Source organism: Odontesthes bonariensis, chromosome 19, assembly GCF_027942865.1.
Source record: "Odontesthes bonariensis isolate fOdoBon6 chromosome 19, fOdoBon6.hap1, whole genome shotgun sequence".
NCBI classification, from domain to species: domain Eukaryota; kingdom Metazoa; phylum Chordata; class Actinopteri; order Atheriniformes; family Atherinopsidae; genus Odontesthes; species Odontesthes bonariensis.
This window is the reverse complement of record NC_134524.1, coordinates 24,854,789-24,926,877: the sequence shown is the minus strand read 5'-3', so window position 1 is coordinate 24,926,877 and position 72,089 is coordinate 24,854,789. Positions and strand designations below refer to the sequence as shown.

Below are 72,089 nucleotides of genomic sequence, written 5' to 3'. Positions count from 1 at the left end.
TGACGTCAAACTTATGACACAGACTCAAGACTGCTAAGGTAAGAGGCCCAAGAAGTTTGGTGACGTTCGGCCTATAGATGGCGCTATAAGTAGCAAAAATGCATTTTTGCTCATATCTTTGGACCCCTTGGTCCAAATGTCACAAATGAGGTACCAGTAGAATCCCTGGATAAGGACGAGGTCAACACACTTAATGACGTCATCTGCGCCATCATGGATTTGCCGCCATTTTGAATTTAATCAAAAACCTTCAAAATGCATTTCAGGCCACTAAGATTGTCCAATCTCCACGGGACTTGGCACATAGAATCTTCTGACCACGCCGCACATAAGTTATTATGTGGATTTTTTTATTTAACTTCCGTGTAACCGCGGCAGCCAATCAAACTCCATGCCGACGCGCAAATGGGACATTTTGCCGTATCTCTGTGATGCATTGATGTATTGATGCCAAACTTGGTGCATGGACTCACGACGCCTTCCTGAGCAGCCCAAGCCTTCCCTATTGTGCCATTCTGCTAGGACCCCCACATCGCTGCTTGCAGCTATATTTTACAATGTTTTTTTTAGATTACACACATAAGAGACACATTCAAAGTTACTTACATGACGTAGCCACCTTATATGTGAAATCAGCAAAGGCCACAGTTCCATGTTGATGTGACTCCCTCTTTTTCCTTCTCCCAATCTTCATCTGACATGTCATCGCAGGTCAGATGGTACCACCTCCTGCATTTAGTGCATTCAATCTGAAATACATTTTGAACATCATTGGATCAGGCTTTCCAGCAAACTGCTAATTGTATATGTGATATCATACGTTTTATCAAAACTGTACCCATTGCAGGGGCAATTTTACAGTGCTAATCTGCATCTTAAAAAGTCTAACTGAACTTAATATTAAATTGATAAATTATCCATTTTGTGTTTCCTTTCTGTTCAGTGGGATTCTCCCTGGCACAACTGGAGCAATGGTCTGTTTCACTGAAGACTAAAATATAGGGATTTTACAAATTATACGTTCACTGTAGATTAAAGGTGGGGTCAATAATGGATATCAACACAAATATACATGTCTAGCCAAGTAAAATGATATCCACAGAAGTAGATACCACTGACTGCACAAGACATAGATGCCAAGCCAACTCCCTATCACATGTCATTGATCCTGCTCCCTTCATATTGGTGGATAGTGTAACAAATCAAATTAAATGGATTATTACTAAGACTAATATTAATATAACTGTTTCTTTTAGGGAGTTACTCTACGGTACAAGTTGTTGTTATCATCCTTCATTCAACAAACCAGAGCACTGCAGTATTGTTTTTGCCATGGTGATCCTCAAGTCTTTTAAGTCCTTTCGTGATGTGGCTATTTCTATTTCCTGGGGGACAACAGGAAAAGCCTCCACCACGTCTGTGGCCATCTGTTTTATCATCGAAATACAAAGTAGACACTTTCAGGTGACAAAATTAAGGATGTCTGCATTATGATGTCGTTTCTGCCTCTTCCATGTGTCCTTCCATGTTTCCCTTTTAACTTCCTTGTGTGTCCTGTCCCTGTTTTGTGTGAGTGGGTTCCTATCAATCGTCATGCTCAGTTTACCAACCCTGACTCTCGGTGCACTCATCGTCAAATTGTGGTTTCAGCCTTAGTGGTAAACCCTCAGGCTTAAATCAGTTTGATAGTTTCTCAAAGGTCATGTTCTGCCTTGCTCATTCTATCGTTTTGATGCTCCGAGGTCGAGCCCGACATCTGCCACTCAAGTACCCCTGCTTGCCTAGACACAATTTTGGTGTCCCCCCCACTACAGCCTCTGCCAGCCATTTCCACTTCACTGCCCGTATTTGTTCTAACAATGAATTATTTCATAAGTTCAACGTCATCCATTTTCCTTGTCTGTGTTCTGCACTAAGCACAACCCCATAACAGTTATGTTTCTACAACAAACAAGCTAAAACAAACAATTGTTTTCATATTCAAAGAACAGATCTGGGGATGAAGACCTTACTTTCATGACGAAAACACCACAGTTGCAACCATCTTTTTGAATGATGTGGTTGATTCTGGCTCCCTGCCACTTCACATTTACCCAATCAGTCTTCTGATAGCGGTTCTGCCGCATTCTGAAGAACTGGCTGTAGTAATGGTTGATAGATTCAAAACATATTTTATCCTGATTGCATTTATAGTTCAATGAGAGCATACCTAAAAAAATAAAATATAATATATCATAAGAAAGTATTCAAAAAAAGTGGTCTACACAGATAATTACCAAATTCTTAATGTTAAATAAGAAATACAAAATTGATGAAGATGCATTTATACATTTATACATTATTATTGGCGGAACCTACCAAAACCATTTTGCAGCAACGTCTGACTCTTTGTCCTCAGCTTTACCCAAGGGATCCATGACAAACACGTTTTGGTTCAACTTGTTCAGATACTACAAGGAGAAATTACACTTACACATTAGAATGTCATATCATTACTTTAATTCAGTTTCAGTATACATTTTGTAATATGTTCATTAAGGTTCTTACCAGGAATTTCCAGTGGTTGTTTGCAACATTCATGAATCCTATGATTCCATCATAGTTGTCAAAGTTAAGCTGTAAAAGCAATTATAAAAAAAAAAAAGTATATTTTTTGAGAAATTGTAGAGTATTTTCCGGCTTTTCTCCAAGAAAGTCTCTCTCGACTTTAGGATATTTCAGTGCAACCAATTAACCATCGAAACTATGGCTGTTCAAAAGCGCAATCTCCCTGTAACTGTTATACTACAGCAGCTGTTTCAAAATGGCTTCATAATGACATCATCGTATCGATACTTGTTCCTCCTCGTACAAACAGGGGGCAGCACAGAAAATAAAGAGTAATAATTATGTAGTTACCTGTATAAAGACAGCAACGACAAGAAAAACTGTGCTCAGTGGATAAATAGCTTAAATGATGGCAGTTAATTATATTATAATTTAGCTTTTATTCTTATTTTTCTGCTTTCCTAGCCTAGAAATCTAGACGCCCCAAGCGGCCGCAAATTCGTCAGCTCTGAGAGCTGACAAAACTCTCCGGTAAGGCATTTGAACGGTCAAATTCCGTTAACGGGACGAGAGCAGTCAAAACGGCAAAACCGGAAGTGCGTTGCTCACTGCGGCTAGCTTTAGTAGCGCTGAATTCGTGGGAACAAAATTGTAAATAGCCGGTATTTTGTCAGATTTTCAACACCTTGGGGGTCTAAACGACTACTTTCTCGCCTGAAAATGTTTCAAATGTTGCTAAAGTTATATATTTACAGAGTTTAGAGCTTAAGAGAAATCAGCTTTTCAGGCCATAGACTACAAACCATTCCGTCGCGTTGACTAGGATTGGTTGTTGCGCCATCCTATTGCGTGGCGTTGAACTTGACAGACAGCCGTTTATCCCGCCCACACTACTATCCAGCGTCACTAGACCCCTGTACAGCCACAGATTCTATAATAGGACAGACGGTGCATTTCCGGTTTCCAACGAGGCGATTTTGGTTGCAGTTCCACCCTCTTTCCACGTGGGGCGCTCTATTTTGGAGACCAGAATGAATGGAGTCCTATGGAGCTATACGCCCTATCGTGCCCTTATCTCAAGATATAATTTTTTCTCTAGTAATTCGAATGTTGTTTTCGAAAGAGGGTGTTTAGAAAATACCCATGGCTGAGTTTTAGATTTTTAGAGCCACTCATTTGCTGAAAAAAAGGATTTGAAGTGTATATGACGTCATACATAGCTGGTCGACCAGCTGTCATTAGCACAATGCTAGCGCGTTGTGGACAACAAGAAGCCAACCTGTAAGAAATCAAAGGGATATATGTACTCGTTCAGTAGATTTTTGACTTGAAACCCATGTTGAGCTCTCAGAAACTACATTCAAATCTGAGTGCTCTTGAGGAGACTTATGTGAAACTGACCATTTGTAGCATCTGGCTCCATTGGGCCCCATTCATTCTGGTCTCCACCGACGCCCCCAGTGGAATTCTGGTGGAACTGCAGCCAAAAAGCCAGTACAATGGGGCTTAATAGAGAGTGGCAAGGCTGTTCGTTATAATGGCTGTGGTACAGCTTTTTGCTGTACGGGTCTGGCTTGCTAGGCTACTGCTTTCCTGAATAACACCCTCAATTTAACATTGTGAGTCTTGATCTGTCATTTGTCTTTATTCAAGATTCAAGAGGGTTTATTGTCATTCCAGCCATATACACAGTACACAGTGCAATGAAATAACGTTTCTCGAGAAGTTTTCAGTGCAAACAGATTATCTATTGTTAGATACTTATTTTCAAGTAATTGAGTTGTATTTAATTATTGTTTTATATTTTTCATGAAGTTGAGTTTTAACCTGTAAATATTTTCTATTACAATTGTTATCATTGGGTTTTAATGACCACATGAGGTTTCCTTATATGCCCACAAGGGTTTCTGACATCTCCAGCACACATTCCTTTTTTTAAATTTGTTGTGTTTTACGGTGTATTTTTTTTTTTATATTTGAATGAATGTGTGAAAATCAATCAAATAAAATAAAATCAATAAAAGCACCAGAAGTGTTTTGGTGCCAAAATGTTGAAATCTAAGTGAGTTATTAAAAAAGTGAAAGCCTTCATTAAGAATGTAGTATACAAACTGATTACTTCTTCCGTATAAAAAACTAAAGTTTTTTCTGAAAACATAACGGGGTGTGAAAACTCAACAATGAGTTCATGAACAAACCAGACGTGGTTTGGTTCTATGAATATCAATCTTTACTCCGTGTAGCCCAGATAAAATAATCCAAAAATGAACCAAGAACTATGAAATTTGACTATTTTAATTTAATTTTAGAGACAATTTTGGACTTGTTGAAATTCGCATCTGCATCTGTTACCTAATCAGGTAAACAAATTCTAATGTAGTTATATCATTCCATTCCAGACTCTCTTTAAAGCAGGGGACCAGCAGGGGATGCATTTTTCGGCAAAGGTCTCTCGAAATATGCATCCCCTGCCTGCGAATGGGGATGCATTTCTCGGCAGGCATGCACTTTTCGGCATAACACCGGCAGTAGAAATGCACTGGCTCGTGCTCCCCAGTGGCTGGGGCGCTCACACTCACGCCTACACCTACAATTTCGCGTCACCAATTGACCTAACATACGTATTTTTCGGGGGGTGGGAGGAAGCCGGAGTACCCGGAGAGAACATTTAACATTCAAACTGTAGACACTGAAAATACTTCTACAAAGAAATTTTTCAGATAACAATATGCTAAATTATTTGATTATTTTTTTTCATGTATAAAAGGTTGGAAAGGTTCTTTTCTACTGATTTGTCCACAGAAGCAGCAAATGGTCACCACCAGGAACAAAGACCTTTGCTTCATAAATAATTGGAACAAAATATTCCATCCAGTTTCTGCTTAATCGGGCAGTTAGCAATAACATGTTGTAAAGACTCTTATGTTGTCTGTGTGAGATGGAGGAAAAACAAGTCTGGGCATCTGTTTCTGCTACTCATTGCTGATTAAGCTTTTCGGGCTTAAAGGAACATTCCACCAGTGGAGACATGAATATGTATTGAAAGTGGGCCATATATGTAGTAGAATAGTAGCATAAATTTCTAATTTGGTGCCTTCTTGACCGAGAAAAGGCAGAAAATGACTTTTTTGTGCTTGTGGATTAAAGACAACAATCCCCATAATGCATTGCAATGCTCAAGATCCGCAGGCCACTCCCCCGAGAGTGTACTAGCGCCACCCGACTCTACGCTACCTGGAAATCATGTCACTGCCTTACCTGTTTGCACTTCCATCGAGCACCTTACTGTATACTCAATCACAGGGTGAATACCTCTTTTTTTTATAGTGTGGATAATGTTGTTTGTGTGTCTTTATGTTCATGACAATTCTTATTTTGTGAATTAAAAAACAAAATGTCACTCCTTCTCTCCTGTCTGCCTTCAACAAAGTTTAGAATAGCATCATAAACTTGGAAGGAGGTAACTGATTTGCAACAAACTTATAATGCAATGTATACTTGTAATGCTTCATAATTTATAGTAATTATAGGTAGGCTATGATCACAATTCTGTCGTTTTGTCATCTGAGGTAACAGTAGCTAGGTAGTTCCAGTTCTGAAATGTTGGTCGTTCAATAACTCGAATACACTTGGAGCAACATTACTAAGAAAGAACCACAACAACGTACATTTTAACCATTTAATTAAATAACTATACAAACAATACAACTGTTGAATGAATATAAAACAAGGAAACTATAGCTCCTCCTGAGGTGCCCGCAGTACTGGCCGTCTGGAGCTGGGTAGTTCTGGCGGATAGCCTGCACGACACGACGCCCTCTGCCCAATCTCTCTCCTTGCAGGACCCACTCAAGAAAGTGCCGGTAGGCTGTTAGATGAAATTGTCTAGACAAAACATTGATCACAAAGTGAGTGATGGCATTTGAGCCTAGCGTGCCACAGTAGCTTGCATAACTGCAAGCTATTTGTGCAATGAACATGCCACGTTAGCGTGTTAGCAAGAGTACTCCTTGACATAGTAACAAAGAAAACAAACTTACTTTACAGAAAGAAATCTATATAGATATATATATATGTTAGCTGCAGCTCTCTGCCAGTCTAAAGCACTGGCACTGATCTGTGATAGGTCTGTTAGCGCATTAGGTCCAACCCCCTATGGGCGGTGTTGAAGGGTGGGAACTAGGCTTGTAGTCTCAACAGAAATCCACCCCTCTTACACTTCCTCCTACAATGACGTAAAAATCGTCATTTTGCGTCATTGTATGAGGAAGTGTAAAGAGGTGAATACGGATTTCTCCCGTTTCAGGGGGAAATGAGAGTGTTGCATGACCATTCAAAAGTATGACTGGGTTTCTAACAATGCAAAGCCTAATGCAAATGGGTGGAGTGTCCCTTTAATCGTTTTCCAGAACTTGTGCAAGGCTTGACCTGATGGGGCAAAAGAAAAAGCTGCAGATCAGTTAAACCTCACTGCTGTGTCATCGGAGGCCTTTTTAACACTTTCCTCGCCGAAGCTCGTTGTACTGGGCCTAAATGCGCTCTAAATTTGTTAAGCACTTTAAATAAATATACTTCAAACAGAGTGAGTTTTTATGTGAAATGATCCTGGGCTGGATCCATTTTTGATGAGAATAAAGTTGTTTGTTCGAAGAAGGAATCACATCCACACACATTGCATCCCTCATCTCGCCATGCTACTGGGCTGGAAACTCTAGCTCTGTAATCGTTTGCTCCATCCCTAAATGGGTTCAAATGTGTCAAAAACGATTTGCCTATTTTAAAGCTGTCATTTATTTAGAATCTTTTTAATGCCATTATTGCTTGAGTTTGCATGTATAGCTTGTCTTATCAATATTAACAGTTCCTGCTTTCTTTCTTTCTTTCTCAGGTCAGTATCAGGTGATTGGACCGCTTCGGCCAGTTGTGGCTTCTCCTGGAGATGATGTCATCCTTCCGTGTCATGTGGAGCCTACGTTTAACACGGTGGACCTGACGGTGGAGTGGTCAAAGCCCGACCTGAGGCCCGACCCCAACGATCGGCCGGGCAGAGTTGTCTACGTACACCTTTACAGGCACAATCGCGAAGTCCTGGACATGAAGATCCCCTCGTACATCGGGAGGACGACGCTGTCCGCAGATGGCATGACGCAAGGCAACGTAGCGCTGAAAATAACAAACGTGACGGCCGCAGATGAAGGCCGATACAAATGTTTCATCCCAAAGTTGAAGGGCAGAACACGGTCTTCGATTGTTCATCTAACCGTCGGTGAGTTCAACTGATTGCTGCTTGTGGTCTGTATAATGAGTGCCCCCTCTGACTGGGTTAAATGATTAAAACGCTCTGTTATCCCGGACCCTAACTCAGCTAAAAGTGGGACGACGGAGACGCCACTCCGTTCTGACAATCTCCAAACTCCTGATCCAGCAGAAGGGACGGATGTTAACGGTGAGGAAACATAGCCCAAGTTGTTAGAACATTACCGTCAACCCTTTTTTATTGTCATTGCTGTTCTGTTTTCACCCAATGTTAACATAAGATAGAAATAAAGTGCAGTGTAATTGTATCTTACTGACAGTGGCCTCGGTTACAGGAATTGCAACGTACTGCTGATGTAAGCTCTCTCTCCCACATACTGTATGTAACCCAGTCAAACCACTGATACCCTGCTTTGGAAGTTTGTGCCAGTGCCTGTATTTTTGTCACACTTGCCCTTGAATCCCATTAAAGTTGTGGGACTGTAATATTCCACTTACAGCAGACCTAATTATTTTGTTTTATTCTTTGTCGTCTTGTTAGATTCCTTATCCCGTTGGAACGGACTCATTCCACTCGTGGTTTTCTGTGTCTTGCTGATCGCCGGAGTTGGAGTCGGAGGATACTTATACATGGCGTTAAAGTGTCGAAAATAAGAAGTGTGTCAAAAGGCTCAAATTTTTTTATTTGATGTATTTATCTCATGTCATTATTATTTTAGGACTGTTAAATATTTCTTCTTTTTTCCCCCCTTTGCAGTGTGTGGAAGAACCTGCTGGCTGAGCGACACATCGGTTGTTAACAGATGTCATCCCTGACAAAAAATGATTTAAAAAAAAAAAAAAAAAATCAACACTTCCAGTGTTTTTCAGTGGTTCAGTAAGGTGACTGCAGTGGGGAAGAAGCGGCCTGTTAGTCCTTCAAAGAGACGCACACAAAAACTGTTTTCTGTCCACAGGCCGACTATGACAGGCTGATTGGTCAGAGCAGTTGAGAAGGAGATATAAAGAAACATTATATATATATATATACTGTATATATAAATATGTCATTTATATTTTATAATGTATTTATTTTATAATTTTTTTTGTCCTCTTTTCTCATGCCTGTTTTCCTTATTCATCAAGGCATTAGCAGCCGCCATAAGATAAAATAGTATTTTCTTCAAACAGCCACTGCTGAACAAACAATAATTCTTTATGCAGATAAGGTGTTACTCATTCTTCAGAACCCACAATGCATCATTTCAAGAATAGTTTAAGATCCTAAACCTTTAGAATTTTTTAACTACTCAATAAACTGGTCATAATCTATTGTCTGGCCCCTTTGCATGAATGATAGGGATGTGTCAGCCCTGGTATTGCCTTCTCACCTTCAAGCATGTATTATTAAATTTATAGGTATCAATATGTCCTCCAGGCTGAAAGAGTTGGAAAAATGAGACCGGCCACATAAAACTTTCCACATTCCAAAAAGCTAATTTTCTAGGTGGATCAGAAGCACCAAACTTTGAATTCCGCCACCTGGCAAATCAATTTGACTCTCTCAGCTCAATCATTCGACTTCTGCTTCAATTTGGCTCGATGCAGAACAAGAAGGATGGAAAAACATGAAATTATCAGACCTTCCCTTTCATCAGTCAAAATTTGAGGCAGCATCAGTGTTTTCTAAACATTTCCATAACATCAACTCCTTCAGCCTGGTGGGAATCTTTAGTCATTTCCAAGTCCACAGCGACTCCTTCTCCATCACCCACCTCTTTGGAATAATCTGAACTTCACCGTTGACATAAAAAAAACTTTACGCTTCACCTCCTGGAATCACACACCGCCATTTTTTCCAAGTCAAGTCCTTAAACAGTTTTCAAAATCTTGGTAAAAATTTGTAATATAATCAAATCTCAAAAAGTGTTTAAAGGGGAACTCCGGGGCATTTGAAGCGCAATCCCATTGCTAGAGGTTGTCAAATACTGACAGTAGGACACAGGCTGGTGCAAATCGGCGCTCCCTGTGCGGCGATTGCGCTGTTTGCGCTGCCTGTCATGCTAGCCAAATACGTGGTGGCTAAGGGGCAAGTGCTAAACCTTCCACGTAAAACAACAACTTGCACACTGCAGAAACATCACACCACTTTATAAACCATCCGACAATAAAGTCACAAGCCTTACCATCAAAACCATATGCATGGTTCTCACATTACTGGCATGGGGACGTTACAAAACAACTTTATAAACAGCATGTCACTTACCGGTTGTCGGTATGCTCGCGCATGTGAAAGCCCAAAAGAGTCAATGGACGATAATCCCATATACAAAACAATTATATTCTCTAGAAAAAAACTGCGTTCAAGTATTTAAAACATTACAACAATACATGCCCAGTAATATTGTTGTAATGTTTTAATTACTTGAACGCAGTTTTTCTAGAGAAGATAATTGTTTTGTATATGGGAGTATCGTCCATTGACTCTTTTGGGCTTTCACTTGCGCGAGCCTACAACCAGCCGGTGAGTTACATGCTGTTTATAAAGTTGTTTTGTAACGTCCCCATGCCAGTAATGTGAGAACCATGCATATGGTTTTGATGGTAAGGCTTGTGACTTTATTGTCGGATGGTTTATAAAGTGGTGTGACGTTTCTGCAGTGTGCAAGTTGTTGTTTTACGTGGAAGGTTTAGAATTTGCCCCTTAGCCACCACGTATTTGGCTAGCATTACAGGCTGCGCAAACAGCGCTATCTCCACACAGGGAGCGCAGATTTGCACTTCAAATGCCCCGGAGTTCCCCTTTAAATAGCTTTTTTCATCCCAAACCAATAGAAAAACTGTTCGTCCCTGTTATGGTACCTGATACAAACTTTGGCTCAAAGGAAACCAAAGTTACTAAAAGAAATTAGACTGCAAGAGACAGCAGGCCACAAACCATCTGGGCTGAACAGTGTTCACTAACTAGGAATTTGCTGTGGCGTAAGGTACAAACATGTAACATAGGATATAATAATAAAAAATAAAGAATAAAAATATATGAATATATGAATATAAAATGTACAAGGTGTGTACAACAATACACAGTATCCAATATACAGAGCAACAACAGTGCAGCTTCATTAGTGCAATTTTAATGATGGTAATAGGCCGTAAGGTGAACCCTGTTTTCGTTTGGGCTCGCTCCGTGCTCTCCGAACTACATGCCCGTTAGCTGATAAAAATGACCAAGTTATTTTGCACTTATAAAAAAAGTTACGCGTCACAGAATCCTGTACTTTTTTTAAACCGAGACGTTTTCTGAAGAAATCCTCAGGGCTGAATGACGATTTTGACGTCACAAGACACCACGTGACCGCGCTAGACCAATCACGTTGCCGATTTACGACAACAAACTGGAAAAATGACAACCTGCCTGTAGGCCGTAAGGTGAACCTCGAAAACTCCTTCAGAACACCAGGCTTGTTCCACGCTCTCCGTACCAAACACGCTTCAGCTCATAAAAAGATTGAGTTATGTTGAGGTTTAAAAAAAAGTTTCGCCGCTCAGAACACAGTACTTTTTTAGTTCGCAACATTTAAAGGAATAACTAGTGCCTGGCAAGGCGTATGTACATATTCGGCAGGCGTAATAATAGTTTGGCTCACGAGAGGTGCCACGGTTGAGACGTCATCAGAATGGACGAATCGGATAGCTGGTATGTCAGCTGAGCTGGTAAAAATAAACAGCACCGCAGTAGCAGTGCGATCATCCAGCAGTACCGAAGAAGACAAAATTTCGACCGAAAGATTTGTTACACGCACATATCTTCTGTTAAGCATGAGGAAACACAGAATTTCACCTGCACAAGGTGGAATGGAAGGAATCAGAAGGAACAAATAAAGAAGCACTTGCTGAGTTCTTATACGATGCGTGGCCACATGCTGATCTTACAGCAGTGGGAAGAAACCTCAGCTTGTACATAGCACATCAACAACAATGTCACTGTGTGACTGTACTGGAAGGTGTGCAGTCTGTTCATGCTGTGGAAGATCTGCAGTGTGACCACGAAGAATGTGACACTGGTGTTTTTGCACGTACAACATGCTGCACAGGAACATAAGACTGTCATTATTAAGAGCCCTGACACTGATGTAGCAGTCATTGCTGTGAGTCTGCAGAAAGATTTGCCATGCAGCTTGTACTTTTTCACAGGGACGGGCAACAGAACACGCATAATGGACATTACCAAGGTACCAGCTATCCGATTCATCCATTCTGATGACGTCTCAACCGTGGCACCTCTCGTGAGCCAAACTATTATTACGCCTGCCGAATATGTACATACGCCTTGCCAGCCACTAGTTATTCCTTTAAACGTTGCGAACTAAAAAAGTACTGTGTTCCGAGCGGCGAAACTTTTTTTTAAACCTCAACATAACTCATTCTTTTTATGAGCTGAAGCGTGTTTGGTTCGGAGAGCGTGGAACAAGCCTGGTGTTCTGAAGGAGTTTTCGAGGTTCACCTTACGGCCTAGTTGTTTCACAGGCGTGTCAGTAAGTATAGAGCTTTCTCTTGTTCTCCTCTTCGTGGTCTGCTTCCGAGCTGGAGACGCATCTACTACTAGTTGACGCGTCGTCTTCCGGGTCCAAATGAATGAATGAAAAACATGAGTGTCGTATGCAGTCTCCACCATTTATTCATTGTCTTGCGCTTTTACCAAACAAGCAACCTTTGCCGAACTATACACACACACACACACACACACACACTTGTATTAACTATAACTTGAATGCAAAATCAAACCAAAAGGCTCACATGTTTGCCACAACAAAATAACCAAACAACAGCGGCGGAGGCGGTCAAAAACTGCGCGCTTCCAGCACACCTGCCGACTAATTACCTGAAGCTCTATTTAACACTTCATGCACCCCACAGTACAGAGCGCCGCCTACTGTGGCCTTCAGGTACTACAATAAACACAAATGCACACATGAACAAATGGCTCTAACAGTAGTATTAGGATCAAACAAATATAATTAGGGGGTCGGAGTCACCCTAAAGCAGTCTTTAGGCGTAATGGGAAGTAAAATATTTTTTTCTTTACTTGTTTTTCCTACATTCAATCACCCTCAGATGCCTCCTAGACGGTGAATTTTGATACTTCTTATGTAGTAGAAACACTGAAGAACAGAGTAATTCTAATAGCCAGTCTGATAGCGCTCTCAGAGCATCTGTTCCACAGAATGATCCCACCAACTTGGAGCAGACACTGATGGTCCAAGAGCAAAACTGACCCATGATGTTTTTTTCTGTGACAGGTGCCAATTTTTATATAAAAATATAAATCACGTTTTAGGGAGAGAAAAAACGTCAGGCTCATAAAAATAAAATAAAAGGTGGTTGTTTATGTAATACCCATTTTAGCCACTAGATGGTAATGTGCACCACTGTCAGTGACAGACACATGAATGAATACGCATCCATTCAGGCCATGACACATTTATCTCAGACCTCATGTCAGCCTGCTGGTGGCTCTCTAACTTCCAGTTTGTTTTTCACCATTCACCAACAATGGCCGTAGACACTACATCAAATGTGTTTAAAACCAACTCTGACAAGTAAACCGCACCCCCACTGGGTATGTCTGTGACCCTTGATTGAATTGAATATATTTTATCCATCCCTTGCGGGAAATTCTTTCGCCACAGCGCTCCAGTGCACAAATTACAAGATTAAATATAACGAGTCACAAAAATGAAAAATGACCCAAATTTGTGGGGTCAACTGGCCCTTCCTGTAGAGGGCGTCAGTATTTTTAGTCCAGTCCAGTTTATTGTCCAAGTACACCCCTAGGTACTTATATTCCTCCACCGGGTCCACCGGTGTTGACCCCGCAGATAGAGACAGGGGTCACTGGAGCCCTGGTCCTCCTCAGGTCCACCAGCAGTTCCTTAGTCTTTGCCAAGTCCACCACACTTGTTAAGTTGATGCTAATGCTCATGATTAACAACAGGATATAAATAAAATGTATCATTTAATATGGGAAGAAAGATATAACCATACCAAACTATGCATCAATACATACATGCATTAAAAAAAAATCACTTGTGAAACTCAACATTCTATCACATACATTTAAAAAAATGCCATAAAGAAAACATCAAACACCAAAGACATCAGCTTTCCATCTCTTATTGTTTCTGTCATGAAGTCTGATCAGTCCAGACTGTGTTGCTGTTACTGCTCTGTCAGGACTCTGCTTTGCAAAGCAGTAAAGACCACATCAAGTTTGTTTTTTTTTGTTTTTTTTTAACCAGGCAAGCAATTAAGAACAAAAATTCTTATTTTCAATAGCAGCCTAAACGAGCAGAGGCTCGATAAAGGGAAGGGGGAGGAGGAGCTAACAGTTAAAAGAATAGGGTTATATAAAATACACAACAAAAGAAATCAATAAAAATAATAAAATAAATAAATACAGTACAAAACAAAATACAGACAAACAGTAAACAGTATGGCAGGAGGGCATATTAACAAGTGCAGGAATCAACTGTGGCTTGGAGCAGGTTTGTTTTGAAGACAGAGATTGGGGTGAGGACAGACAGTTTCAGGGTGTGTTGAAGTGCTTTCCAGTCGTATGCTGCAGCAAAACAGAAGGCACTACGTCCAAAGACAGTCCGGGCTTTGGGAATAGATAAATTGAGGAAGGCATTGGATCTTAAGTTACGGGCAGGCTGGGAAATGTGCTGAAGGGACGAGAGGTAGCGAGGTGTAATGCCAAGAATGGATTTGTAGATGAGAATAAACCAGTGGTGAAGCCGTCTGGTGTGAAGTGATGTCCAATCAACCAACTTATATAAGTCGCAGTGGTGAGTTGTGAATGGAGCTCCAGTGGCAAAACGGATGGCGGAGTGATGGAGGGGGTCCAGTTTGCTAAGAGTGGAGTGGGAAGCTGCTCTATAGATGGTGTCACCGTAGTCGAGGATGGGCAGAATGGTCATTTTTACAAGTTTGTGTTTGGCTGCACGGGTGAATGAGGCCTTGTTTCTGTAAAGGAAGCTCAGGCGAGCTTTGACTTTAGACTGTAGGTGCTTGATGTGGGTGGTGAAAGAGAAGGAGGAGTCCAACCAGAGGCCAAGGTATTTATAAGAGGACACAAACTCCAGCTCAGAGCCGCCAGCACAGAGGATTTTTGGGGCAGAAGGGGAAGTGCATTTCCGGTTGAAGATAATACATTTGGTTTTTGTGGTATTGAGGAGAAGGTGGAGACTATGGAAATGCTGTTCAACAGAGGTGAGACTAAGTTGAAGTGTGGCTGCCGCTGAGTGGAGAGAAGGGCCCACTGAATACAAAATGGTGTCGTCAGCATATAGGTTCATATAAGTTCTCTGCAGGGAACACTGAGTGTGAGCAGCAGTTAGAAAAAGGAGCTGTCATCAGGTCCTCTCCACTGAGCATTCAGCATGGTATCTTGTGATTGTCCTTTCACGTCAGTGAGTATTGGCTATCTTTCGGTTCGAGGTTTGTTTATTGGTGTCTGCAAGCCCAACCATGAGAGCCATTTCTCATGTTATCAGCAGTGCTTCCCCTTGTTTTGTAGATGAGTGACTTCTTTATGGACCTGAAACGAAATCACAACATGACACTTATTGCATGCATTAGATGATAAAGAGGATGTGTTCCCGCGCAGTTTCTGTCATTCTCTGGTGTTTGGGCTATAACATCCTGCTTTCTCACTTCTGTTTTTCCCATGATGTGAAACTCACTTCACTCTTAATTCTGTCATCGCAGCTCAGGTCCAACGGTCCTCTTGCCCGCTTACCCGTTGAGCCAAGTTTGATCCGCATTGTCAAAAACGTTCCTGTGTTCTGTCATTCTCCCACCGGGCTGACTTTTGTGCAACAAAGGTCTCCTAACTCCACTCATCCTATTCCCCCTCCTCGGGCCATGCCACCCAAATCCACTGAGATAATGAAGTCTAATCGCCCAATAAATCCATCCCTTCAGTGGATCTCTCTTTATTGGAATGTAAGATGTAACGGTGTGTAAATCTTCATTCTAAAACTGTTTAATACATATCTTTCTGCAAGGGGAAAGTAAATATGATTCAGGGGTTTGGTGTGACTCAGTTTGATGAGATCCACTCTGATTTCTTTAACACGGGTATTCCTTTTCTATTGTAAAGGACTGCAAGTCAGTCATTTTTCTCTCATTTTGGCAGTTTTACTACCTTCAGATGGTTTTTGTCTGATAAGTACTTTTGGTAATTCAGAGCACAGGAAAAAAATGCATTTGATAGTTGTTTCGCCAGATATTTCCTTTGATAAAAGTAGCCACCCGCACTGTAAACATAGTAAATCTTTAGCAACCAACTGGATGGCGGATGCTATAAATACCTTAGTCTTAATGTTGTTGCTGCTGGCTGTGTTAGTGTTCAGGGATTCACCATAACGGCCGCACCAGGTAAACTCAAAAGGCTTTGCCACGTGTATGTTCTGCTTTCCCCACTAGATCTAAGCCAGACATTCAGCAGGCCGGCTGACACGGTGTTAAGTCTTTGACTCCGTGTAGGATCTGTATCAAATGGATCTTAATGGTAATATCGGGCCATTGTTGGTTTCTGGCACATTTTATTCAATTCAAGGTTCCTATATAGTTTTTAAGAATCTTTTTAATGTTAAAATTCAGTCCAGATTTGAACTGGTTCATCTTTACACGGTACAATCAGACGCCATCTGACATTGCACTGTAGGCTACATCATTTGGAACTATACATTTTGTTTATGTTCATATTAAGTGCTGTCTTTATGGAAAATAGATATTTTAAAAATACAGGATAAGCTTAAAAGTGATCCTTTTTATAGCAGGGCTAATTAGGACCTTAAGTAAAGCAGGTGAACAATCATGTTGTGATTTTTTAATGGATTAGTACTAGGGCTGGGCAACGATTTAAATTTTTTAATCTAATTAATCACATGATTTCCCTGATTTATCACGATTAATCGCATTTGTACGCAAAATCCAAAAATGAATTCAAAAGTAGTGTATAGCTTTTAGCATTTAGTTTTATTTTAAATGTACTGCCATGTGAATGAAAGTGCCATAACATTTGTTGTGCAAACACACTTTTAACATCAGCATCTTTATGTAGTTTTTATGTAGAAGCCTCGCTCCACTGTCTGTTTCCCTGAATGACTTGCTGCTATCAGTTGTGTGTTTTGCCTTTAAGTGATATTTTAGACTGGAACTACTACGGTGAGAAGACAACTTGGCAGTGTTCACAGATGGCTTTGGTTCTGTCGACTCCGCCGTCTGGAAGAACTTTAAAATAAAAATGGCCGAGTAAAAGTTCCGTACCCTTCTCCATGTTTGGTGGATCCACCGATTACTTTCTTTTCCGGTTCCGCAGCAGACAGCAACAGACTTTTACAAAATAAAAGCCTGTGAGCAACAGACTTTTATGATAATAAAATAAATAATAAAACAGGGATGGTCCGTGGGGATCATCAGTGGGTTGAGCAGGCGCCCCATGTACAGAGGCTATAGTCCTCGCTGCAGCTGGCCCCGGTTCGAGTCCCGCATCGGACAGCCCTGTGTTGCATGTCGTTCCCCCTCTCTCTGCTCCCTGCTTCCTGTCTCTCTGAACTTTCCTATCCATTAAAGGCACAAAAGCCCCCCCCAAAAAATAAAATAAAATAAAATAAAAAAACTGCGTTAATGCCCGATAAAATATTTATCGGCATTAAATAATTAACGAGTTAACGCAATAATAACGAGTTAACTCGCCCAGCCCTAATTAGTACATAAAAAGGCTGAAGAGAAGAAGATAAAGCTCCTGCTAAGATTTAATACCTGTTGTTGAATCTGGATTTACATTCTTGTAGTCGGAGCTCCCCTCATCTGGATCATCATGTGTCCCTGTTAAAGTGATCATTTAGTGTTTTCATCTCCAATCTTTGCATCAATCTATCACCCTCTATTCCGTGTACTCACTCTGCTTTTTAGGGTGAATCAGAGATGTGACATTAACGTAATCATTTTCCCGTTGACCTGAAATAATAATAATAATAATAACTTTAGTCAGTAACTGAATCATTATGTTGCTTCCATGAGTTTTATGCTAATCAAAGTTGTACCGTTTCCAGTGATTTCAGACCCCCCGATGGTTTCATAGACACAAAGGTCTCCTAAAGGTCAGTAAAAAAAAAAAAATCAGGAAACAGTTACCAAAAACCACATCATTAAGTCAACTCATGACTGTTAAAAGAATTTAAACTTAACAAGTTCCACTGTGTGAAAACTGCAACAGAAGCAAGGAGAAGTCTTGGAGCTCCGAACATAATGGATGACAAATATTTCCCGATCGTGTGATTAGAAAATATATCTTTAAATAGTTATGAAAGACTGACCGTGGAGGAGAGAAGAGTATACGTGCTGTTGACTTTCAGCCAGGTCAGCCGTCTCATCTGTAACAGAACCTTTTTCATGAAGAAAAAAAGAAAAGAAAAAAGATATATTGCCGCATGGTTTTGTATTGGACATGGAATTTTAATCATGATGGATAATAGAAAAGATAACAAGTGTTGAAAATGGGAGGTTTTCACCTTTTGTGAAAGATATTAGCTTATCTTGAGTTTAATGGCAGCAACATGTCAAAAGGTTCAGACAATCTGCGTGCAAGGGAAAACTGATGTTGGATGGCCGTGATCTTCAGGCTTTCAGGCAGCACGGCATTAAAAACAGACATGATTCTGTCATGGAAATCACTGCATGGGCTCAGAAATCACTGTCCGGGAACACAGTTCACCGTGCCATCCACAAAGGCAGATTAAAGCTTTGTATTGCAAAGCACATGATCCAGAAAACTGGAAAGGTACCATCGATGCTGAAAGCTTTTAGAGCAATACATTCTTCCCTCCAGATGTTGTCTTTTTCAGGGAGGCCTTTGCATATTTCAACAAGACAATGCAAAACCACATACTGCATCTATTAAAACAACATGGCTTTATAGAAAAGGAGTCCAGGTGCTGGACTGACCTGCCAGATGTTTCACCAATTAAAGACATTGCTCCTTATGAAATCCAAAATACAACAAAGAAGACCTAGAACTGTTGAGCAGCTAGAATCATACTGCAGATAAAGATGGGACAATGTCCCTGCACAAAGGTCCAGTAACTGGACCTCAGTTCCCAGCTGTTTATAGACTGCTGTTAAAAGAAGAGGGTGGTAAACAGGACCCTGTCCCAACTTATGTGAGACTTGTTGTTGCTATTAAATTTAAGATAAGCCAAGTTTTCCAGGTTCAATTGTGCAAAAAAGTGATGGTTTCTAAGATTTGCAAATCAGCACATTCAGTTTTTATTAACATTTTACATCCCAACTTTTTTTGGAATTGGTGTAGCGAATGCTGAAACATAAGCTTTTTTTTTGCGTGAATTTATTTATTTTACTTGTAATATCCATTTAATATTTTGTATATTTTTGATTATTATGTGCATACTTTGGGAAAATTGTTTAATTATTAACGTCACTTAACCAAGTCAGCAGTTAGGTCATCACTTGGTCACGTGATACACTTGATAGAAAAAGGTGAGTTTCGTTTCATACTCAGTCGGTGTGTGCAAGCGGTATATGAAAAGACAAAGGACTGTGTAATATGAAGAAATAGACTTCAAGCAACTCCTAACCTTCTGGTTGGAGGGGCACACGGTATGGACAATTGAGAGAAACATTCTTGTGTTTGTGTGTGTGTAAATTATGTTTTTTGAGAGCATTAATATTTTATGTAACACATTTCAGTTAAGCAATTCATAGATAGGAACATGACGGTTTCACTAATGTATATTTGCCACCGTGTATTTTATTTCAGTGTTCGCGGTGGTCTTGGGCGTTTGCAAGACAGAAAATTCATGTAATAAAACGTTTGAACCATCAGTCGGAGCGTTGCACTTTCATCAACCAGTGAAGAAAAGTTGGGAGCAGCTATAATTGGGGTTGAACAAGATAGAAAAAAGTAAAAAATGAATAGTAAAAAAAATCAACTATTTCTTCTATTGAATTACAACTATGGGCAACACCCGCCCAGTTTTTCTGTTTTTTCAACGGGTCAATGGAAACATGTCTGATTCCCATTTCTTTTTCAGGCATTCCAAAAAGATCGCCTCAGATTGTTGCACCGGTGAATAAAAACCTAGCTTGTTGCCATATTTGAACGATGAAACATCAAATATCAGAAGAAGAAGGTCTCACTTTTGGCCCGTCTGTAGCAAAACAGCAAAAGAAGAACAATAAGCATGACTCCACTAACTGGTCCAGCGATCAACAGCACATAAAACATATAAAACAGGTTTCTAGGACTGCCTTCTTTCACCTTCGTAATATTGTTAAAATCAGGAACATCTTGTCTCAGAGTGATGCAGAAAAACTAGTCCATGCATTTGTTACTTAAAGATTGGACTACTGTAATTCTTTATTATTGGGCTGTCCCACATATTCTCTGAAAAGCCTTCAGTTGATCCAAAATGCTGCAGTCAGAGTTCTGATGAGAACTAACAGGAGAGATCATATTTCTCCAGTTTTAGCTTCTCTTCATTGGCTCCCTGTTAAATTCAGAATAGAATTTAAGATTCTTCTCCTTACATATAAAGCTCTTAATGACCGAGCTCCATCATATCTTAAAGATCTCATTGTAAGATATTTTCCTAACAGAGCACTTCGTTCCCAAACTGCAGGTTTACTTGAGGTTCCCAGAGTTTCTAAAAGTAGAATGGGAGGCAGAGCCTTCAGTTATCAGGCCCCTCTATTGTGGAATAAGCTGCCAGTAAATGTCCGGGAAGCAGACACCCTTTCCACTTTTAAGACCAGGCTTAAAGCTTTCCTTTTTTATAAAGCTTATAGTTAGGTCTGTTGAATCTGATAGTGTGTCTGCTAGTGTGTCTTGTTCTGCCTCCACCTCTGGCACCTTCTATACTTTCATTACCCCCTACCCGAACCAGGGTTTGAATCCCATTCCCGCTTATCTTACCTCTTTTATTTCTCCCCCTACCCGAACCAGGGTTTGCATCCCCACCCCGCTGTGACTGGTGTGCAGTTGGTGAGAGTGAGTTGTATGGCTTTGTTTTTGCTGGTATTTTTAGTGATTATAGGACTGTTTAGGTGAGTTTGTCTGCTGAATCTGCTAGTGTGTCTTGTCCTGCCTCCACCTCTGGCACCTTCTATACTTTCATTACCCCCTACCCGAACCAGGGTTTGAATCCCATTCCCGCTTATCTTACCTCTTTTATTTCTCCCCCTACCCGAACCAGGGTTTGCATCCCCACCCCGCTGTGACTGGTGTGCAGTTGGTGAGAGGCTGAGGTAGCTTGTGGCTGTAAAAGATGGTTCTATATATGGATCTATATAGGGAGTATAGGGAATTACTCACTGAGTCTGGTCCTTTATTTATTTATTTATTTATTTATTTTTTCGTTAGCACAAGTTTCTTGTGTTTACCTTGAATAGGGATGGCTCAGGTAATCCTGAAACATCCCATAGTTAAGCTGCTATAGGCCTAGACTGCTGGGGGGCCTCATCTGTCACACCTTTCCTCACTTTACTCTCTTTATGTATATGTGACATTATTGTGGTCATTAACTCGTGTTTCCCTGTTCCAACAGATATCCTTTGAATGGTGTTACAGTGCCGCCGCCGCCGCCACGGCCCCCTTCCCCCCCTCCCCCCTCCCCCCCTTTTTGTCTTCTCAAACCCCAGCTGGTCGAGGCGGATGGCCACCCTTCCTGAGTCTGGTTCTGCCAGAGGTTTCTTCCTGTTAAAAGGGAGTCGTTTCTCTCCACAGTCGCCTCAGGCACGCCGCTCAGGCCGGGAGATTGGACCGAAAAACAAAAAGTTTTCAGTGCAATCTGTTGGTTTTCTTAGCTAGGAAATTGTTTTTGAATTGGCTCTATATGAACGAATTGGATTATTTTATGAATTATGATTATTATTAATTAATTGAATTCCAATTGGCTTGAATTGGACTTACTATCTAAGTGCCTTGAGATGACATTTGTTGTATTTGGCGCTATATAAATAAAAATTAATTGAATTGAATTGAATCAATACAGTACTACTGTACAAAAAAGGATAATTATTTTCATAAAGACATTTCTTCCGAAGCCATATATTATATGATTCGCATATCTCCATAGCACCATTGGCTACGCTATTGTCCTCAAACTGCAGGTTTACTTGAGGTTCCCAGAGTTTCTAAAAGTAGAATGGGAGGCAGAGCCTTCAGTTAACAGGAACCTCTCTTGTGGAATAAGCTGCCAGTAAATGTCCGGGAAGCAGACACCCTTTCCACTTTTAAGACCAGGCTTAAAACTTTCCTTTTTGATAAAGCTTATAGTTAGGGATGGCTCAGGTAATCCTGAAACATCCCATAGTTAAGCTGCTAAAGGCCCAGACTGCTGGGGGGCCTCATCTGTCACACCTTTCCTCACTTTACTCTCTTTATGTATATGTGATATTATTGTGGTCATTAACTCGTGTTTCCCTGTTCCAACAGATATCCTTTGAATGGTGTTACAGTGCTGCCCCCAGAGGTTTCTTCCTGTTAAAAGGGAGTCGTTTCTCTCCACAGTCGCCTCAGGCACGCTCAGGATGGGAGATTGGACCGGAAAAAAAAAAAAAAAAAGTTTCAGTGCAATCTGTTGGTTTCCTTGGCTAGGAAATTGTTTTTGAATTGGCTCTTTATGAACGAATTGGATTATTTTATGAATAATTATGATTACAATTAATTGAATTCCAATTGGCTTGAATTGGACTTTATTATCTAAGTGGTGGAATGCCCTCTCCGGGTCGGGAATGAGATCGTTCCCCAAGTGGAGAAGTATCTCGGGGTCTTGTTCACGAGTGAGGGACGAAGGGAGCAGGAGATTGACAGGCAGATCGGTGCGGCGTCTGCAGTGATGCGGGCTCTGCACCGGCCCGTCGTGGTGAAGAAGATGTACCGGTCAATCTATGTTCCTACCCTCACCTATGGCCACGAGCTGTGGGTAGTGACCGAAAGAATGAGATCGCGAATACAAGCGGCCGAAATGAGTTTCCTCCGCAGGGTGTCTGGGCTCTCCCTTAGAGATAGGGTGAGAAGCTCGGTCATCCGGGAGGGGCTCGGAGTAGAACCGCTGCTCCTCCGCATCGAGAGGAGTCAGATGAGGTGGCTCGGGCATCTGGTTAGGATGCCTCCTGGACGCCTCCCTGGTGAGGTGTTCCGGGCCCGTCCCACTGGGAGGAGGCCCCGGGGAAGACCCGGGACACGTTGGAGAGACTATGTTTCTGGGCTGGCCTGGGAACGCCTCGGGGTCCCCCCAGAAGAGCTATAGGAAGTGGCCGGGGACAGGGACGCCTGGGTTTCTGTGCTTAGGCTGCTGCCCCCGCGACCCGATCCCCGGACAAGCGGCAGATAATGGATGGATGGATGGATATCTAAGTGCCTTGAGATGACATTTGTTGTATTTGCCGCTATATAAATAAAAGTTAATTGAATTTAATTGAATTGAACTGAACTTTGAAGCTGACATTCCATGACTGTCTAGGTCTACAAGAATCGTTTTTTCTTTTCTCTTGTTCTCTTATATCTATTCTGCCACATGTAAGGCTGACTTTAACCTTTTAAGACACACCGTTCACAGTTTTTCTGATGTAGACCCAGATGCCCCATAACCCAGGACTCGGCCACCAGGCCCTCACCAGTGTGTCAACAGAGTCTACCTGTTCTAATTGTTATTATTTTGTCATTAATCTTCATATTTCCACTCTTGGTTTTATTTCTATTTTTTTCTGTGGCAGTCCTGTGTTTCCATGGAATGTCTCTGTGGGCGCGGCGTTGTTCTGTAACATGACTTACAGCCCATCAGCTGATCCATGGGCATAAGCTTTGGTTTAGTGTTATGTCTAACACTCCAGTGGTAAATGACCAGCTTTACCTTTGTCAGACTTAGATATGTGACGGCAAACCTCACAGTGCTGCCAAGACAACATTAGCAAATGTTAGCGAATGTTGCTAACTCAGCAGCACACCAGCTCAGTTCTCCACCGGCTCTCTTCACAGTACTATTTAACTTCTCTGTACAAGGTTAGGTTTAGGTCTGTTAGGTTCATGAATACAAGACTGTCGTCTGTCATGTGATTTTGCAATTACATTTTCTATCTCTTCAACATCAAAACTCCTGTGTGGAGCCATCTTTCTTCTCATTAAACTTGCCCTAGCTTGGCTGCTCCCCCTTGTCATGGGTACACAACTGTCATGGTGTATGTGTTTTTCTTTCTTTTTTTTAAGTAAACACTAATGATAATAAAACTGCTCGAAATGTATTTGTAACACCAACATGTTCCTACGCTTTAAGTCACTGGGGGTTGCTCACCTGAAAGTTGTGCTTTAAGTTCATACCAGTGGACCAACTGTTTAATTCACCACCTTAGTGGTGACTCAGTGATGCGAGCATAAAACCTGTGAGAGGTTGGAATTTTACACACCTAAGAGGGATAGTCTGACACATGATGTTCACAAAGGTAAACTTACACTCGGAGTACTACCACTGACGCTGTTGTGTAAACTGTACAAAATCTCTGCTGCCACTGATATTTAATGTCCTTTATATCTGCTGATGATGACTCCAGCTGTGTTTACCTGCATCACTCTTTGGCTGCACTCCCTGTGTGATGGTGACATCAGTGTAGGTTACATCACAGTTGGCTTTACCTGCAGAGCAGTGGTGTAGTCTACGTTGAACGCAGGTATACGGCGTATACCCACCTCTTTTTTGGGGGGATTTCCGTATACCTACCTAAAATGCTCCGTGTACCCACTTAAAATTCGTTTTTCAATTTTTAGAATAGCACAGCCACGTTTCATCAACTACCACTTCTCATGGAAGCCTTGTTATAATTTAACAATACAACGACAACACTTCAGAATAGTATTCATTCGGAAATTGCGGCAGTCAGTCAATCTCCCAGGGATTCACTATCAGTGTTTCGACAATAACGTCCCATAGAAACTCTTCTTCTTTGTATTAGTTGAAAGCGGTGATTCTCTAACGTACAACAGCGCCCCCTATAGGAGTGGAAGGTGGAAAACTAAAATGGATGTGTGTATATATATATTTTTTTTATGTATATTACATATATAAACGAATGTAATACACATATATATATATTACAATTAATTAATTCTGACAGCCCTTGTGTATGTATATATATAACAAGCTCTCTCAAGATGTGATGGTGATCTGCTGCTTTAAAACAATCACTCTGTTAGGCCTCGCTCTATGAGGGATGAGTACAAAGATTAAGTGTCACAGGGAGTCCCATTGCCACTGAGATACACAGCACACAGTCCACACAATCAAAGTGAGTTTATGCTGTTCCTCAAGCATGCAAGGGGCAGGTAAGTGCAAAGCTGCGACCCCACAAACATGTTTGTCCCTTAACACGTTAAGACAGCATTATAAATGTGCTGTTACCAGAATGGCAATGACCAAGTCGTAGTGCATTATTAAAAGCCCTGTGTTATGTCATAGTATTGTAGTACTATGGTACTTAACTTTTCAATGACTATTACAGCGCGCCACTGGAGGTACGGCGTGCATTAAGGGGCTACTATTGGTCCCGAGGGGTCCCGACCCCTAGTTTGGTACCACGGGCCTATGACTGGCCAACTATACAGTATACCCACCTCAAAAAGGTAGACTACACCACTGCTGCAGAGGAATATTTTTTCACAGTAAACCACCAGCTGGTATATACCTATATTTTAGGCTAAATACAACAATAAAAAAAAAACTGAATGGAAATAAATATACACTTTAGAACAGGATTAACATTGGATTAGTGGGTGATTCATCGCTGACTTGGTATTTATGCACGCTGAGCACTTAATTAGGAACATATGTACTGTTATCCATTGCAATGTGGCAGTAGGGCATTGCATAAAATCCTGTGCATGCAGGTCATGGGCGTCATTTAATGTTTCAACATACTCTTTACCATCTGTCGGAAAAGTGGTTTGCTGCTGGTGGTTTCATGTCATAGGTTTTTTTTTTGGTCAAAATTTGGGCCCTGTAATCATTACAGTGTAACGACAGTCAAGGTTTTTAATGCCACAGCGTGACTGAGCACTGTTGTTGCCCATTTGCTTCCATTTATATCCACAGATGCTTCCATCTAACTTAATAATGTGAAACTCCAACGTTGCACATAGAGGAAGAAAAGTGGAGATTAGCAGCAAGAGTGTTCAGTTGGAAACTCTGTCCAATGTGATACAATCATGTTGGGAACATTCCAACATAAATGTTGCCATCATCTTTTCTGAGAGCAAAAATGGGACTTGCTCGGTGAGACTATAGTAAAAAATGGGTAAACCTATGGAGGTAAAAAGACGAAAACATCAAAGTTTTAAAAGACGCCAGTGAATTTTCATCTCAGTTTTTCAGACTATTCTTTTTCTTACGAACGTTAGCTACCCTCAGAACATTCTTAGGGAATACAAGTGTAAGGTAAAGGGCTTGTTTCTTCCCCAGTATTACCTCACAACATTTTGATTAATTCTTTCTTTCGTGGAAAAATGGAATAAATGAAAAAAAAAGCAGGGATTGGTCCTTTCTGCCATTTCCCTTAACTTCCAAAATGGATGCTATAGTACGTGGTCAGCTCACGGACATAAGTGTTCTTAGTTTAAGGGGACTGATGAGAGTAGTCTGCACAAGAAACTAAACAATGACATCTAACCTATTGGTGGCACGGACTTGGGTTCTTGTATAGAAGTTGTACTGTCCTTTTGGTTTACTTTATTCTTTTTTAAAATAGAATTTCATCTTGTCAAATGTTGTCCAAACTTTGGAAAATCTAGTTTTTTTTGTTTGTTTTTTTAAATGCTGTATTTTTTTTAAATGTTCTGTGAAAAGTTTTTGTGTCTGTGGTGTAATATGTATAAAATGTTATTTAATTTATCTAAAAAGAAACAAACTCTAACCTTTAAGGTTCTTCCGGAAGCACAGCAGCAACACCGAGCCAAGTGAGAGGCAAAAGCCAACCACAGGAAGTAAGACATGTGCGAGATGGGGGCGTAGTGTTTCATGTTGCTCACCTTCAACACAGCAAATAGGGGAAATCATAGTTTGTCTTCAATGCAAAAAACAACAGCCCTGAAATTGCAACTGGCTGCCCACAAAACAAACACATGTAACTTATCAGTCTGCATCTCCTGGTATTCAGCACTATCTTCTTTCTTTTTTTAACATTCTGATACTCAACTCACCTCGAACAAACAGCCAGCTGTCTGGTGACTCTCCAGCTCCGCTAATGCTACACTTGTAAAGGCCTTCATCAGACGTGGAGACACCAAAGATGGTCATTGTTCCTGTAGAGCTGCTCCCGATAAGGAGGCCATCTTTATAAAATTCAGCTGTGAGGTTGGAGGAGGGGGAATCTTTATTCGTGCAGCGCAGAGTCACAGCTTCGCCCTCCCACAAAGGGAGAGCAGGACTCTCCAGGATCACGGAACCACCTGAGCGATAGCAGGGTGGAAAGATCACAAGAACATTTTTGTTATACTTTTAATTTCCCAACTTTATTCACAGGCAAATGGCCCACACCTCTATCATGCATTTTTGACCTATCGAGGTTTTAGTAAGTGATTCACATGTGTTTCTCCTTCACAGACACTCGTTCAGTACTTATTAAAATTTTAATGGTTGTTCTCGGTATTTGTTTGAACCCACCAGTCAAAGAAATGTTGATGGCGTCGCTGCACGCTCCGGCTCCAGACTCACACCAGTACACTCCACTGTCTACTTGGTAAAGGTCCAGAATGAAGCAGTGCGTTTCATTTCTTTTCCCCCAAGTTATTGAACACTCTTCGTTTTTGTTTGTGGATGTGTTTCTCTTCACTCTCCAACCAGAGGAGTTTGTTTGGTCTGCACAGCTCAGTGCAACTGACTCATAGAGAAAGAACTGAGATCTGTTGGGAAGCATTCTGAGAGAGCCTGAAACAAATGAAGAGAACTGTGTTTTCACCATGTTCGCTAGCCTTGCTAATTGTGTGCTTGTGTTGTAAAATCGAAAGTGACACCTTCCGCCTCAACAAATGTACCTCTGCATCATGCAAGTTATGAAGAATACCCAAGAAAACCTTCTAGGTACATGTGTAGCCAAAGAGTTTTCATTTAAAAAGACAAGCGTCTGCTTTGTTGTTGAACAAAACTGCTTTTAACTGATCCATGTGGTTTCCTTTCCCTGAGAGCGTTGGCTCTTTTATCTGTGTTGTGTGAGCAGAAAGATGAAAAATATGTCATTAAAAACCTAAAATGGATGCTGTCAGTGCTAAAAAATTATAATAAAAGACAAAAATGTAACCAACTACCAACAGGCTTTGAGGTAACAGCACTTTTAATGGCTTCATACGATGATTTACACAATACAAAATGTCCCAGGTAAGTGTGCAGGCATTATTTAGTAGAACTACTACGAGTGGTCTTTTAATTACTAACCTTGAAAGGTGTTTAAGAATAAATTTATGTCGAATACAGAAAAATACTTCCTTTTTCGGTTCTGAATGATGCAAAAACAAACGTCCCCCCACATCGCAGTCTACTTCAGTAGACTTTACTTTCTAAAAGTCTTCTGTTTATAAGTCAGAATCCAATACAGATTCGGCTTACCTGTTGGGAAATTGAACACATCTGGAACTCACCAAAAATAGTGCAGAGTGCTGTGATCTCCATGCTGCACGGCTGGTGGTCGACTGGCAGACTGAACTGCCACTGAAGGGAGGCTTTTGCATGACTCTGCTCTGAGAGTGTTAATAACGCAGGATGTGAGGTGTCTCACGGCACTTTACAGAGACAGAGGTTGTAGCTTTAATTTCCTGATGGAAATGTGGAACTGCATTGATCAGATGCATAAAACCGTGCAGATTCATGACCAAAACTGCGTATGCACAAAGGCAGAATTGTACGGTACACACACACACACACACACACGGTTCTCTTCTCTGGTTGTCCACCAAAGCTTAATCAGTGGAATCATGAAAGAAAAGACAAATCCACAACTGAGACACTAATCAGTGAAGCAGAGAAAAAGGAAATCCAATTTATTTCTTTAACCATGAACAGAACAAAAATAGCTGAATTAAAAAAAACCAAGCAAGCAAATCAACTATGTAAGTCCTGAGCAAAGGACCCTGCAGAGCTAAAAAGTAGCGGTCAGATTAGAAACCAGTGGCCAAAACATCTGTCAACTCACACAAATCAGGGCTGCAGCAGAGGACCAACATATCCTGTTCTTTGTTTGTCAGCAGATGAATTCGCAACCAACACCACATACAGTCTATGGAGATGATCAGGAGGGAGACACAGATGTACTAATGGATCGTGGTATGTTTGATGTTTTTTTTTTAAACAGCTCTGTGAAAGTCTTGTTCCTAAAAATCCAGAACGAACTCAAAATATTGATTCCCATTTTTAATGTCTCATTGGAGATGTCTTCTACATTATGCATGATTCACTGCTGCAGTTATCTGTAGCACCCACATCCATCCATCCGCTTCCTATGCTCGCTTAATCCAATTCAGAATAGGCTGGAGCCTGTCCCAGCTGCCACTGGGCGAGAGGTGGGGTACACTTTGGACAGGTCAGCAGTCCATCACAGGGTCACACAGAGACAAACAACCATGCATGCTCACACTCACTCCTCGGGACAATTTAGAATAACCAGTTAACATAGAACATGCATCTTTTTGGACGGTGGGAGGAAGCTGGAGTACCCGGAGAGAGCCCACACATACACAGGGAGAGCATGCAAACTCCGCAGGGGAGTTAAAAGGCCCCAGCCAGGGGTTAAAACCAGGAAGCTTCTTGCTTTGAGGCGACGGTGCTAACCATGACACCACCATGCAGCCCTGCACCTATGAGATGCTCCATGAAATTGCCTGTTTTGGTTTATTGTAAATAATGTGGCTTCTTTTTCCATACGCATGGTTTGTGTATGTGGCTCCATGACTAACTTTAGCGTGGGAGGAAGACCTAGTAAGTACACTTAGAAGATATTAGAAAAAAATGTTTGAATTATTATGTTAGTCTGTCCAAACTTGAAATGTTAAAGGAAGCTTTTCAAAAATGCCAGCAAGTATACTCTCACCTAGGCTCAAACTGACGTGATCTCCGTAGAAACCACAGCTTTCCGCCCTGGTCTGTGACTCAGATACAATAAAGGAAGCGGGCACACAGAAATGAAGTTTAAAAAAAAGCACAGCGTGAAGTCCATTTCACTGCCCAGCACTTAAATGAATTTCCTACTGTTGTGAACCCAAGAATGTGTCACCAGATTCATTTGAATTTAATCTCATTGTAAAAGGAATTGAATCTTTCTGTTCATTTTTACGGACTGAATGTGAATATCTGTGATATGCAAATCTTATTTTTCATATATACTGTCTGTGGCATTAAAGCGGCAGTAGGCAACTTTTTTTTAGTCATATTAGCTTGAACTGTCATGGGATTCTGGAAGTAGAATATTAAATAGGCTGTTTAGGAAAAATAACGAAATCTGTAGCTCCCTCTGAAGCCTGTAATCATGCTTGCAAAAACCGAGCGCTCCCGGCTGTTTTTAACCAATCAAGTTAGGGTGGAGGAATCCTACCTGTCAATCACAGCTTGTGCACACGCTGCTGAGCGTGAGTCTGCCCCAGCTTGTGTGCGCTCACACTGGTGTGAACTCACGTGCACAACCTCGTCCACAGAGGGGGAGGGGTTTGGGGGGCGATTCGGAGCTTGTTAGAGGTTGGGGGAGGGACCTGAAAGTTGTATCAGTTCGAATTTTCCGACTTTAGACTCGCAATAGGGCTCGGGCACGTGACGTCACTACGTGAGCGGCGGCCATACTGGAGGCTCAGAACTGCTTTGTTTACATTGTTTTGCACTGCGCGCAGACGTACTCCCGCCTGGTCTCGGAACTTTCTTCGTTGGTTTATCTATTTTACTTATTGTCTTTGCCACTATGGTCGCACGTTGCTGTGTCGTGGGGTGCAATAGCGTAAGCTGTGACAGGAATGGGGGGGAAATCGTAAATGGTTTATCTTTTTTACCGGTTTCCTGCTTGGAGGCGCACCCACGGAGACCAAGTGTCCGAGATAACAAAGCGTCGTCGACTAGCATGGATCGCTGCTGTAAGACGACCAAGCATAACTTTCCACTCAATCCCGGTGTCGATGAGAGTGTGTTCTCTGCATTTTCATTCTGGTAAGTTACAGACTTTTGTGTGCTGGGACTTTTGTGTGCTGAGGTAAAGATCCCCGCCTTCACAAGAGGACACTGTCAGTTGGAAGCAAGGGATGTCTCAATGGGTTAAAAGCGGAGGACAAATTTCGTGTGTATGCATGTATACATGACAATAAATCTGATCTTAATCTTAATTTAATGTGGAAAATACAAGGAAAATTGCCCATCTCCAAATTCACATGGAAAGAGCGATTGGAACTGTCAGAAACAATACACCTTTTTGTCAGCAAAAGTATCTATCAACATAGTTTTGCCATGCGAAGGTGAAGACAAAACATTCTTTGACAAGATTGTGTCTGTATGTTGTACTCTGACCACCATTAGCAGGAGTGTTGTGCAAATTTGAAGTCGTCTGAAATAAATATGCTTTGAGATACAGCCAAGTGTGTGTGTTTCATTATTTATTTACAAGTAGAGTAACATGACAAAAGTGTAAAGTGTCATTAGAATTGAAACTGTTGCAAAGTATAAGCACTGACACCACATACTATATACGCAATTATGTCCGAAAGGGTGAACTTAGGCAGTAAATCTTCGTCGACAATCCATTCCTTGCTCGGTATTTCATAAGGGTCCAGTCCGTTTATAACGCCAATCTTCTGTATGTACCGATCTCTGGCTTCTTTCTGTAATGTATCCCGGTATATCCCACATCCTTTCTTCGATTTTAACATGCTTTTCTCTCACTTTTCTCTCACTGTTTGGTCCTTGATCTCCGTCTTGCCTCAGGGTTTGTTTACGAGATTGAGCCTCCAATATGGCGACCATATCCCAGAATGCAACGCGTGTGCCCGAGCCCTATTTTGAAAACTTGCCTACTGCAGCTTTAAGAGGAAAATTAGTAAGTGGGAGCTTCGAGACCGGAACTGTTGCCATTTGGGTGGTCTCAGCATAGACAAATATATGTCAGTGGGTCTCATGAGTGAGACCACTCTCCAGACGCAACTTGGACGGCGCGGGCATCACTCCGTGTCTTCATTGTTCTTTCACTCTGTCTGTTTTCACAAAGTTGGTGGTTTTAAGTTCTTTATGCTTTCAGTTGTGCGTACATATGCTAAGAGTGAGTTGAAGGATCATGTTCGTGTGTTTATTGATGTTTAAGAAAATCGAAAAGCCGCCACTCTTACAGACTGCGGGTGTTCTTTGCCCCTGCCTTTGTCTTGCAGGCAGTCAAGTGTGCTGCTCGTAATCATTACACTCACACATAGTTCCACACCTGCAAATAAGAAACACGCGCAACGGGTATTTTGCACATGGTTTTATTTAATAGACGTTATTTAATAAGAAAAAATTTAAAGATGTTTATGAAAGATTTGTACAGATGAAAATGTTTATGTTCCTCCGTGAGCTAATTTGTGGAGCAAGTGTGCATCACACCAATTAACACAGCAGACGTAAACTGCATGATAGCCACAGTAAAATGATACTGTCATTTGTACTATAGACGTACAGTATATATTGTGTCTTTTGTTACACTCAGTGGGGTAACATGGCACTGAAAGGGTCGGATTATTGGCTAAATTACAATAAGAATGAGTTGAGCAAGGGTAATTATCCATGGATATATGGCGGTGAATGAATCGGATCAGAGGCACAAAGCATGTCATTCCCCGATACAATAGGTGGCGCTGTACCCATTTCATCCATCCATCCAGGGCTTAATTTGAGGGGGAGCAAGCCGGAGCGTGCTCCGGAACCTCGGACGTTGACTCCGCCAGCTATTTATAGCCGTCATCCGCGATCTGCCACCTCTCTTGACAAACAATATTTATTTTTAAAAAAATAACGAGATACTGAAAATATCTATATTACGGAAAAGGAGGGTGCACACTTCCGTTCTATTGGACAGTTAGCCAGAGAGCTTGTAAAGCGGCGCCGGATTTGATGTGACAATCGTTATTAGGCCTACAATACATGCCCAGATTATTTTCGGTGTGGTGCACAGGGTTGCTCGAAAGGGCCCCCCCGCACGCTTTTTTTCCACACCGGAGCCACTCATCCTCTCCGCTCCGGGACCTCCCACTTTACAAATTAAGCACTGCATCCATCCATCCATCCATCCATTATCCATTATCTTCCGCTGGTCCGGGGATCGGGTCGCGGGGGCAGCAGCCTAAGCAGAGAGACCCAGACGTCCCTGTCCCCGGCCACTTCCTCCAGCTCTTCCGGGGGGACCCCGAGGCGTTCCCAGGCCAGCCGAGAAACATAGTCTCTCCAACGTGTCCTGGGTCTTCCCCGGGGCCTCCTCCCAGTGGGACGGGCCCGGAACACCTCACCAGGGAGGCGTCCAGGAGGCATCCTAACCAGATGCCCGTGCCACCTCATCTGACTCCTCTCGATGCGGAGGAGCAGCGGTTCTACTCCGAGCCCCTCCCGGATGACCGAGCTTCTCACCCTCTCTAAGGGAGAGCCCAGACACCCTGCGGAGGAAACTCATTTCGGCCGCTTGTATTCGCGATCTCCTTCTTTCGGTCACTACCCACAGCTCGTGACCATAGGTGAGGGTAGGAACATAGATTGACCGGTAAATCGAGAGCTTCGCCTTCTGGCTCAGCTCCTTCTTCACCACGACGGGCCGGTGCAAAGCCCGTACCTATTTCAACTGTTGCTATTAGAGCCACTCAAGGTTGACCGCTTCACCAACACCAACAACAACAACAACAAACTCAGGCATTCGAAAAAATGGTGAACTGTTATGGGGTAACAATAAAGTGTCCCGAGCTGAGGAAATAAAACAATGAGAACTGATGTGTGATGGTAAATGGTTATTTATTGGAAAAGAAAAGTAATACTATTTAACCAAAACCTAGAAGAAAAACACAAACCCAACGGCACCTGCTGAGGACGAACAAGAGCCTAAATGATTAACAGAACCCAAAATCAAACTGTCAACCTCCTTCCACTGAAAGAGTTATGCTTCACGACAACCTGCACAAGCAACTGCAAAAACACTCCAACAACAGCTGGTCCCACTGGCTCCTGGGTTGCGTCTTCCAGCATCTTTTAAAAGCAGCCCAGCTGATTAGACCTAGTCACTCACAGCTGGGACAACTCACCTGGCTCCAGCCCTAACATACACACACACACACACACACACACACACACACACACACACACACACACACTATATACAACCCTTGGGTCGTAACAGGAACGAAGAGCAAGATGAAGCTACGTCCCTCTACATTTGGTTTGTGATGAGCTGCTTATTGCACAAACGCGATGCACAACGGCGCATTCTCCATCACGTTGTTTCTTTCTTTCTGACGGCGACAGCAACAGTAATATCGTCTCTTCCGACTTCTGGCTCACGACCCCGGGAAAAAATCTCGAGCATGCGCAGAACACAAAGTCTAATTCACCACGTGCTTTACCGTCTGCAAACACGTTTATCTCGGGGTCTTAATCCGATCGCGAGTAATCCAATCCGATCCAATTTCTTGGCAGATTAAGAGGTCTACATGCACTTAATAACTCAGTCTTCTTGTATTTTAGCCAATTATCCGATCCTTTCAGTGCCATGTAACCCCACTGAGTGTAACAATGTTTCAATCTGATTTGAACGTGTGTTTATTAGGTTATTGGATGCATGTGAAAAGTAGAGATATTTCCAATTTACCTGAAACGGATGAGAATATTACATTTGGAGAGTTTATACTATATTTTGCATTTGTGAGAATTAAAGAGACGCAACTTGGACGGCACAGGAATCACTCTGTGTCTTCATTGTTCTTTCACTCTGTTTTCACGGACAACTGTATTTGTAACGAGGTTGACTGTTTACGAGAACAAACTGGACTCAGATAAACGACACTCACATCAGCCTTTTGTGATTCCTTAAATCCAGATGACCTGTTGTAGTTGGGATCGGCTGAAGGAAAAGCAGCACTGATATCCAGCAGGACAAGTAGAAAGACGAATCTTAGGTGATCCCATGGTGTTGCATATCAACAGCTAATTATGAGTAACTTTATTTGATTGATTTCAGTGCTTTATTTAGATTAGATTTTTTGCTAGTATTCCTTGTTAGTTATTTGTTTAGAATATTTTGGTAATTGGGTCACACTGGGCACCGTAGGTAGGCACCTGGAGTACCAGCATGCACCTGGGTGGGCCAATGGTTTTTTACCAGGGAAAAGGAGAGGGTAGCAGGCATGGTTTTCTTTGTTCTTTTGTTTGTTTTATTGTTCTGAAATAAATCATCTTCTTTTGCCTGCGTTAAACCACATCCCCCATGGTGCATCAGTGGTCTTTTGATTTTGTTTGGTTTAAGTTTAATTTGTTTTTTATGGACAAATGGTCACTACATGTATACTAAGCCATTGTGGTCTTTTGTATAGCTTTGTGATGTTCTTTTGAAACACGTTTACAGGAAATAATATCCAATGTGCCTATCTTTGCAAAAGGTGCCGTTCAATTTGGCGTTAGCATCAAAGGCCCAATCCCAATTCTATTTTCTATCCCTTCGCCTACCCCTCGCCCCTACCCCTCGCCCCTTCAAACGGAGGGGTAGGCGAAGGGCTAGGAATGTCACCCCTTCGAATTGGGACAGCACTTCACACTCACGAACGTAATAAGTTCGCGCCGTCAGTTGTTACGTAACCAAAAGCGACAGCTTTAGCCAGAAGTAAACAAACATGACCGGTGCTGTGGTGTTCGCGCTGTCCTGGGCTATTCGGATATTTTTAGAAATATCTGCGTCGAATCGACGGAGTGCCATCAGGCGAAGGCGTCTTCGACATCTGGGAGCATTGCTTGATCTTGTTACGGTATGTAGAATTATAAATTAATACAAATAACGCGTGTGAGTAAGCAGCTGGTAGCTTCCAGAGCCGGCGTGTGAAAATGATTGTGTGTTTGTGTTTGAAAGTGCTTCTAACTGTACATTTGTGATATCGTGTAATATAGAAACAATTTGCTTGTCTCGTTGGATTTGCTGATTTATTGACTGGAGTAGTATCCTAACCTGGCTGACCTAGCTGAAAACATAAGCTAACGTTTAGCCTTTGTTACTCGCCTCGTTCCGTTTGGGATAAACATGCAGCTCATGCGTTTTTGAAGCGGTTTTCTTTGTACCAGGTTCAGATTTGATGACTTAAATAAATGCACTGCATTGTGTGTGCTATCAATGTGTTGGTTTGGGAGGATGAAAGCCTGATCTTTCCATGTTTTTCTTTCCAGCAGACGGGTCGTCCTACAAATTATTGCCCATTGGACCACAACATGTACCCCAATTTTTTTGTTATCCCTTGTATAATAAATCTCTTCATACCAATATCCGTTCCAGTCGTTCATATGATGTTGATGTGATAATCATGCTCACAAACCTTTTGTCCTTAATTTCTTTTATTAGGCTCACATTACAGACTGGTAAGGCAGCTTATTTTCAGAAATAACAGCTTAAAGTGTCTGCTGTAAAGTGTGTGGTGCAAATATGGACAATAAACAGTATGAATATAAACATTATGAATATAAACGGGCAACAGTGCAATCATCAAGAACGAGATGACCGGAGCAGGAACAGCGGAGGGCGCATCGGAGGTGCTGCATGGGCTCAGTGATGTTCTGGGGGAACAAGACACGACACGACATTATAGCATGCACTTTCATCCATTGTAAAAAATTAAAAAAAGGTGTTTCAGAATGCGGTAGTGGTGGCTGTGTGTACAATAGGTGCATGGCGCATCAACTCACCGTAAAGTTTGTCTATCATGCGCTCAAACAGAGCTAAAAAGCGCTCCGTTTTCTGCTCGTGGCGCTTCTGCTCCTTCAGGCTCTCCTGTATCAGGTAATCCATTATGGGATTGGACTTCCTACTTCTTTTTGGGGATGGGGATGACTTTAGAAACAGATCTTCGTTTTCGGCGCTAAACCTGATCAGGCTCTTTGTTTGTGCTCGAGTCCCTGTGAATCAGTCACGTATATGAATACTTGTGATAATAGGTAGCGAAATGACGCTCATGTCACTCAAAAGGAACTTCTCTATGGTTAACCAACTACATTGCTTGTAAATACTCGTGTTACAATTTAAAAAATGACAACTCTTTCACAGCACCTTCACATGCATTGACCGATTACTCCATGTAAAATAGTGACTTTTCCCATGTGCGTTTATAACAGAAAATAACTACACATTGCCACCATGTTAAACTCACACAATACACCAGTTATCACAACTTAAAACGATTAAAACAGTTAAATTATGGCAAAAAAAATAGAAGAACTTACATTTGTGTGGTGCTCTCGCTTCTGCCATTTTTAAAAAGACTCGCGATCTCCCGGTAGTCGCGTTGTATTCTGGGAAATATATCATACCCCTTCAAACGGAGTCTGCCTGGCCGAACCCCTCCGTTTCAAGGGCTACAACGGAGGGGTAGGGCTAAGGGGAAGGGCTTTGGAAGAGTATTGGGACAACACTACCTCTACACGTGAACGCGCAAAACGGAGGGGAAGGGGTAAGGGGTAGGGCCAAGGGGTGAATTGGGATTGGGCCTTAGCCTAGCCAGGCTATTTAAAAGACCGCACTATGGCTCACTAAAAGTCTAACACCAGCTCCTGAGTGAACTGCATATGTTTAATGCTGGTCCAGCCGGCGCAGAACAGCAGTCAATTTTACTAGAACTTTGGTACAATGTGGATGACTTTCTCTTCATGTTTTAGTGACACAAAACATTCCACAGCCAAACTATAACATATAAAATATAATATATTTTCCCCTTCTTACTTAGGCTTTAGCATGGTCCTATTTATGGCCCTTCATGGTCCTTCATGTCAAAAGAGGCGAACTATCCCTTTAAATTGACTGCCTATTTTGGTCAGTCCTGTTTAGCCAATCTTGTAAACTTGCGCCCTCTCTTGGTGGATGAAGGTGGCGCACAACACTGACCGAAAGCACATAAGATAAAATAAAAAACAAAACAAAAACAGTTGAGAGGGCTCAATCTGAGGTCTACAGCACTGTTGCTGGACTAATAATTTCATTCTGAAGTGCCACTCATCTGAGGAGTTACAGCATGAACTGTCAGAGAACGGCCAGCCGTGTAAAACGGCTGGGACAGTGATGAAGTATTTAAACACGTGTAGGTGTCCAAGATGTCAGGTTCATTGAAACAGACAAAACAAAAGCACAACCAAAAGTAACGTCAGAGTATATATATCTACCTGCCGTGAGAAGAAAGTGAAACCACAAAGCAGAGATCAAATGTTGGTATATAAATGAGATGGGATTTCCAACATGTAAATTCTTTTCATCATTCCACTGTCACGGTTTGGAGGTGGAGGCGAGGAAGGAGGACCCAGGTGCAGACAGGGAGCCGGAGTCAGGAGGCAACTTAAGCCGTTTATTTAGAATGGAAATAATACTCTGGCTTCCAGTCAGTCACAGAATAGATTTTAAAAGTCTGCTGATGGTTTACAAATCCCAGAACGGTTTAGGCCCAAAATACATCTGTGATATGTTCAGAGAATATAAACCCGGCAGAGCTCTTAGATCCAAGGACTCAGGTCAGCTGGTCCAGTCCAGAGTCCAGACTAAAGATGGAGAAGCAGCATTTAGCTGTTATGCTGCAAACAAGTGGAACAAACTGCCAGTGGAGATTAAACTTTCACCAAATGGAGACATTTTTAAATCCAGATTAAAAATATTTCTTTTCTCATGTGTCTATGCATGAAATCTGCACGCTATCTTTTAATTTTTCCGGACTGTTGCTTGTTTTTAAATTCATTTAAATCATTTTAATTGTTTCTCTTTATATTCTTTTATGTATTTTTAATGCTTCTTCCACTCCCTGCTGCAATGCTTTTATTTTATGTGAAGCACTTTGAATTGTTCTGTACATGAAATGTGCTATACAAATAAATTTGATTTGATTTGATTATGAATTAAAATCACAGCCAAGCCAAGCCTGGAAAATACCAAAACAAACTAAACTAGAAAAACTAGAAAAACAACAAACGCCTAAGGAAAAAAAAACAAAAAAAAGCAGACTGTACATTTCGTGGAACCAGACAGACGGGGAAACCTGCATGGGACGGAGGATCTGACAATGAGTGAATCACAGCCGAGAGTTTAGCTGAGGGAGGGAGTGAGTGAGTGAGTGAGTGAGTGAGTGAGTGAGTGAGTGAGTGAGTGAGTGAGTGAGTGAGTGAGGGAGTGAGGGAGTGAGGGAGTGAAGACACACAGGTGGAGTGAGTGGAGCTGACGACTGGCAGGAGGGAACAGAGGAAAGGTGAGCAAATGGCAGGACTAAACTAACTGGAGACGAACAGAGACTAAACAGAAACATACACAGATCCACGTGGACTAACGCAATCTCTCATGCCATGTGTTCAGCAGCAAAGGGAGGACGGCCAAATGAACATCGAGGGTTTTTCGCCTGTCATTGTGCGCTTTAATCTCGTCTTCTTGTTGCTGTTTTCTGTCCTGACGCCGGTTCAAGGTGAGTAACAACAGCATCAACAGTGTTTCTGAACTAATCCTGGCTAGTATTAAGACGACGCGTGTGCCACGTCAGTCATCTTTTATAGGCAGTTTCGTGTCTGATGAGTGTATAATGTCATGCCGATATTATAACAGAGTTATCGGTGGGTTAAGAAAAAAGACCTGCCGGGTATTAGAAGTATAGGCACAGTTCGTTGGTGTCTTTCTTGATTCTGTCCAAAATTGTCGGCTCAATCTCTTAAAATATAAACCCTAAATTATGCCAAATGATTACTGTTCCTTTACTTCAATGTATTCAAGTACATCCCTCACGATTCCCCAGACAAGTAATACTAAAGATGAGATCCACTTAAAAAAACCTCTTACATGTTGTCTAAGAGCTTTTTTAGGGCTACAACTAGACGCAACAATAAATCGTGTCTGTGTTCAAAGGGAAGTTTTGTGGTTTGCTTTTTTCACAACTAAATCAACACGAATTTACAAATTATGATAACATGCTTTTGGGCCGCTCCGTTTTTATCAGGGGTCGCCCCAACGAGTCACTCTCGCGTCATAATTTAGCAGGTTTTTTACGCCGTATGCCCTTTCTGACTTTAGTCGTCCATTGTTCAGTCAACGCAAGCCGTATCCAACGCATTCAGTTCATTTTCAATGAAATCCGGCCGATCGATGTCGCTGTGCTCGCAAAGCATGCTGGGATTCCGGCACGGTGAGCGGGGGACCTGCGGCACGTCAAAATGTTGGGCTCGCCCGAAGTTTATGCAAATTTGCCACGGCAGCCGTAATGCGTTACCCAATGACAGTAGATCATGTAGGCGTGTCATGATAGGTTTGTCGTGACGAAAGCATCGCGGAGAAAAATCAAAGATAATAAAGAGTGTTTGATTACAGCGGTTAGCGGGTTCCCCGTTTTATTCGATCTATCCCTGCCATCATACAGGGATACCAAAATAAAAGACGAGGCGTGGAGGAAGGTGGCGGAGATTGTGGGTGTCCCTGGTGGGTTGACATCTGTGTGAACTGTACAAAATTACATGAACACCTTGCAAACATCATGGCCAGTAATGTATGCTAATGTAAATGGCTAGGTCATTCCCCTGGTTGTTTTCGTGGTGATGAGCTAGATATGCTCTCCTTGTCCAGACTCTCATCTGGACAAGGAGAGCGGTGCTGTGAGAATCATGTTTTTTGATTTCCCTAGCGCCTTCAACACCATCCAGCCCCTCCTGCTGAGAGACAAGCTGACAGAGATGAGGGTGGACTCACACCTGGTGAGATGGATCACAGACTACCTCACAGAGAGACCGCAGTACATCAGACTGAAGAACTGCACGTCGGACACTGTGGTCAGCAGCACCGGAGCAATTCAATTCAATTCAATTCATTTTTATTTATATAGCGCCAAATACAACAAATGTCATCTCAAGGCACTTAGATAGTAAGTCCAATTCAAGCCAATTGGAGCAAGGTCCACAAAGACATGGATGAGCCAGTTTGGTGAGGAATAACTTGACTGGCCTGCACACAGTCCTGACCTCAACCCAATAAAATACCTTTGGGATGAATTGGAGGGGAGACTGCGAGCCAGGCCTTCTGTCCAACATCAGTGTCTGACCTCACAAATGCGCTTCTGGAAGAATGGTCAAAAATTCCAATAAACACACTCCTGAACCTTGTGGAAAGCTTGCCCACAAGAGTTGACATTCGTCATATTAAACCCTATAGATTAAGAACGGGATGTCACTTAAGTTCATATGCGTGTAAAAGCAGATGAGCTAATACTTTTGACAATATAGTGTAGATGAGATGAGGTGGGGTTTTTTTTTTATGTAGCTTGACAGCAACTCAGCTGTCAGGCAACATTGAGTTGCCTGTGGTATGAAATGCGCTATATAAGTAAAGATTGATTGATTGATTGATTGATGAGTTCTCACTCAGCATAGGCAGGCAACACAGATGAACCCTCTCAGTCAACAACATGGAGTTTGTCTGATGGCCTTTCGTCAGATCGGAAATACAATTTTATTATTAATTTAAACTTTAAAGGTCCACACGGTAGAAAATATTGGAAGGAAAAGTTTCACTTGGTGCTGGACGGTTATCCAGATCAAGCACAATTTTTAAGACGTAAAGAATGCCTAATACTCGTTCAAAATTCATCCAAAAGTTAATTACGATGATATGAAAACAAAACCAAAGGCCTATGCGCTGCAGTTCATGTTTTTCACAAGGGTTCTCTTTGTAGAAGAAATGATTAAAGCACCAGAAATATAACTACAGATATCAACAGAATCGAAAAAAAACAAAAAAAACAATGCCTATGGTGCTATATTAAGAGTGCCCATGTACTCTGCAGCTGAGATATACGACTCGGATCCACAGGGAACAGGTTGCATTTTAACGCCATGCAACTTTGAACCACTAAATAGGGTCATTAGCCAATGCAGTGTCGAGTGTCCCCTTGAGCCAACAGAACAAGTTGCTTTATCTGGTGCTGGCAGGAGCAAACAGACTGCACAGAGACCAGTTGAAGTTATTAAAAATGAATGGATGAAGCTGCTGGCAAGCAAATGTGACCTGTGCCACCACCTCCTCCCACAATGAAACCATGTTCCATATGTATGGCCTAATTCAAATGTCAAATTAATTTTTTTAATTTACCAAACAAATAACACGGTTGTTAGGAGTTAGGAGTTGAAATATAGACTATATTGGGTGGAGCTTTTCCAAACACATATTTCACGAACAGATGAAATGAGGTCAACATGAAAGATAAGTTAAGGTGGATTTATTAACAATTGGTGAAGGATCTTTTGTGAGATGTACACGATACATATACATACACAAAACAAACATATTTCTAAGATTTAATAATTGTTTTCCTCAACTTCATTGACTGTTGTCAAGTTCCAACTTCCAAACTGTTGTCGTTTGAATTCCATGTCTATAATGGATGCAGATAAAGCGAATGGATGAGTTAATTACATCAATTGTCTTGGCTCAGAACAGTCTTTTCTTTCCGTCTGCACTAATTTTTAGCCATCTCCGTCGACACAGTGTTTCTCGTTCCAACAATCCCACTCTCTCCAACACCAGCCAAAAAACAATTGTCAAATCAGCCACGTCATTTTTTTTGGGAATCAGATTTCCAGTGTGGCCTCTCATATTTTATCTAAGTTTGATGTGCGTTCACAACCTCACGAAAGCAAGTGTGTTTATTTTTTGCATTGCAGTATTTCCAAATCCCTCAGACTTGATCAATCAAAAATACTTTTATTGATCCATTTTTATTAAATATTTTCTTAATATAATTGATTGATTAACTTTTCTTCTCTTCTATACAAGTCCCAGCGAGGTCTTCATCGCTCCAGGAGGTAAGGGAGAAGGAAAATGGCGGCCTTGGCAAGAGCACTGAAATGGTGTTCCGATCACATGCACAAGTCTGCCTCTCACGCTGGTAACTTTTGAGACTAGCTCAACGCCAAGCAGTCAATCATCTTTCTTTATCTGCCCCCCCCTTCCCCCCCGGCATTTCACACACAGGCCACCACCAGAGTTAAGAGGGAAAGGAGTTAAAAATGAAAAACAGCAAAACACAGAAGGGCCCTTTTATTCCTCCAATAAAAAGTACTTATACCATCAATTACATGCAAATTTGACACTGCTATGATCCTATATAAAGAACAACCAACACACAAGTGTGTGTGTGTTTGTGTGTGTGCAACAGTCCAGGAGTTGTGTCTTTTACACCATAACTAAATTAGTTCAAAATGCTAAAGGAAAGAGCTGTGAAACGACAGATTCAGGACGAATATTCCTGCTATACGAATCAGAGATGTGCCTCAGTAGAGCAAAGTGTCCTCTCATAGATAACATTATCACAGAAGCTTTGATGTAGACTGAACCGCAATGTATTAACTAAACACCGCAAGCATTGCTAAAGCAAAGTAAAGTTGGCTTCAGATTTCAGAGCTCGGTCTGTCTTTTTCTCTCCTTGCGGAAGACTTTTCCATCAAACTGCTCTCTCCACTTCAGGGTGACTCCATTCACTCCGCTCTCCTTCAGTCTTTCCTGGAACTGGGGAGGGGGGACACAAATGACAGTTATTAGGAAACATTTCAACAAAGGTGTGTGTGCGTAAATCCTAATTTACCTTCTTCAGGAGCTCTGCTTTCACAGCACTGTCTTCCAGATCCACAGAGTCCTCCACCTCCAATCTGAGCTTCACTACCTGCCTGGTCACTGGTACCGAATAAAGGAGAGACATTACCAGACATTCCATTTCATTCCATTCAGAAAAGTAAATTCATGAACAATCTATACATGTTTGAGGAAGTTTAACATTAGTTATTTTAATATACTGCAGTATTCTATCTTCCACTGAAGGACAGTAAAACATGGAGAAGCAGCATTTAGCTGTTATGCTGCAAACAAGTGGAACAAACTGCCAGTGGAGATTAAACTTTCACCAAATGGAGACATTTTTAAATCCAGGTTAAAAACATTTCTTTTCTCATGTGTCTATGCATGAAATTTGCACGCTATCTTTTAACTTATCTTTACTGTTGCTTGTTTTTAAATTCATTTAAAAGATTTCATTTGTTTCTCTTTATATTATTTTATGTATTTTTAATGCTTCTTCCACTCCCTGCTGCAATGCTTTTATTTTATGTAAAGCACTTTGAATTGTTTGTACATGAAATGTGCTAAACAAATAAATTTGATTTGATTTGATAAAACACTCACCAGGTGTGAGGCTGTAACAGACAAATGGTAATCGTGATTCGCAGGATAAAAATCTCCATCTCCCTGATTTATCCACTGATGTAACACCACATATGACTGTCATTGACTGGATAAGGTTTAGAGCATCGTCCCACTCGCTGAATAGGAACCTGCTCCTATCAGACCAATAAAAATTTGGATCTCTAAATAGACCAATCCATGATGGTCCTGCACTTGGTAACACGCTCTGGACCCTCTGGTTCTCTGTGGAGTTCCTCACAGTGGCCAGGTCTACGTGGTTCTCCCTGCAGTACCTCTGAGCACTGGTCCAGTTCATTCTCTCATTTACAAAAATAAATACAGGATCCAGCTGTGTTCCTGCAAGTGATAGGACATATGCTGAGATCACCTTCTTTTTCTGTTTAAAAAAAAATAGGCTTTTCTAAACATAATGAAATAAATCTTGCTTGATAGTCTTACCTTTGTAGCAAATGAAGGGGTAGGATAGCATGCAGTCATAATCAATCCACCTTCCATTATCTTTCGTTACCCCACAAAACTGGTTTGCTGACTTAAAGTTGGGCTCATTAACAGAAGTGTACCAGTTCCTGTACTGAGCCCCACTCCATGTGAACCCATCAGACCACCTCCAGTCAATTTCACTGTAAAGACCAAGCCACACGTTAGAGTCGTGACCAGCAGATGAAACCGTGTTGATAAGTTGTTTCAGTTCTTCAGAGTTTTCAATGGTGGCCAGGTCTGTGTGTGTCTGTCTGCAGTAGGTCTGAGCTTCAGTCCAAGTCAAAGTTTGATTGACAAAGTGGTACTGACGGAGGACGCAGGTGCAGAGGACGAGCCATTCTGAGAGGAAAAACACGACAAAGCAACATCTCAGAATAGGTCAACATCTCATACATTACAATATCACACAAGAGAATGCTCTGCCAAAGGTTAACAAAGGATTCTACCCGAGAGAAACAAGACACCCAGTAAGATCCTCGCCATCAGGATGCTGCTCTGTGAAGGCTGAGGAACACTTTCCTTATGAAAAAAAATGCTTAAGTACATGGGAACTCCTCCTCCTCTTTCCCTTTATGTAAAAAGCGATGAATGACTTCATGCTCGTTATGGAAATTAAAGGGGAAGTTGTTTTTTTAAAAAACCTAATTCCATGAAGAAAACACTGTTTCTATTCAATTCAATTCAATTCAGTTTTATTTATATAGCGCCAAATACAACAAATGTCATCTCAAGGCACTTAGATAATAAAGTTCAATTCAAACCAATTGGAATTCAATTCATTGTAATCATAACTATTTATAAAATAATCCAATTCATTCATATAGAGCCAATTCAAAAACAATTTCCTAGCTAAGGAAACCAACAGATTGCACCGAAACTTGTCTTCAGTCCAATCTCCCGTCCTGAGCGTGCCTGAGGCGACTGTTGAGAGGAACGACTCCCTTTTAACAGGAAGAAACCTCTGGCAGAACCAGACTCAGGAAGGGTGGCCATCCGCCTCCACCAGCTGGGGTTTGAGAGGACAGAAAAGAGGGGAAAAAAACACTGTAACACCATTCAAAGGATATCTGTTGATACAGGGAAACACCAGTTAATGACCACAATAATGTCACATGTAAATAATATAATTTGAGAAATTAAAGAGGGGAAAAAGAGAGTAAAGTGAGGAAAGGTGTGACAGATGAGCTCCCCCAGCAGTCTGGGCCTATAGCAGCTTAACTATGGGATGTTTCAGGATCACCTGAGCCATCCCTAACTATAAGCTTTATCAAAAAGGAAAGTTTTAAGCCTGGTCTTAAAAGTGGAAAGGGTGTCTGCTTCCCGGACATTTACTGGCAGCTTATTCCACAAGAGAGGGGCCTGATAACTGAAGGCTCTGCCTCCCATTCTACTTTTAGAAACTCTGGGAACCTCAAGTAAACCTGCAGTTTGGGAACGAAGTGCTCTGTTAGGAAAATATCTTACAATGAGATCTTTAAGATATGATGGAGCTCGGTCATTAAGAGCTTTATATGTAAGGAGAAGAATCTTAAATTCTATTCTGAATTTAACAGGGAGCCAATGAAGAGAAGCTAAAACTGGAGAAATATGATCTCTCCTGTTAGTTCTCATCAGAACTCTGGCTGCAGCATTTTGGATCAACTGAAGGCTTTTCAGAGAATATGTGGGACAGCCCAATAATAAAGAATTACAGTAGTCCAATCTTGAAGTCACAAATGTATGGACTAGTTTTTCTACATCACTCTGAGACAAGATGTTCCTGATTTTAACAATATTACGAAGACGAAAGAAGCACAGAAAAAAAAGATGCTGGAGCCTGATGTGTACACATGAATGCCCCCTTCACATTTCTGACTGCCCCCTCATATATGCCGGCCTAGAACCGGCCCTGCTGAGCCCCACTCCCTGTGAACCCATCAGACACACCTTAGAGTTGTGACCAGCAGATGAAACTGTGGCCAGGTCTGCGTGTGTCAGTCAAAGTCAAATTTTGAATAACAAAGCTGTACTGACGGAGGTTGCACCTTCCTTCCGTCAGTACCACTTTGTTAATCAAAATTCGACTCGGTGCAGAGGACGAGCCATTCTGAGAGGAAAAACACGACAAAGGAACATCTCAGAATATGTACATACATTACAATATCACACAAGAGAATGCTCTGCCAAAGGTTAACAAAGGATTCTACCCGAGAGAAACAAGACACCCAGTAAGATCCTCGCCATCATGATGCTGCTCCGTGGACTGCTGAGGAACACTTTCCTTGTGAAAAATTTGCTTTAAAGGGATAGTTCGCCTCTTTTGACATGAAGCTGTATGACATCCCATATTAGCAACATCATTTATGAACATTGACTTACCCCCTGCTGCGTCCTGTGAGCCGAGTTCCGGCCTCGTTTTGGCGTTGACGAAGGTAGTCCGGCTAGTTGGCTGGGGTCCCGAAAATAAAGCGTTTTGCTTCTCAAAACAATATGCGTTCAAAAGAGTAATACATTTGCATCACAAAATCGTTAGCCAGAAAAAGTCAGACCTTACAACCACTTGGCGCTATTTTTGCCTCCCTTCATATCACTGCGTTCAGCCACCTAGCGATAGCCGCACCTGTTACGGTGTTTACTGCTCGGAAGCAGGGGACTGCTCGGTCTGCACTTCGGTCTGCACAGTTTACACAGCCCGTAGTGATACGAAGGGAGAGAGAAATAGTGCCAAGCAATGAACTTGAAAACTAAAGCTTAATTTATGGTCGTCACCATAGGCTACGGAGAGCCCTTTCCGTCGATCCTCCCGGAGACGCTCTCCGTTGCTTGCGTGCGTCGGCCAAAATTCCTATCTATCTATCCGTCGAGGAGACGGAGACTCGCGGAGACCGCAAGGGTTGTGATTGGTCGGCTAACAACATCATTTCCGGAATCACTTTTCCGGTTTTGCTCCTTCCTCTCAAAACAACAACACCGCCATTTTTTAAACAGTTTACTGTGTTCCGGTCAACATTTGGTCAAAATTATTTGCATTTCAATATCAATGAGCTCAAACTCCAACAACAGTCTTTCTCTCTCGGTCGCCATCGTTCACTGTGAGGAGTGGAACGGAACCGGAAGGTAAACAATCAATCAACGACTTTCACGATAGACGTCGTGAGATTTGGTCGTCTAACGTAGCGACGCCAAGTGATCGGGAGGTGAATTGCCTTGCGTATCCGACAGTCCGACGGAAAACTTAAAAAGGCCGGACTACGGAGACGGATTGACGAATAGCGACGCAGAAGCATACTGAGGTCTTTAATAGCCTCTGCGTGACCACGGAGTCGGATTAGAACCCATGAAAATTACTGTTACACCCATCATTTGTTGTTTATCTTTTATATGTTGTTACTTTTGTTGTGAATCGGTTTGATGCTTACTAACCCTACCCCAGTAATAAACTAACTTACTAATTGAGACCATCTGTAGATGCAGTCTTATTATTTATTCTTATTGTTGATTATTTCATTATAACATTATCATGTAAATACTATATTTGTCTTTTGTGACCGCACTATTGCTTGCTGCTGTGACAAAGCAATTTCCTTCGTGGGATCCATAAAACATCCATCTATCTATCTATGAGTAAGCCTTTATACGAGAGGCAGGAAGAATTTGTGTGTAGGAGTCTTTAAACCTTGAAAAAAAGTGTTTGTTTCTTTGTTTTGGCACTCCTGTCGCCCCAAAGTGATATCTTTTATGCAGGTGAGAAAAGAAATTGCTCTGTGGTTTTTGTGCCACAGTCTTATTTATACCACGCACAGAAGAGGAAATGCAGCCCGTGCAGTTCAAACCAAATACCAGTTCAAAGCAACAAGAAGAATGCAACAGATTAAGCATTAATAATTAGAACTCTGCTGCAATTTTTGATCCTAAAGGAGGAATATTTAGGGCCACGTTTGCAACAACAATCTTGTTTTCTTTAAGCAAAAATGAGTTAATTTGTTTCTGCAGTAGTTGGACAGGAAGTGGTCTGTGTCACTAACACCCTGCTGGGCTGTGAGGTGTTTTTAGAAGGAGAAGGAAGCAGCCTTTGACTAAACTCAAGTGAAGAGGTCCCGAACGACACCTGATCTCATATCAAAGTCAAATGTAACTTTCCACTCGCAGTCGGGTTTCTCTTCATGGTGCTGCTGTTTCGGGGTTCACTGAAATATTTCTCAAAAGCAGAGGGATACATCACCAGGACTGGATGTGGGGGATGGGGCCCACTTTGGCTCTGTGGTTATTCGGTAAGTACATCACCTTGTCTGTTTCAATTGTTCAGGGGAAGGAAAATGGAACAATGAGAAGAACAAAATGTTCAAGCTTGATCAGAGCGGAATTGTGGCTATATTTGCAACTTTTTTTAAATTGAATTTTTAGTGTCTGTTTGATGATATCTGATGAAGTATCCCTCTTCATTGTAGTGCTGAATAGGCTCCATTGCTGTGGATGTGCTGAAGGTGACTGAACAACTTTCATTCCTTTCTGTTATCTATTACCTATCAGAAACTACGTTTTAAATATATCATGATTATTGCAATATTGAGACATAATTACATCGGATATATTCATAGTCTATCTTTTTCTTCTTTCGGCCTCTCCCTTTTATCAGGGGTCGCCACAGCGAGTCGATCTCACATCATCAATTTGGCACATGTTTTACGCCGGATGCCCTCCCTGACGCAACATATATCTAGGCAAGGCAAGGCAATTTTATTTAGAGAGCACAATTCATACACAAGGCAATTCAAAGTGCTTCACAGCTACATAAAATCACAAGAAGGCAATAAAATCATTAAAAAGAAATACAAAATAATATATATATATATTAAAAACCCATTAAAATAATCATTAATTAATTAAAAAGTGAAGAGTGCAGATAAAATACTTCCAGGTGTCATATGCACAGCTAAATAGAACTGTTTTCAGCCTGGATTTAAACGTTGTCAGAGTTGAGGCCTGTCTCACATCTTCTGGAAGGCTGTTCCAGATTTTAGGAGCATCAAACTGAAACGCAGCCTCACCTTGTTTAGTCCTGACTCTGGGCACCAGCAGGAGACCCCTCCCTGAGGTTCTCAGAGCCCGAGGTGGTTCATATGGCTCTAACATGTCAGAGATGTACTTTGGCGCTTGACCATGAAGAGACTTGTACACAAGCAGAGCTGTTTTAAAGTCTATTCTCTGAGCGACAGGAAGCCAGTGCAGAGACCTGAGCACTGGACTAATATGGTCGTATTTCCTGGTTCTAGTCAGGACTCGAGCAGCAGCGTTCTGGATGTACTGCAGCTGTCATATGCTGCGTATACACCAAGAGCGACCTACGCTACCTGAGCGCCGGAAATCATTATTTCTCTATGGAGGGTGAGCTACCTGGGCTATTCAATTCAATTCATTTTTATTTATATAGCGCCAAATACAACAAATGTCATCTCAAGGCACTTAGATAGTAAGTCCAATTCAAGCCAATTGGAATTCAATTAATTAATAATAATCATAATTCATAAAATAATCCAATTCGTTCATATAGAGCCAATTCAAAAACAATTTCCTAGCTAAGAAAACCAACAGATTGCACTGAAAACTTCCAGAGCGGATTCTCCAGTGGCGAAGAGAACTGTGCTACCAGAGCGGATTCCAGCGATTAAACTCAAGCTAACTTTATGGTAATGAGCTATGACGCGTTTCGGCGAAAACCAATGACAATCCACAGATTGTAGGGGTCCGACAATCCGCGGGGTTTGCGGAAACAGACGTTTAAACTTTAGTTCCTATCCAGAAAATAAATAATAGGATTTATTTCGGATTTTATTTCGAATTTAGTTTATTTTCACAGCTGCCTCTGCTATTCCTGCTCTTCTCAGGTGTACCTTATGTAGTTTTACATAATTTGTAACGTGATGTATATCTTGTATAACAAATTGTAAATAACAACACGTTTATTCGTGTCCCTGCCCTCACTTTTCTCATGTTTTTTTTCGCGGGGGTGCTGCACAGCCGCGGGGCCTTTAAGAATTGAACATTCTAAATGTGACGTCACGAGCTACCAAAGCTACCAAAGCAAATTCTCAAGCAAAGCTTCTCCAGCGACCTCCGCTACCAGGTAGCGGAGGTCGCTCTTGGTGTACACGCAGCATTACAGCCTGTTTAGAGAGGCCAGTGAGCAGGCCGTTACAGTAGTCTAACCTGCTGGAGACAAACGCATGGCCTATAGTCGATAAGTAACTCAATGTCTCCATGAGTTAAACGTGGAGTAAAATGTGATTTGGAGTAAAATGATCAATTCCACTGATTTGACATCATACGCACTTACTAAAATGACACATGTACACGATTTTTACACGGAATTAACGGATTAATTCCTTGGAATAGTTTAGTTGGACCTCCTCCTTTACTCCTTTACTCCTTTCAGCCTGCACAGATCTGACTTTGCTGTTTGTCATGCTACATGCCCCCACACTTACAGCAAACTGCCCACACCCCTCTGCATGATGCAACCATGCCCCCATCCTCAGGCCTCATCCTCTCACACACACACGGGTATTTTTGTAAGTGCAGGTGTTCCTGTGGTTGTCCACAACACTGACACAGTTTTTGGCCCTGAAATAGATATTTTCAAAAACTCCATTTGGCTGAAGAGAAATAAAAACTCATTGTTGTCAGGTGGACAGGGTTGAGGCTTTGAGGCTTGAGGCTTTGGCTATTATAGGCTGAGAACAATCAAATTGCATTGGATATGTGAAGCAATGGTTCACTTTTGAGTGGGGCTGGGCGCGTTAACTCGTTATTATCGCGTTAACTTGTTAATTATTTAACGCCGATAAATATTTTATCATCACATTCACACAGTTACAGCAAACACCACGAAGCATGGAGTAATAAAATAAAAATAAACTAGCAGGTAACATCACCATTATAGGAAGCTCACGGAGCTAAGCGGCGCTACTTCCTGTTTTACTTGTTTCAACGTAAAAGCACTTATTTCAAAATAAAATTTAAAAAAAAACTCCTGCATTTACAGCCAAGTTGAATTGTCTTCTCACCGTAGTAGTTCCAGTCTAAAATATCACTTAAAGGCAAAACACACAACTGATAGCAGCAAGTCATTCAAGGAAACAGACAGTGGAGCGAGGCTTCTACATAAAAACTACATAAAGATGCTGATGTTAAAAGTGTGTTTGCACAACAAATGTTATGGCACTTTCATTCATATGGCAGCACATTTAAAATAAACTAAATGCTAAAGGCTACACACTACTTTTGAATAAATTTTTGGATTTTGCGTACGAATGCGATTAATCGTGATTAATCAGGGAAATCATGTGATTAATTAGATTAAAAATTTTAATCGTCGCCCAGGCCTACTTTTGAGAGAAAAGTGGAGGAGCCAAACTTACAAGGGGCCTGTGCCACTTTATTGACCGCTTTATGGGATTCTAGTGTGGCTGTTAGGACTTACCAGGTTATTCTGGTAGGACTGGGAAAATTTGTCTTAAAAGAGATTAAGCATATTTTGAGGATGTAGTTAATAGTGATGATGATCAAAAACCTGATAAAGCTTTCGAATGACACTTTACTTTGTTATAAGTCCATTGTCAAAAAACAAGTTGTAAAAAAAAATAAAACAGAATGCAGTGATTTGTGGTCCGTGTAACGCTTTGCAGTGCTTTGATCCATTTTTAGAATTCACATGAAAAAGATGAAAATTGGGTTCAAAACTTCAATTTTCAATTTTCCAGACAACTCAGAAAACAGATAATTGATGTTGTTTGTTCATTTCATTGTAATTTGTCGGTGGAAAGTAAAATGAGTTAATATTCCAATTTTCAATTTCTGCATCGTGGTTGGACTGAACCATGCACGCGGGGGCCGGGGGGATGTCTTGGCTAGAGTAGCGCCAGATGTGTTTTGTAGAGATAGGCCTACAAATGAAATGGATGGCAAGTCAGCTTGAGACGTACAGATCTGACAGAACGACTGGCTCAGCTGTAGGCCAACCTGCAAACTTTCCAATAGGCTACAGTACCCTATTAAGTTGTGGCATGATTTAATATTGTCATGTGTTTTACGCCCTTCGCACTATCAGTACTGCACTATCAGTAAAGAAACGGTGATGCTGAGTGTTGCCTATGCCACTTAGGCTATATTTGGGCACGAATAGCCTACATTTTGTTAAACGGTCAGTATGAGTAGCCTATTTAATTAGGTTAATACTAAGTGTGTAAACCCCGCCCTCTGCGTAAACACACTGGCCTAGGACAATATCCTAATTTTTATTTTAGTACATTCACTGCACGAAGATGATTGCCTACAAAGACGCAGATGTAGGCTACATTAAGAATGTGACAGGAATAAGTTTGTGAATGACCTCTGCAAAGCAGACATCAGCTGAACCGAAACGTTGCATGGGTTACAGCGCAACTGCCCCCGGGGGTCCGTGTTTTGCATTGATTTGCTCCATTTTTAGAATTCACCTGAAGTCAGGCTCCCGTTCCCGCAACGTTATCATAACGTGCCATTTTCTGAGAAAAATATAAATAATAAACACGTAATGTGCATTGAGCAGGAATCAAACCCCGGCCACCCGAGCCGCACGCAGATGCGCTAGCGCCAACACATGTGTCTTACATGTAAAAAAAAAAAAAACATCTTGACTGCTGTAGGCTAAGAGAAAGGTAATTCAGCTGTGCTCCCCTTATATTAGTCAACGCCCTCCCCCCTTGTGGTTCAGCCCAACTAAAATCGAAACAAAAATTACAAAGAATACATCAACAAATTTTACATTAGTTTCAGTTGATATTTTGTTTTGTTTTTTCATCGTGTTTGATCACCGACTGAATAAAAATAACGCTATTTATCTATTTACGGACTAGTTTCAAAATTGAAAATTGAAGTTTTGAACCCAATTTTCATCTTTTTCATGTGAATTCTAAAAATGGATCAAAGCACTGCAAAGCGTTACACGGACCATTTGTAAATCTCAAATCATTATTTTATTTACAATTTATTTTTTAAAGTACGGGGCAAGGGGCAACTAAAGGCTGTAAAAGTGAATAGTTGTAACAAGAAACAGTGAGAGGAACATTTTTGCAACGCACAATGATTAACAATATGTGAGTCGTGGAGCTGGTTATAAAAAAGAACTCTTTAGAGAGGCAGAGTCTCTCAGAAGTAAAGCAGAGAGCAGAGGTTCAGCAATTTGAAAAACACTGTCTAAAATTGTGAAATCCCATCATCTACAGTAATGTTATCAAGTCAAAAGATTTAGTGAATCTAGGAACATCTCTGTGTGCAGGGAACACAGCTAAAAATCAATATTGGATGGCCACCATCTTTGGATCCCCAGGCAGCACTGCATCAAAAACAGGCAGAATTCTGTCATGGAAATCCCTGCATGGACTCAGGAACACTTCAAGAAATGATTGCCTGTGAATACAATTCCCTGTGCTGTCCACAAATGCATGTTAAAGCTCTGTCGTGTTCAGAAAAATGATGATGAATTGGAATTTGAACATCTTTTTCAAAGTCATGGACGCCATGTCCTCTGGACTAAAGAGAACAGGGAGCATCCAGCTCATTATCAGCACTCAGTTCAAAAGCCTGCATCTCTGACGGTATGGGGATGCATTGCTGCCTATGGGACTGCAGTCCAGACCTTTTACAAAATATGACAAAGAAGACCTCGAACTGTTGAGCAGCTAGAATCATGTATTTGAATTTGAATAGGGAGAAAATATGGAGGATTGAAATATAATCCAAAATGCCTGAGGAGGCTCAGTGTTAGCCTCTTAGTGTTGTTAGCAGCCTACATTTTTGTTCAAACTATATAAACAACTGATATTTTTAAGCAAACCACTCAGAACGTAAGAGAGCACCCGCTTTTGTACCGGAAAGTACCATGTTTTTCCACTCTCTGTTTCAGGCGCCATCCGACAATCCTTCAATAGCTGAAAAGCTGAGCCCAATCAGAAAAAGCGCTCCCTCATTTGCATCATGAGGCAGAAATGCATATCGAAATGTAAAACAGACATATGGAAATAGATTGGCTGGGGAACTCAAGAGGGGGAGAAAATGCTAAAGAAAATGACAGAAGTAAATACATTTGTACATAAAACAAATCAGAATTCATTTTAAAAGTAAATGGTGAAATCAAAATGAAATAAAGAATTAATACTGAAAAAAAATACAGGAACACCAAATTAACAAAGAAAGAAATTAAATATATTCCAAATTGAAAAAAATTTGAAAATTGATGGTCAAAATAAACAATTAGTAGCCATAACACCAGCATAAATGAAATTAGGTTTTAGAATTAAAGCTGAAAAAGTTGTTTATGTCACATTCTATTCATTTATCTTTGCATACATTTATTTTTTATTTACATTTAGTAGCATTTGTCATCATAGACTTATTTTTTTAACTATATATTTTTTCATATAGGGCTGCACAGTGGTGTGGTGGTTAGCACCGTTGCCTCACAGCAAGAAGGTTTGCATGTTCTCCCCGTGTATGCGTGGGTTCTCTCCGGGTACTCCGGCTTCCTCCCACCGTCCAAAAACATGCACGTTAGGTTAATTGGTGTCTCTAAAATTGTCCTTAGGAGTGAGTGTGAGCGTGTTGTTTGTCTCGTTTGTCTCGGTGTGGCCCTGTGATGGACTGGCGGCCTGTCCAGGGTGTACCCCGCCTCTTGCCCGATGACTGCTGGGATAGGCTTCAGCCCCCCCGCGACCCGGCCAACGGATTCAGCGGGTATAGAAAATGGAGGGATGGATTGTTTTCATATTTATTTCGTATTATAGCAGTTTGACTTCTACATACGAAATGATGGAATCACACACACACAAAAAAAAACATTAATACTTTGTTAAACCTTCTCTTGCTTGAATTCTTTAAGAAATTCAATGAAGTAACACAATATTCTTTATCAATCAGGTTCCAACTCTCTTGTATAACAGTTGATGGGTCAGGTTTACAGGATAACATCTCGACGTAGGCATTGATTTTCAATTTCCTCTGGTAATTAGTCAATTAGTTTGCTGGTAATGTCATTGAGTTGATATGTCTTTATTGAAGAGAAGTTTGAAGCAAGATGTACTATCACCTTGAAAAATAACCTCAACATCACCAATCCTACTTTTGATTGATGAAATGAGGAAAAAATGTCCAAATGTAGATCTATAGTTGAGTCATGACTGCTATCTTCTTTTGTCCTTTACCTGACATCAACTATACATCAGTGACTGTGGAAATATGCCTGTTTTCCTTAAGCAGTTGTCAGGTTGGGTGGGTGGTGCAAGGCGTGGAAGGATACGGATGCACATACTTCAAAAGAAAACTTGATTTATTTTAAAGGAGAAGGTCAACATAAAGCGGATAACAAAACTAAACTGTGGCAAAACAAAACATGACTATGGCAAACAAAAGACTAGACTAGACTAGACTTAAACTTTACTTGGCTTGGCTTAACTTACTGGGACAGTGACAGGTAGGATCTGGCAAAGAGAGTGAGGAAACCTGGAAAGTAAATACTTACGGAGTGATAGGCGAGTGAGTGCAGCTGAGGGGAAAAACACAGGTGGCGTGCATGAAGGTGATGGCAGAGCAACAGAAACTATGGGGAAAACATGTCAAAACTAAATACTGGATCTGGACTAGAAAACTAAGGCATGAGAAAAAACTAAAACATGGCAAAACTAAAAACCAAGGCATGAACCCACAGACATGACAGCAGTCATCTTTATGTGTTTCAATGGACCTGCGTCACACTAAAGTTTCAGCATCATCTCCTTGTCCAATGTAGATCTGTGATTCATCACTGAATATCACGTTTCACCTCCACAGTCCATGACTGCTTCTCTTTAGTGTTTCCCTTTTGCGACCGTCCTATTTTGTTTGTACGCCAAATTTTAGACCCTACTGACTGGTAAAATCCCACATCGTTTGTTTTTTAATTTTTCTCCATTATTTCCATTGACACCTCTCATGTTGGGCCATGTGACCTGCAAATCAGCCAGGTGCAGCAGCTCCTTAAGCTCTGCAATAACTCCTTCAACTGCAGACTAATTTCCATATTCAGACTTGTGCAGGCATTCGTTTTAAAAATGCAAATTACAGTGATTCCATACTTCTTTCTTTTTCGTCTGATTCATGCCACAACATTTTTTCTTCTACTTAATCTGAAGAAAACTTAAAGAAGAAACATTACTGAAACATTACTTCATTTAACCCTTTTGGCATTTTTTTTTGTTTGTTTTTTTATTGAAAATTCTTGAACATGAGTAGTTTCAAACAGGCCTGTTGTGAGTCTGCATCCCAGCTGGCCTGAGATGTACAAAGGGGAGTCGGTCACCATCAGATGTGAGATCCATGGAGATGTCGAGTGGGAGTACGAATGGACAACAACCAGCTCATATAAACCCCCAAAACAAAATGAGTACAGGATCCATTCTGTTCACTCGTATCACAGTGGAAACTACAGATGTAAGGGCAGAATGAGAAGTGCAACGCTTAATACAACAGAGTGGAGTGCTCAGGTCACACTGACAGTTTCTGGCAGTAAGTCGAATCAAACTCAGACAAACTAATAGAAATATCATGTTAGTATTTTTTTCAGATTTTAGGTTTTGAAATATGTAGAAAGGCTTTTTTTTTTTTTTTTTCTAATACAGAAGAGGCACCCCTGCCTGTCCTCGCTGTGTCTCCATCATGGGTGAGTCCTGGAGCCTCAGTAACTCTGAGCTGTCAGGTTAAACATCTGTCTGCAGGTTGGAGCTTCTACTGGTACAGAGCAGTCCCTGATATGATATCACACGCCCAACGGCCTTACAACGTCAAGCCATTACCACATATCTCCAGCGCCACTGCACAGGGCAGCCACGTCATTCCTGGGGGGACGCACACCGCAGGATATGTGTGCAGAGCTGGAAGAGGAGACCCAGTGTATTTCACAGATTATAGTGAACTGACGTTTGTCTGGTCTTCAGGTCAGTTCTGCTGGTTTCTGACGTTTCACAAAGCAGATGCTAGAATGTCCCCTTGCTTAATGCGCTTATCGTTTTATGTTGACAATTACTTTGTGATTCATGCTCCCTGAATATACAATAAGAACTGAAATCAGCTTTTCTCTTGTTCACTTAACCTGATTAAGAAAAAAGGTAAAGAAGCAAGATATAAGAAGAAAGCACTGCTTAGGTGAAGCCAGGGCTGTAGCGATAAACGAATCTCACGATACGATTCGATACGATTCGATACACTTACATCATTTTCTGAAAAAAAGGGACAGTGTGATTTGACATGAATCGTCGCTGATTGGACTGGTGGTCCGTCCTTTGAAGCGGAAGAACGATACCGCCAGACAAACAGAAACAAACGTGAGAGCTATGCACTTTATATAACATTTTTATGAACTAATTTATCACTGTTTTGTAGAATGTGACCCCCTGGCATTGTATTCTATTATATTAATGTTCTGTGTTTTCACTAATTGGAACGTCTGACTTTTCAATAAAATTTGCTTTAAAATAAATTTTAAAAAAATATATATAAAAAAAAAATCGATACTCGTGGCTGAAAAATCGATACTTTATCAGGGAACAAAATATTGATATATATCGCAGTATCGATAAAATTGCTCAGCCCTAGGTGAAGCAGTAAAATACAGAAAAATAAAGATGTAGTTTAGAGCAATTAAAAAAAACTGAAATATACTGAAACGATCTCAGTAAATACATCATGTGTTCCAAAACATTGATCATCGTTGTTGAAATGTTTGCTCTGGTCTTCAGCAGCAAAACAATTGAAGCCAAGAGGCATTTGCACAGTGGAGGCTTAACGTTAATAACTGTGTGTTTTAACTTCTTGCCACGTGTTGAATTTCAGATTTTCACTCAGCAGCATCGCTCACAGTGGCTCCCAACAGCGTGCAGCACCACATCTCTGACACTGTCTCGCTAAACTGTGAGGGAAACTCTGAGCGGAGACTGAGCAGGTTCAATCATATAGGCTACCTGTCACACTACTACTGCACGGGGACAGGAACTGGATCCACATGCAATATGAACAGTCAGTGGCCCCAGAATTCAGTGTACTGGTGTGAATCTGGGTCTGGAGACTTCAGCAACGCCGTCAACATCACTGCCCAGGGTATGTGATGACCTCTTTCTTTATATATATTTAAAGGATATAGATTTTTTTCTTCTCTTTTTTGGTCAATTCTTTTGTTTCTTTGGGCTTACCTGCAGTTGACAGCAGTCAGAGTGAACTCAGTTTGGAGCAGATCTGAGACCAGTTCAAGCTATTTTGTTGAAATTGAACACGTCACCTTTGCATCACTTTGTCACGAGACTCTGTCAGCCGAACAGTATCTATGTTACAACACAAATCATGCGTGGACCCAGCACATGCAATGGTCTGATGGCCTGTAAAAGTTCACACAACTGTACACAGTACACTGTAACCATTATAAAGTTTGAGAGGTTTCAGTTGTTTATGGTTCCATGAAAAAAATTTGAACAAACTTGAAAGTCAATTTTTGGTATATTCCTTTATTCTCTAACACAGCCTGAACCCTTTTAGACAAGCTCTCTGTCATTTCTCTAAGTAGTCTACAGGAATAGTTCTCCAGGCTTCTTGAAGGACACCCCAAAGCTCTTCTTTGGTGCTGCCTTTTGTTCCGTTCTTGTCACACCCAGGGAATGGAGGACGCAGGAGCAGGAGATGTTGTATCCAAAAGCTTTTATTTTAGGAGCAGAAGTTCTCAAATCTGTCCAGAGCGATAAACAAAATAGGCTATAGAAATATTAATATATATATATATATATACACTTTATACAAATGAGAGAAGTATATCTATGAAAACTTATCAGGAAAATCAAAATCACTCCACTATGCGGAGGAACAAACAAAAGGTCTATCAAACTTTAACTTTAACTAAATGTCACTCCTGCTACGGAGGAAAAACAAATAAGCTCTCCTAAAAAAAAATCAGAGGCACTACTCTATGAAAATTTATCAAACAAAACTCACTCCAACTGGGAGGAAAAAAACAAGAATGCTATGACAGAAACTTAAACTGTTACTTTAACAGGACTACTTTAACAAAATGTAACAAGAACAAAAAAATCTCTCTTGACGAGGAAATAACGAAAGGCAAACTTGGAACGTGGCTGTGGTCAGGCTTGGAAAAAGGCGAGAGCGATGCACATGAGACGAACAGATACAACACACTGGCACAAGACGGGGGAGACGCAGACTCTTATGCACACAGGGATAACAGGGAACAGGTGGAATCATTCATACGACAATCAGACTGGAGCACGAGAGGAAGGGCAAGTGACCTGAAACGAGAGGGAGAGTTAATATTTCAAAATAAAACCGGAAATGACGAAACATGACATGGAGACAAGACAAAAAACCCACTTGACCTCACCGCGGTGTGAGAGTTCTCTGTGAAAATGATCCCACACTGCCTCAGTAATGTAATGTTGAGGTCCGGGTCCTTCATCCATCCTAGGTCCTGTGTCAGGTCTTTGCTGGATTTGTCTTGTGCTGTATATAAATTTTTAGACCTGACACTTGTTTTTTCATCCTCCACCCTGCACACAATGCTGAGATATGCCACATTTTCAGCTAATAGAGTCTTTGGGAATCACCTTGTTGGAACAAAAATACTATTTTATGTCACACTGTGTTATTTGGGGGATTTTTCAACTAAAGTAAAGTGAACCAATGATGTGTCTTTGTGACAGGCTGCTAGTAACAAAGTGCAGAGAGATACTATTTAAAATAGACTCTCTGCGAAGCTGACAGAACACTTTTAAGTGGTTTAACAAACAGAAAAACACATTCTGCTGAAAATGATCCGGATAAGAACTGGACTGAAAATGAGTGAAAAATCTGTCAATGTCCAAAGAAAAAAGACTTTCAAAAAGCCTGGAGAACTATTCCCTAAGACCATTTTACATCCCAGATGTTCTCTGAAGGAAACGTGACATGAATTGTTTTGCAGATACAGATGTTATCCTGGTGAGCCCTGTCCTTCCAGTCACAGTTGGAGCTTCTGTCGGTCTGAGCTGCAGACTGAGGGTACGAAATAATCTTTCCGGGGTGTTTTTCTATCACAATGACAAACTTGTCCAGAATGATAGCAGCGGGCAGCTGGACATCTCTGCCGTGTCGCAGTCAGACGAAGGTTTCTACAAGTGTGAGCACTCAGGAAAGGTGTCACCGCAGAGCTGGATGTCAGTTAAGGGTGAGCACGTTTCAAATGTGAGACTCATTATTCATTAGATTATTTCTTATGCATGATTGTTTCATTTGTAACTCATTATGATCTATTGTTCATTATAGCCCACAGGTTGGCTGTTTTGGGGCCTGACAGTGCATTGCTTTCTGTGCTGTTGATCGCTGGACCAGTTAGTGGAGTCATGCTTATTGTTCTTCTTTTGCTGTTTTGCTACAGACGGGCCAAAGGTGAGACCTTCTTCTTCTGATATTTGATGTTTCATCGTTCAAATATGGCGACAAGCTAGGTTTTTATTCACCGGTGCAACAATCTGAGGCGATCTTTTTGGAAAGCCTGAAAAAGAAATGGGAATCAGACATGTTTCCATTGACTCGTTGAAAAAACAGATCAACTGGGCGGGTGTTGCCCAAAGTTGTAATTCAATAGAAGAAATAGTTGATTTGTTTTACTATTCATTTTTTACTTTTTTCTATCTTGTTCAACCCCAATTCCAAAAAAGTTGGGATGTAAAATGTCAATAAAAACTGAATGTGCTGATTTGCAAATCTTAGAAACCATCACTTTTTTTCACAATTGAACCTAGAAAACTTGGCTTATCTTGAATTTAATGGCAACAACAAGTCTCACATAAGTTTGGACAGGGTCCTGTTTACCACCCTCTTCTTTTAACAGGAGTCTATAACATTGTCCCATCTTTATCTGCAGTATGATTCTAGCTGCTCAACAGTTCTAGGTCTTCTTTGTTGTATTTTGGATTTCATAAGGAGCAATGTCTTTAATTGGTGAAACATCTGGACTACTGGCAGGTCAGTCCAGCACCTAGACTCCTTTTCTATGAAGCCATGTTGTTTTAATAGATGCAGTATGTGGTTTTGCATTGTCTTGTTGAAATATGCAAAGGCCTCCCTGAAAAAGACAACATCTGGATGGAAGCATGTATTGCTCTAAAAGCTTTCAGCATCGATGGTACCTTTCCAGTTTTCTGGATCATGTGCTTTGCAATACAGAGCTTTAATCTGCCTTTGTGGATGGCACGGTGCACTGTGTTCCCGGACAGTGATTTCTGAGCCCATGCAGTGATTTCCATGACAGAATCATGTCTGTTTTTAATGCCGTGCTGCCTGAAAGCCTGAAGATCACGGCCATCCAACATCAGTTTTCCCTTGCACGCAGGTTGTCTGAACCTTTTGACATGTTGCTACCATTTAACTCAAGATAAGCTAATATCTTTCGCAAATCGTGAAAACGTCCCATTTTCAACACTTGTTATCTTTTCTATTATCCATCAGAATTAAAATTCCATGTCCAATACAAAACCATGCAGCAATATATCTTTTTTCTTCTTTTTTTTCTTCATGAAAAAGGTTCTGTTACAGATGAGACGGCTGACCTGGCTGAAAGTCAACAGCACGTATACTCTTCTCTCCTCCACGGTCAGTCTTTCATAACTATTTAAAGATATATTTTCTAATCACACGATCGGGAAATATTTGTCATCCATTATGTTCGGAGCTCCAAGACTTCTCCTTGCTTCTGTTGCAGTTTTCACACAGTGGAACTTGTTAAGCTTAAATTCTTCTTACAGTCATGAGTTGACTTAATGATGTGGTTTTTGGTAACTGTTTCCTGATTTTTTATTTTTTTTACTGACCTTTAGGAGACCTTTGTGTCTATGAAACCATCGGGGGGTCTGAAATCACTGCAAACGGTACAACTTTGATTAGCATAAAACTCATGGAAGCAACATAATGATTCAGTTACTGACTAAAGTTATTATTGTTATTATTATTTCAGGTCAACGGGAAAATGATTACGTTAATGTCGCATCTCTGATTCACCCTAAAAAGCAGAGTGAGTACACGGAATAGAGGGTGATAGATTGATGCAAAGATTGGAGATGAAAACACTAAATGATCACTTTAACAGGGACACATGATGATCCAGATGAGGGGAGCTCCGACTACAAGAATGTAAATCCAGATTCAACAACAGGTATTAAATCTTAGCAGGAGCTTTATCTTCTTCTCTTCAGCCTTTTTATGTACTAATTAGGGCTGGGCGAGTTAACTCGTTATTATTGCGTTAACTCGTTAATTATTTAACACCGATAAATATTTTATCGGGCATTAACGCAGTTTTTTTATTTTATTTTATTTTTGGGGGGGGGGCTTTTGTGCCTTTAATGGATAGGAAAGTTCAGAGAGACAGGAAGCAGGGAGCAGAGAGAGGGGGAACAACATGCAACACAGGACTGTCCGATGCGGGACTCGAACCGGGGCCAGCTGCAGCGAGGACTATAGCCTCTGTACATGGGGCGCCTGCTCAACCCACTGATGATCCCCACGGACCATCCCTGTTTTATTATTCATTTTATTATAATAAAAGTCTGTTGCTCACAGGCTTTTATTTTGTAAAAGTCTGTTGCTGTCTGCTGCGGAACCGGAAAAGAAAGTAATTGGCGGATCCACCAAACATGGAGAAGGGTACGGAACTTTTACTCGGCCATTTTTATTTTAAAGTTCTTCCAGACGGCGGAGTTGACAGAACCAAAGTCATCTGTAAACACTGCCAAGTTGAATTGTCTTCTCAGCGTAGTAGTTCCAGTCTAAAATATCACTTAAAGGCAAAACACACAACTGATAGCAGCAAGTCATTCAAGGAAACAGACAGTGGAGCGAGGCTTCTACATAAAAACTACAGAAAGATGCTGATGTTAAAAGTGTGTTTGCACAACAAATGTTATGGCACTTTCATTCACATGGCAGCACATTTAAAATAAAACTAAATGCTAAAAGCTATACACTACTTTTGAATTAATTTTTGGATTTTGCGTACAAATGCGATTAATCGTGATTAATCAGGGAAATCATGTGATTAATTAGATTAAAAAATTTCAATCGTTGCCCAGCCCTTGTACTAATCCATTAAAAAAATCACAACATGATTGTTCACCTGCTTTACTTAAGGTCCTAATTAGCCCTGCTATAAAAAGGATAACTTTTAAGCTTATTCTGTATTTTTAAAATATCTATTTTCCATAAAGACAGCACTTAATATGAACATAAACAAAATTTATAGTTTCAAATGATGTAGCCTACAGTGCAATGTCAGATGGCGTCTGATTGTACCGTGTAAAGATGAACCAGTTCAAATCTGGACTGAATTTTAACATTAAAAAGATTCTTAAAAACTATATAGGAACCTTGAATTGAATAAAATGTGCCAGAAACCAACAAGGGCCCGATATTACCATTAAGATCCATTTGATACAGATCCTACACAGAGTCAAAGACTTAACACCGTGTCAGCCGGCCTGCTGAATGTCTGGCTTAGATCTAGTGGGGAAAGCAGAACGTACACGTGGCAAAGCCTTTTGAGCTTACCTGGTGCGGCCGTTATGGTGAATCCCTGAACACTAACACAGCCAGCAGCAACAACATTAAGACTAAGGTATTTATAGCATCCGCCATCCAGTTGGTTGCTAAAGATTTACTATGTTTACAGTGCGGTTGGCTACTTTTATCAAAGGAAATATCTGGTGAAACAACTATCAAATGCATTTTTTCCTGTGCTCTGAATTACCAAAAGTACTTATCAGACAAAAACCATCTGAAGGTAGTAAAACTATGCCAAAATGAGAGAAAAATGAATGACTTGCAGTCCTTTACAATAGAAAAGGAATACCCGTGTTAAAGAAATCAGAGTGGATCTCATCAAACTGAGTCACACCAAACCCCTGAATCATATTTACTTTCCCCTTGCAGAAAGATATGTATTAAACAGTTTTAGAATGAAGATTTACACACCGTTACATCTGACATTCCAATAAAGAGAGATCCACTGAAGGGATGGATTTATTGGGCGATTAGACTTCATTATCTCAGTGGATTTGGGTGACATGGCCCGAGGAGGGGGAATAGGAGGAGTGGAGTTAGGAGGTGCCAGAGACCTTTGTTGCACAAAAGTCAGCCCGGTGGGAGAATGACAGAACACAGGAACGTTTTTGACAATGCGGATCGAACTTGGATCGAACTTAGCTCAACGGGTAAGCGGGCAAGAGGACCGTTGGACCTGAGCTGCGATGACAGAATTAAGAGTGAAGTGAGTTTCACATCATGGGAAAAACAGACGTGAGAAAGCAGGATGTTATAGCCCAAACACCAGAGAATGACAGAAGCTGCGCGGGAACACATCCTCTTTATCATCTAATGCATGCAATAAGTGTCATGTTGTGATTTCGTTTCAGGTCCATAAAGAAGTCACTCATCTACAAAACAAGGGGAAGCACTGCTGATAACATGAGAAATGGCTCTCATGGTTGGGCTTGCAGACACCCATAAACAAACCTCCAACCTAAAGATAGCCAATACTCACTGACGTGAAAGGACAATCACAACATACCATGCTGAATGCTCAGTGGAGAGGACCTGATGACAGCTCCTTTTTCTAACTGCTGCTCACACTCAGTGTTCCCTGCAGAGAACTTGATGTGGTCTTTACTGCTTTGCAAAGCAGAGTCCTGACAGAGCAGTAACAGCAACACAGTCTGGACTGATCAGACTTCATGACAGAAACAATAAGAGATGGAAAGCTGATGTCTTTGGTGTTTGATGTTTTCTTTATGGCATTTTTTTAAATGTATGTGATAGAATGTTGAGTTGCACAAGTGAATTTTTTTATAAGTTTGTATGCATGTATGTATTGATGTATAGTTTGGTATGGTTGTATCTTTCTTCCCATATTAAATGATGCATTTTATTTATATCCTGTTGTTAATCATGAGCCTTAGCATCAACTCAACAAGTGTGGTGGACTTGGCAAAGACTAAGGAACTGCTGGTGGACCTGAGGAGGACCAGGGCTCCAGTGACCCAGGGGTCAACACCGGTGGACCCGGTGGAGGAATATAAGTACCTAGGGGTGTACTTGGAAAACAAACTGGACTGGACTAAAAATACTGACGCCCTCTACAGGAAGGGCCAGAGCCGTCTCTATTTTCTGAGGTCCTTCAACATCTGCCGGACAATGCTGCGGATGTTTTATGAGTCTGTGGTGGCCAGTGCCATCCTCTATGCTGCTGTGTGCAGGGGCAGCAGACTCAGGGTGAAGGACGCCAACAGACTTAATAAGCTCATCTGCAAAGCCAGCCACGTTGTGGGAGCGGAACTGGGCTCTCTGACTGTAGTGTCAGAGAGAAGGATGTTGTCCAGAATAAGATCCATACCAGGCAACTCCTCTAATCCTCTCCATGATGTGCTGGCCAGCCAAAGAAGCACCTTTAGTAATAGAAGTATTACACCACACTGTACCACAGAGGGCCACAGGAAATCATTCCTGCCAGTGGCCATTAAACTCACCTCACCTCACTTCATGTACAATAATCCAGCTCACCTGACATTTAATTTAATTTAATTTGATATATTATTTTATTCTATGCTTATTTCTTATTTTGTACATTGTTTTTTTTTTTGGGGGGGGGGGAGTTGCAAATTTGGGTCAGGCAAATTTCACCACAGCGCTCCAGTGCTCCAAATGCCAAAAAGTGAATTAAATAAAGTATTTTCAATGACTTACTTGTCAGAGTTGGTTTTAAACACATTTGATGTTGTGTCTATGGTCATTGTTGGTGAATGGTGAAAAACAAACTGGAAGTTAGAGAGCCACCAGCAGGCTGACATGAGGTCTGAGATAAATCTGTCATGGCCTGAATGGATGCGTATTCATTCATGTGTCTGTCACTGACAGAGGTGCACATCACCCTCTAGTGGCTAAAATGGGTATTACATAAACAACCACCTTTTATTTTATTTTTATGAGCCTGACGTTTTTTCTCTCCCTAAAACGTGATTTATTTATTTTTATAAAAATTGGCATCTGTCACAGAAAAAAACATCGTGGGTCAGTTTTGCTCTTGGGCCATCAGTGTCTGCTCCAAGTTGGTTGGATCATTCTGTGGAACAGATGCTCTGAGAGCGCTATCAGACTGGTTATTAGAATTACTCTGTTCTTCAGTGTTTCTGCTACATAAGAAGTTTCAACTTTCACCGTCTAGGAGGCATCTGAGGGTGCTTGAATGTAGGAAAAACAAGTAAAGAAAAAAATCTTTTGCTCCCCATTACGCCTAAAGACCCCTTTAGGGTGACTCCGACCCCCTAATTATATTTGCTTGATCCTAATACTACTGTTAGAGCCATTTGTTCATGTGTGCATTTGTGTTTATTGTAGTACCTGAAGGCCACAGTAGGCGGCGCTCTGTACTGTGGGGTGCATGAAGTGTTAAATAGAGCTTCAGGTAATTAGTCGGCAGGTGTGCCGCTGACTGGGGAAGTGCGCAGTTTTTGACCGCCTCCGCCGCTGTTGTTTGGTTATTGCGTTGTGGCAAACATGTGAGCCTTTTGGTTTGATTTTGCACTCAAGTTATAGTTAATACAAGTGTGTGTGTGTGTGTGTGTGTGTGTGTGTGTGTGTGTGTGTGTGTGTGTGTGTAGTTCGGCAAACCTAAGCAGCCACTTGAGGGGCTGCTTAGGTTTGTTTTGTTGTTTTATTTTTTGAGAAGAACAAGTCACTATATTTAAGTCAAAAAAAAAAAAATCGCTTCGATTAGAAGCCGCACGGAGGCAGAACCAACGCTGGAGCCAACGCCGGGTTTCCGAGCCAGCCGAGCCGCATGGAAGAGGTCAACAGCAGCTGTGTTTCCCGGAGTGACACCGGTCATCAGCAGATTCATCCGACGAGGTAGTGCTACCACCGGACCATCTGGCTGCATGAGATACACCTTTTACTTTTACAATTTAGTTATGTTCAAATTTTTTTATGAATATTTATATGTAAATATTAGCATTTTTGCTCAATAGCTTCCAGGTCATGTGATCAATTGACTCCAAATCAGTTTGGGATCATGTAACTACATTGGCTGCATGAGATACACCTTTTATTTTTATATTTTTGATCTGTTCATATTTTTATTAATATTTATATGTAAATATTAACATTTTTGCTCAATAGGTTCCAGGTCATGTGATCAATTGACTCCAAATCAGAGTAGGATCATGCATGAGATAGCCCTACACCTTTTGTTTTTACATCTGTTCATAATTTTCAATAACCTTAAACACAGTACCTTATCTCTGCTTTAAATGTCCCACATTTTTATTTTGAAAACAGGAAGTTGGAACACACTGCAGTCGTCCTCTCCGTATATTTACTGTAAAGTCTGCAATACGGGTGCACTTGAAATGTTGGAGTGGCTCGCGAATGTCTGTCGAATATCCAACTTAAAACTGACTTCACCTTAGTCAAAAATTCCCATAAACACACTCCTAAACCTTGTGGAAAGTTTGCCCAGAAAAGTTGACATTCGTCATATTAAACCCTAAGGATTAAGAACGGGATGTCACTTAAAGGATAAAACCGTTTTTTTGACATTGGGCCCTTGATTTCACATTATAACATGATGTTCTACTCACCCCTGCTTGTTGTTGGTCATTTGGAGCTGTTCCGAAGATATTCGAGAGGCGTCTGGCTGCTCTCTTGAGATATTCGGCCATGAAACGGTTTCCTTTGGGCAACGTTATACAGGCGCAAACTATACTGTTTATAATTTATTAATTACTCTACACTAGCACTGATAACGTGGCGGTGCGTCGCTTACTTAAAAAAATCCGGGTTACTGTAATTTTGAATTTTTGTCGTAAAGTGGGTGTTACTGATGTCATCGTTGTGCTACTGCCACAGACAGCCCACAGACCTGCTGCCTATTTATTCATTCGGCTAAAATTCAAAATTAGTAACCCGGATTTTTTTTAAGTAAGCGACGCACCTCCACGTTATCAGTGCTAGTGTACAGTAATTAATAAATTATAAACAGCATAGTTTGTGCCTGTATAAGCTTGCCCATAGGAAACCGTTTCATGGCCGAATATCTCAAGAGAGCAGCCAGACGCCTCTTGAATATCTTCGGAACAGCTCCAAATGACCAACAACAAGCAGGGGTGAGTAGAACATCATGTTATAATGTGAAATCAAGGGCCCAATGTCAAAAAAACGGTCTTATCCTTTAAGTTCATATACGTGTAAAAGCAGATGAGCGAATACTTTTGGCAATATAGTGTAGATGAGATGTGTTGTAGTTAGATTGAAATCTTCAGAGATTACCATGAATAGACAGGGGTGGGTTTTTATGTAGCTTGACAGCAACTCAGCTGTCAGGCAACATTGAGTTGCCTGTGGTATGAAATGCGCTATATAAATAAAGATTGATTGATTGATGAGGTCTCACTCAGCATAGGCAGGCAACACAGATGAACCCTCTCAGTAAACAACATGGAGTTTGTCTGATGGCCTTTCGTAAGATCAGACATACTTTTTTTTTAAATATTGTGACGTGTTTTAGAGAAGAAAAATAAAATTGTATTATTAATTTAAACTTTAAAGGTCCACACGGTAGAAAATATTGGAAGGAAAAGTTTCACTTGGTGCTGGACGGTCATCCAGATCAAGCACAATTTTTAAGACGTAAAGAATACCTAATACTCGTTCAAAATTCATCCAAAAGTTAATTACGATGATATGAAAACAAAACCAAAGGCCTATGCACTGTAGTTCATGTTTTTTCACAAGGGTTCTCTTTGTAGAAGAAATGATTAAAGCACCAGAAATATAACTACAGATATCAACAGAATCGAGAAAAAAAAAAAAAAACAATGCCTATGGTGCTATATAAAGAGTGCCCATGTACTCTGCAGCTGAGATATACGACTCGGATCCACAGGGAACAGGTTGCATTTTAACGCCATGCAACTTTGAACCACTAAATAGGGTCATTAGCCAATGCAGTGTCGAGTGTCCCCTTGAGCCAACAGAACAAGATGCTTTATCTGGTGCTGGCAGGAGCAAACAGACTGCACAGAGACCAGTTGAAGTTATTAAAAATGAATGGATGAAGCTGCTGGCAAGCAAATGTGACCTGTGCCACCACCTCCTCCCACAATGAAACCATGTTCCATATGTATGGCCTAATTCAAATGTCAAATTAATTTTTTTAATTTACCAAACAAATAACACGGTTGTTAGGAGTTGAAATATAGACTATATTGGGTGGAGCTTTTCCAAACACATATTTCACGAACAGATGAAATGAGGTCAACATGAAAGATCAGTTAAGGTGGATTTATTAACAATTGGTGAAGGATCTTTTGTGAGATGTACACGATACATATACATACACAAAACAAACATATTTCTAAGATTTAATAATTGTTTTCCTCAACTTCCTTTTTCAAACTGTTATCAAGTTCCAACTTCCAAACTGTTGTCGTTTGAATTCCATGTCTAAAATGGATGCAGATAAAGCGAATGGATGAGTTAATTACATCAATTGTCTTGGCTCAGAACAGTCTTTTCTTTCCGTCTGCACTCATTTTTAGCCATCTCCGTCGACACAGTGTTTCTCGTTCCAACAATCCCACTCTCTCCAACACCAGCTCCCAAAAAACAATTCTCAAATCAGCCACGTCATTTCTTTGGGAATCAGCTTTCCAGTGTGGCCTCTCATATTTCTATCTAAGTTTGATGTGCGTTCACAACCTCACGAAAGCAAGTGTGTTTATTTTTTGCATTGCAGTATTTCCAAATCCCTCAGACTTGATCAATCAAAATACTTTTATTGCTCCATTTTTATTAAATATTTTCTTAATATAATTGATTAACTTTTTTTCTCTTCTATACAAGTCTCAGCGAGGTCTTCATCGCTCCAGGAGGTAAGGGAGAAGGCAAATGGCGGCCTTGGCAAGAGCACTGAAATGGTGTTCCGATCACATGAACAAGTCTGCCTCTCACGCTGGTAACTTTTGAGAGTAGCTAAACGCCAAGCAGTCAATCATCTTTCTTTATCTGCCCCCCCCCCCCTCCCAGCATTTCACACACAGGCCACCACCAGAGTTAAGAGGGAAAGGAGTTGAAAATGAAAAACAGCAAAACACAGAAGGGCCCTTTTATTCCTCCAATAAAAAGTACTTATACCATCAATTACATGCAAATTTGACACTGCTATGATCCTATATAAAGAACAACCAACACACAAGTGTGTGTGCAACAGTCCAGGAGTTGTCTTTTGAACTAAATTAGTTCAAAATGCTAAAGGAAAGAGCTGTGAAACAACAGATTCAGGACGAATATTCCTGCTATACAAATCAGAGATGTGCCTCAGTAGAGCAAAGTGTCCTCTCATAGATAACATTATCACAGAAGCTTTGATGTAGACTGAACCGCAATGTATTAACTAAACACCGCAAGCATTGCTAAAGCAAAGTAAAGTTGGCTTCAGATTTCAGAGCTCGGTCTGTCTTTTTCTCTCCTTGCGGAAGACTTTTCCATCAAACTGCTCTCTCCACTTCAGGGTGACTCCATTCACTCCGCTCTCCTTCAGTCTTTCCTGGAACTGGGGGGGGGACACAAATGACAGTTATTTGGAAACATTTCAACAAAGGTAAGGTGCGTAAATCCTAATTTACCTTCTTCAGGAGCTCTGCTTTCACAGCACTGTCTTCCAGATCCACAGAGTCCTCCACCTCCAATCTGAGCTTCACTACCTGCCTGGTCACTGGTACCGAATAAAGGAGAGACATTACCAGACATTCCATTTCATTGCATTCAGAAAAGTAAATTCATGAACAATCTATACATGTTTGAGGAAGTTTAACATTAGTTATTTTAATAGACTGCAGTATTCTATCTTCCACTGAAGGACAGTAAAACATGGAGAAGCAGCATTTAGCTGTTATGCTGCCAACAAGTGGAACAAACTGCCAGTGGAGATTAAACTTTCACCAAATGGAGACATTTTTAAATCCAGGTTAAAAACATTTCTTTTCTCATGTGTCTATGCATGAAATTTGCACGATATCTTTTAACTTATCTTTACTGTTGCTTGTTTTTAAATTCATTTAAAAGATTTTATTTGTTTCTCTTTATATTATTTTATGTATTGTTAATGCTTCTTCCACTCCCTGCTGCAATGCTTTTATTTTATGTAAAGCACTTTGAATTGTTTGTACATGAAATGTGCTAAACAAATAAATTTGATT

General features: G+C 41.1%; 2 protein-coding genes and 1 long non-coding RNA gene across 3 annotated transcripts; 2 read left to right on the top strand and 1 right to left on the bottom strand.

The window, feature by feature from the left end:
* Positions 1-13,662: 13,662 nt before the first annotated feature.
* Positions 13,663-28,523, bottom strand: LOC142369305 (uncharacterized). Its single transcript, XM_075451642.1, has 9 exons — positions 28,493-28,523; positions 27,522-27,785; positions 27,059-27,307; positions 26,774-26,887; positions 18,171-18,239; positions 17,898-17,948; positions 17,755-17,811; positions 17,614-17,679; positions 13,663-15,382 (listed from the first exon to the last, which is right to left on the bottom strand). Exons 1-9 carry the CDS (start codon positions 28,521-28,523, stop codon positions 15,375-15,377), a joined length of 909 nt encoding a protein of 302 aa, XP_075307757.1. The 3' UTR covers positions 13,663-15,374.
* A 28,494-nt stretch (positions 28,524-57,017) lies between these two features.
* Positions 57,018-61,253, top strand: LOC142368743 (uncharacterized). Its single transcript, XM_075450925.1, has 6 exons — positions 57,018-57,318; positions 57,432-57,746; positions 58,642-58,905; positions 60,770-61,012; positions 61,111-61,117; positions 61,223-61,253. The coding sequence occupies exons 1-6, from the start codon at positions 57,090-57,092 to the stop codon at positions 61,251-61,253; spliced, it is 1,089 nt and encodes a 362-aa protein (XP_075307040.1). The 5' UTR covers positions 57,018-57,089.
* Positions 61,254-62,366: 1,113 nt separating this feature from the next.
* LOC142369315 (uncharacterized) lies at positions 62,367-65,684 on the top strand. The gene is made up of 5 exons (XR_012767576.1): positions 62,367-62,439; positions 62,664-62,714; positions 62,801-62,857; positions 62,933-62,998; positions 65,253-65,684. It is a non-coding gene; the product is annotated as an uncharacterized LOC142369315 (long non-coding RNA).
* The last annotated feature ends 6,405 nt before the right edge of the window (positions 65,685-72,089 follow it).

Bases quoted from the DNA above. Each gene is read 5' to 3' on its own strand.
- LOC142369305 (XM_075451642.1), bottom strand. From the start codon at position 28,523: ATGGAGATCACAGCACTCTGCACTATTTTTG. The intron at 27,786-28,492 runs GTGAGTTCCAGA...CATTTGTTTCAG, and splicing joins AGCACTCTGCACTATTTTTG to GCTCTCTCAGAATGCTTCCC. The intron at 27,308-27,521 runs GTGGGTTCAAAC...GCTATCGCTCAG, and splicing joins CATCAACATTTCTTTGACTG to GTGGTTCCGTGATCCTGGAG.
- LOC142368743 (XM_075450925.1), top strand. From the start codon at position 57,090: ATGTACAAAGGGGAGTCGGTCACCATCAGATGTGAGATCCATGGAGAT. The intron at 57,747-58,641 runs GTCAGTTCTGCT...GTTGAATTTCAG, and splicing joins GACGTTTGTCTGGTCTTCAG to ATTTTCACTCAGCAGCATCG. The intron at 58,906-60,769 runs GTATGTGATGAC...ATTGTTTTGCAG, and splicing joins CGTCAACATCACTGCCCAGG to ATACAGATGTTATCCTGGTG.